Source organism: Dendropsophus ebraccatus, chromosome 14 (assembly GCF_027789765.1).
Source record: "Dendropsophus ebraccatus isolate aDenEbr1 chromosome 14, aDenEbr1.pat, whole genome shotgun sequence".
NCBI lineage: Eukaryota > Metazoa > Chordata > Amphibia > Anura > Hylidae > Dendropsophus > Dendropsophus ebraccatus.
The window spans coordinates 60,272,068-60,344,156 of record NC_091467.1 but is presented as its reverse complement, the minus strand read 5'-3'; the positions used below and the strand labels follow the sequence as shown (position 1 = coordinate 60,344,156).

At 44.9% G+C, this 72,089-nt stretch overlaps 3 protein-coding genes across 4 annotated transcripts in view; all 3 read right to left on the bottom strand.

Moving 5' to 3' along the window:
- The window catches only part of LOC138772979 (protein-glutamine gamma-glutamyltransferase 5-like), a 35,896-nt gene extending 33,571 nt beyond the window's left edge, over positions 1–2,325 (bottom strand). Inside the window, exon 1 of the mRNA XM_069953825.1 lies at positions 2,246–2,325. Within this exon, the coding sequence (XP_069809926.1) occupies positions 2,246–2,255 (10 nt within the window). The 5' untranslated portion in view covers positions 2,256–2,325. The remainder of the gene's footprint in view (positions 1–2,245) is intronic.
- Positions 2,326–26,203: 23,878 nt separating this feature from the next.
- LOC138772253 (protein kinase C delta type-like) lies at positions 26,204–36,435 on the bottom strand. 2 transcript variants are annotated; one of them, XR_011359734.1, is made up of 6 exons: positions 35,781–36,435; positions 29,005–29,267; positions 28,250–28,312; positions 27,692–27,974; positions 26,669–27,466; positions 26,204–26,311 (listed from the first exon to the last, which is right to left on the bottom strand). XR_011359734.1 is itself a non-coding variant. In XM_069952516.1 (5 exons), exons 1-5 carry the CDS (start codon positions 36,423–36,425, stop codon positions 27,179–27,181), a joined length of 1,542 nt encoding a protein of 513 aa, XP_069808617.1. In that variant the 5' UTR covers positions 36,426–36,435; the 3' UTR covers positions 26,366–27,178. The 2 variants fall into 2 exon arrangements, 1 of the variants encoding a protein (XP_069808617.1); XM_069952516.1 differs by lacking the exon at positions 26,204–26,311 and having other exon boundaries at positions 26,366–27,466.
- A 9,478-nt stretch (positions 36,436–45,913) lies between these two features.
- Positions 45,914–65,911, bottom strand: LOC138771892 (bactericidal permeability-increasing protein-like). Its single transcript, XM_069951894.1, has 15 exons — positions 65,812–65,911; positions 65,629–65,737; positions 65,420–65,548; positions 62,981–63,136; positions 62,647–62,710; positions 59,983–60,043; positions 56,599–56,690; positions 55,957–56,133; positions 55,491–55,544; positions 54,535–54,705; positions 53,309–53,379; positions 49,955–49,997; positions 48,105–48,168; positions 47,941–48,017; positions 45,914–46,071 (listed from the first exon to the last, which is right to left on the bottom strand). Exons 1-15 carry the CDS (start codon positions 65,909–65,911, stop codon positions 45,988–45,990), a joined length of 1,452 nt encoding a protein of 483 aa, XP_069807995.1. The 3' UTR covers positions 45,914–45,987.
- Positions 65,912–72,089: the final 6,178 nt, after the last annotated feature.

Here is a 72,089-nt window from a genome sequence, read left to right as displayed (position 1 = left end):
TAAGGATTACTATGTACAGAGCGTCATTATTCATTGTTTGTATGATATCCCAATGGCCTCGAATGCAGAGTGTGAGTCTTATCCACTTACTCAGAGCTGATTTATTCCCAAACGTGCTCCAGATTCATCTATACAAGGCAGATATAGGGATTATATGCATGGAGACCCTCACTGTAATGAAAAGATAAGAACTAGTCCTGGCATCCTGGTATTAAAGGGGGACTTCAGCGATTTTTTTTTTTTTTTTCATATCAACTGGTGTTAGTGAAAGTTATATAGATTTGTAATTTACTTCTATTTAAAAATCTCCAGTCGTCCAGTACTTATCAGCTGCTGTATGTCCTGCAGGAAGAGGTATATTCTTTCCAGTCTGACACAGTGCTCTCTGCTGCCACCTCTGTCCGTGATGGGAACTGTTTAAGGCAGCAGCAAATCCCCATAGAAAACCTCTCCTGCTCTTTAGACTGTAAAGAATACACCACTTCCTGCAGGACATACAGCTGCTGATAAGTACTGGAAGACTAGACACTTTTTAATAGTAAATCTCTGGCACTTTCTAGCACCAGTTGATTTGAAAGAAATGTTGTTTTTTTTCTTTTCCTTTAATTTCTCGAATGACCCCTATAACTAGTGAAACGCTAGACACCATTATGGAAGCTAGGGGCCCATTGAGCGCCATTGGTGCACTGTGTGCTATAGATCCAATGGAACCATTTTTCCAATAGTCTGTTTTAGTGATGGAGCAGAACAACAGAAGGATCAATGCTGGTGTGAACCCAGCCAAATATGAGAGATGATCAGCCGTGTAGACCCACAAGCATCTTAAAGAAGAACTCCTTCATTTTTTTCTGGTGTCAGAAAGTTATGCGGATTTGTAATTTATCTCTATTTAAAAATCTCAAGTCTTCCAGTACTTATCAGCTGCTGTATGTCCTGCAGGAAGTTGTGTGTTCTTTCTAGTCTGACACAGTGCTCTCTGCTGCTACCTCTGTCCATGTCAGGAACTGTCCAGAGCAGGAGAGGTTTTCTATGGGGATTTGGACAGTTCCTGACATGGACAGAGGTGGCAGCAGAGAGCTCTGTGTCAGAAAGGAAAGAATACACCACTTCCTGCAGGACATACAGCACCTGATGAGTACTGGAAGTTTACAAATCTATATAATTTTCTGAAACCAGTTGATTAAAAAGAAAAACAAATTCAACTAACTGACTAACATTACCTTAACATTACCCTGACTATAATTTGGATAGGCAACTCGGAACTGGATACAAAATATACTGCTAACCAGGAGGAGCACACCTCATATGTTCTACTGATCACCAGGGGCTTAATGCTGACTGGTCCACAGACCACCAGGACGCTGGACATCACCAACCAGACACTGGCCAAGACAGACTGATAACTGAGCGTCCTACTGACTACCACTGAGCAATTCACATTGTACATTTAATATTCTTAATAGCTTATAAATTCTTACCCTCAACAAAGCTACATTAAAGGGGTAATTCATAAAGGAAAAACTTTTTATTTGAAATGAACTGTGCCAGAGATTTGTAATTTATGTCTATTAAAAAATCCCAAGTCTTCCAGTATTCATCAGCTGCTGTATGTCCTGCAGGAAGTGGTATTATTTCCAGGCTGACGAGCAGGAGAGGTTTTCTATGAGGATTGGGCAGTTCCTGACACGGACAGAGGTGGCACCAGAGAGCACTGTGTCAGACTGAGAAGAATACACCACTTCCTGCAGGACATACAGCAGCTGATAAGTACTTGAAGATTTTTTAATAGAAGTAAATTACAAATCTCTGGCATTTGCTGGGACCAGTTAATTTGAATGAAAACATTTTTTAGTGAATTACCCCTTTAAGGCATCCGTTAAACAATATGTAAGTGAACACCAACACTGCCTCACATCCAGCATTTAGCGACCAATAATAGCATTGTTAGCCACTATCTTTCAAAAAGGGAAATTCCGAAATTCCCCTTTAAATGTGATAACTGCATGTGTAAAAACACTATAAGCGACAAACCCAGCTGCACAAAAACATTTTCAGCTTTTCCATAGGACTGCACATTGTACACAAGCAACTGTTCACACATTCAGCTCTGCTACATCTGTACGAATAAAAAAGGAATCAATAGAAAGTAATAGATATTGTAGAATAAATCCCCACACAACTTCAGGATGAAGATTCTCCAACTGATTGACAGGAGGGAATCTGTCTGTAATACTAGGATACTTACGGTAAGCCATAGTGCGGAGCTACGGCTGCCAGGTCTCCTCATCCACTCTACTGACTAAGATGTGTAACCCTGAGATGATGAAGCAACTCTGCAACATTGCTGAACTTTTATCCCAACCTACCTCCTCCTAGTTCTAGAGGAGTCTCTGCCCAGATCCTCCTTAGTATCTAAGCCTGTCTGTAAACCTGTGTGGTGTAGCACATTGTATCCGAGTGACAACTACTGGCACTGATGCAGGATGTAGAAGGGAGAGTGACAACTCTGCCAACCCCAAAAAATGCCATGCTGAATACAGTGGTACCTTGGTTTAAGAGTAACTTCGATTGAGAGCGTTTTGTAAGAAGAGCTCACAGATTTTTTTTAAATTGTAACTTGGTTTAAGAGCTCCCTGTACTGGGTGGGAGGGGGAGCGGGGGAGGGGCATGGTCTGCATTGCGGGGTCTACAGCACTGTACTCTGACCCAGGAAGTCTCCTTCACCTTCAATATCATAGCAGATCCTTCCTACTTCATGCTCCCTGCAGTCTCTGTCAACAATTGTGTTTCCCATCCTCTCCATTCCTGCTATAATGTGCCTGCACTCACACTTGGCTACACACTGCTGCTATAATGTGCCTGCACTCACACTTGGCTACACACTGCTGCTATAATGTGCCTGCACTCACACTCAGCTACACACTGCTGCTATAATGTGCCTGTACTCACGCTCAGCTATACACACTGCTGCTATAATGTGCCTGTACTCACGCTCAGCTTTACACACTGCTGCTATAATGTGCCTGCACTTACACTCAGCTATACACACTGCTGCTATAATGTGCCTGCACTTACACTCAGCTATACACACTGCTGCTATAATGTGCCTGCACTTACACTCTGCCATTCACACTGCTGTATTGAAAAGTTTCTGTCATTGTCCTCCTGCACAGCTCCGGGATTCTTACTTCCTGATTGGTCCATGCTGAGCACACCCCCTTCCCCATTACTGTCATGTGACCACACAGACCACTGACAGCAGCCCTGCTTCTCTATTTTAGCCTGATGTACTACGCTACTGCATTATGGGGATCTGCAGTTCCATCCTGTATCTACAATCTGCTGCTGTGTTATCATGGTTATGCACTTACTATACATTATACTTCACATGCTGATTGCTATACTGTACAGTAACTTATAATATCACATATTCCACTGTTTCTCATTGTTGGTTTCATTTGTTTTACATGTTATTCAGAATAAAAAATCATTATTTTTGGGGTGTGGAACCAATTGTCTGCATATCAGTGATTTCTTATGGGAAAATTTGCTTTGGTATAAGAGTGGATTTGAATTACAAGTGCGGTCCTGGAACAAATTATGCTCCTAATCCAAGGCACCACTGTATTGGCATGTGAAGGAGCGGCAGTGGTACCAAGTCAGTACACCCTGCAGTTATCGCCCCCTATACTGGGACATGGTTGGCATCAAAGTATTTTTGATTTACTACAATTTAGCTTATCGTTCCTTCGATGTTTTCTTGTCTGTGTCTTATCCATATAAGTTTCCGATTCACCAACATATACCCCAGGATTGTACAGACACAGGCATGACACTGAGCCACCGTGCTGCCAACTGAAGAGCCCTCCGGGTAAGTACTGCGGCACTAATGGCTGTAATCTATGGGATCTCCCGAAATAGCTTTTAATCAAGTTGTCTAGTTTAATAAAGACATTAACAAGTACTCTATTAAAAAAATTAGGGAGGAGTCACCTGTTAAAGAGTAGCTACGAAGAGTAATATAGTCGCATACATTGTAAGGGTAAAAAAAAAAAGGACATTCATGTAATTAAGCTGGTATCCTGCAGTGTTGATCCAGAAGAATGCAAAACAACCATTAGGAAGGAACCCATTACCTCACCTTAAAGGGGTTATCCAGCTAACAGCTAGAGAATGAAATGCTAGCTGCTCTTACTCACCAAGTCTCCCTGTGTATTTTGAGCAGTCTCCTGTCTTTCTAGCTGCTGCCATTCCTGAGTTACAAGTTTTTCTAAAAGCCGGTCTATATCCAAGATGGCGCCGGCCAGTAAACTACATTTCCCATCATGCATCTCCCTGATTGGTCCGTTTGCGTACTCACCCCTTTATCAGGACAGTTTTTTTTACTGATTATGCATCACATCACCCCAATATGTATTCCATACTAGCTGCTGATGTAGCAGAGCTGAAGGCGCGCATGGTGTAGTTATATGCTGCATAACAGGCATGTGTTTACCGGGGGTGGGGGGTGTAGTGTAGGTTTAGTTCTCTGCTTGCTGACTGTAAATGAAAACATGAAGAGCTGAGGCACTGACAGCAAGCAGAGATAGAACTATAACTTTTGATAGAACTGCAAAGGGAGAGGGGAAGAGGGAGAAGCATGTTGTCAGAGAGGACATAGAGAGCATGAATTTAGACATCCAGAGCGGATAAGAATGAGAAGAAAACAGGAAAAGTGTGCAAGATAGGTTATACATGTATATTAGACATAGGGTGGTATTTGGTAGGGAGATTGTTTAGAATATTGTTTTTTTTACCTGGAGAACCCCTTTAAGGCACATCTGTAGGAACAATTGAACCCTCAGATATCTGATATTGTTGCATTGCCATCATCAATCTCCAGTCCTGAGGTCTAGATATCTCCTGCCAATGCAGCAGTACCAACAGCTTAGGGTGCCTACAGATAAAAGTGTATTACATGGCGCGATATTCTGTGTAAGCGAACACCGATCTGCTAGATGGGTGCTCGCTTACTGAGCCTATTACATACCTCTCCATGTTCCCTGAGGCTGCTGCCCGTTCTTCTAAATTTGGCTCCTATCTGCCCATTGTAGGCTTATTGTCAGCCCAGGAGAGGCCATTGCTACTGTGAGAATGCTGGAGTAGGGACCATGTCTCTGAGGACACCTTAAGGTGGTGCCATGGTGCACTCTGTTTGATCAAATAGTTTGTTAAGATCTTTATTCACATGTCAGTATATTTTTGCAGACATTACGAAAAGTCCTCAAAAAACGCAGATCCCGCAGACTTCTATCGGTATTCTGTGCCCCAGATACGGTCTGAACTAGGAGAGGTCCTTTTCTTGCAGATCCACAAAAAAATTGCATGTGAATGGGCACATAGAAAGCAATGGGTTCTAAATTTGTCCACAATTGCGGATCGGCAATTACAGACAAATTTTGCGGATGTGTGAATGGGCCTGAAGAGACAGTTAAAAAAATCCTTCCTGACTCTAAATAAGAATAAGTCTCTGGATCAATGACCCTTCGCTAAAATCTAGTGACTATAACCTGTAATATATATTTTTTTTCCCCTCCAAAATGTCATCCAGGCCTATTTCCAGCTCACATAGGGAGATCACTGAGACAACATCCTTAGGTAGAGAGTTTAATAGTCTCTCATTGCTTTTACAGTAAAGAATACCTTTCTATTGTATGTCAATAAACACGTTTTCTAGAGTAGAGATTTCTGTTACGACCTTTAATATTTACACACAGTTATTAGCTCACATCTTTTTTTTCCCTAAATAACCCCAATTTTGATCATCTTTATGGAGACTATAGTCCACCTATTCCATTTAATTCTTTTAAGCTATTCCTTGTGCCTGTTTGTACCTCGGCGAGGTCCTCAGCCTGCGCTATACGACAGAAACTGGGCTCTTAGCCATGATTTAGTATTTGAATTCTATGCTTCATTTGCACCAGTCTGAACAATGTCTGAACACAGCTCTATTCCCTCTGCTCTAGTAATTGATCCTCCACCACACCCATCTCTTCCCTGATGGGTTCCCTCTGTTTATTTTAATTGACATTCTGCCTTTCCACTTATCCTTTGCTTTGTCAGTCAGTGATCTTTGTGCCTGGTTCAATCACGTGCTGGACTGGGTCCCAGACCGATAACGTGTTTGTCCAGTAGTCTTTGCTAGCTATTAGTCCCTTTGGGCGTGCTAAGGGTACCCTGTATCTGTAGGGAGTATTGCCCAATTGCGTAGTTGCCTATGTCTGTCTTAAGGCAAGCAAGCAGGGACAGCTGGGTAGGACTAGTCCAGGGCTCGCTCTGTGTCCGTCCCGTGGCAGCCTAGCTGATGGCCTGTTTAAGCTCTACTATGTCTTTCTCATGCACAGAACTCTGCATAGTATTCCATCTGATATGTAAGGTTGCAGGGTTAGGTCTTCATCATGATCCGCTTTTATTTGCAGTAGTGTCAATTAAAATTCCTTTAAGTCATGTTCACATGTTCAGGTTTTTAAATGCAATAATTAAATATAAAGCCTGGAACAGATCATAAATGTGGGACTCGTATAAAGAGAAGAGCGACACTTCTCCTGGCTTTCTGTTTAACAATTGCAATTAAAAACTGGACCGTGTGAACAAATCACAAGGATCCCTTTAAACGGGCACATGATAGCCTATAGGAGCTCCAACAGACTATATAGAAATCCACTGGCACTTGTCGAAAGTACAATGCACGTGTTTGGAGTGAATGGTTGCCAGATCCTGTGAGGGGCCATTCACTTTCATTATTGCAGGCAGCACATCCCCTTTTTACTTAGGGAGATAAGCTCCTGACAAACGATGATATCTTTGCCCACCTAAGAGATGTGATCAGCTCACACATGGGCATAGGCCTGTTCATCAGCTTATAGCCAATCCCTGTACATGGGGCAACAATCGGGAGCGAATGATTCGATGAAGATTCATCTGGCTGATAATTGTCCCATGCAAAGGTCTCCTAAATCCTTTTCCAAGTCGCTTTTACCTTGTGTTTTCCCATTATACTATAATACTTACATGTGTAAGGGAGGCTTTAAATTGTCACACTTTTCATGAATACAATGGAATGTAATAAGCTATAATATATCTTATTAGATAAAAAAAAGTTTCTCTCATGCCTCCCATGTTAAGCTTTCACTTACTTTAAAAAAAAATCAATTCTGGTTTGCGTTTACAAGACAGACTACCAGCTCACTGAGAGATCAGTTTACATGCTGCCCTTCCAAGTCTTAGGAGAGAGGAGGGAGACAAGAGGGAGGTGAGTTCAGAGAGCAGAGACACAGAGGGACTGCGATGAGACTATACAGACTATACTTGAGGAGTATTGACATCTGAACTAACATGATTTACACTTGTAGGCCATTGAGTTAAACATTTTTGCAAATACATTCATTTAGCAAACTTGTTTTGGTCTTCTGATATTCCTGCTCTTCCCATTGTTGACAGCTCGTTGTATAGGTTACAACCCCCACAATATTTTTGAATATGCTTTTCGAGCAGAGCAGTGGTTCTACCCTATCCAATATTTATCAAGACGAGCCCTGCAAGTATAACTACCTTATTTTCCACTTTGTAAGAGGCACTGTTTTTCTTCCTAAGTGTGAGGAAAAAGTTAGTACATATTATAAAGGGAAGTTAAGGCCGGCATGAGGTGGAGGTGGTGGTGGTGGGGTATTGGTCAGAGGACGATGTGGGCTGTTATTGGCATCTTACCACATCAGAAGCGGTGGCATTCGGCACACCCTCTCCGAGCCGCCCCCCAGCACTGACATCCGATCTTCTCTCCTCTCTTGTGACACTGCTGGGGGCAACTACAGGCAACGCAAGCCCCTGTCCCTGTGTCAGTGCTGCAGGTGTGGTCAAGTCAGGTAGAGACGGCCACTTCACGGCCTCACTAAGCCTGCACTATGGGGATGTCACTTGCCAACTGTGAGATAATGAAGGCGCTTGCGGTGCATCGTTATCATACCCCCCCACCCCCCACCCCCAGTAATGTCGCAATGTCACAGGGGCATTGGATAAGAAGGCTGAACTGCCAAAATATGTGACATTGGATACTGTATTTCAAACATCCATGTTGATGAGAACAGCCGGTTGGGCGAAACCACAATTTCACGTACATGCGTGTCAGGGGGGTTTTGCACTTTAGAACAACTATACATACATATACGTGGAGGAGTTAGAATGTTGATTTTGCACAGTGACAGTAACTTTTTTTTCCCCTCCTCTACAACCCAGGTGCGTAATATCATATCATAATAAAAAGGGAAAAATATGATATATTAATTGAGAAAGGAATAACCCTTTAAGATAGAGCTCTCACCAGGCCTTGATTTACATGGAGACTGCTCACTACTGCTTTATAATGCCCTCCATGCTGCTGCTGTTTCTTAGAGTACTGAACAGAAACATAAGGGAGCAGGATCTCCTCTTCTTAGTGAGTAGTATATGGAAGCCAACATAGAGGTTAGGCTGAAAATTAGAAATAGAGCGGGAGATTTATCCCCTAGCAACCAATGAGATGCCACCTTTCATTTTCCAAAGAGTCGGTGAGGAATGAAAAGTGGAATCTGATTGGTTGCTAGGGGCAACAGAGCCAGTTTCACTTTATACCATGTTTGATAAATCTCCCCCAGAGTCTGTAAAGGGGAAAACTGGTGGAAAATGTCACATACAAGTAATATAATGGCAGCGAATAGTGATGTTTTTCATGTACACAAATGACAGCTGTTCATTGAACATATGCAAAACCTAATACTTGTTTCCTATAGCCTTTAAATTACCGTCTAGGTCATATGAATAATTGGAAACTGTGAGATTAACCTGGAGATGACAAGGAGAGATTAACACTGGTTGTTGGGGATTTGGCACGGATCTGATGGTAATTGCCTGGCATGTAATTCTATCTGCATCTACTTATATAATAACATGGCATCATTTTATACGGGTTCATCTTAATCATGTGAGCAAAGAAAACCTGACCTCCCATGTCATTGTAGTTTTACAACCAGAGAGCGCTCACTTCTCTAACCACCACCCTCACACACCATCGTATGTAAGTACAAAGTATACATTGTAGTGTTCAATAAAAGATAAATCGCTTTCAAAGACATTAAACTACTGTATTTCTTGTTTCTTAATCATGGGTCATTGGAATTGTACAGGCTTCAGCGCTGAAATATCCCAGCATTCCCTGCCGGATCGAGGTCTCCACAGAACGTTGCCTCCTAAAGGGGTAGTACAGCAAAAAAAAAGAAACAATCAAATCGACTGGTGCCAGAAAGTGCCAGAGATTTGTAAATTACTTCTATTACTTCCAGTTCTTATTAGCTGCTGTATGTTCTACAGGAAGTGGTGTATTCTTCCCAGTCTGGAGAGCAGGAAAGGTTTTCTATGGGGATTTGCTGCTGCTCTGGACAGTTCCTAACATGGACAGAGGTGGTAGCAGAGAGCATTGTGACAGACCTAAGAGAATACACTACTTCCTGCAGGACATACAGCAGCTGATAAGGACTTGATATTTTTTAATAGAAGTAAATTACAAATCTTTGGCACTTTCTGTCACCAGCTGATTTTTTGCTCAACAGCAGGTATTGTTGTAGGAAAAATAACACTTGTTTCTAATAACACTATTGTCAGGGCTGCAGCGGCGTCCCGTGCTCCGGGCCGCCACCGCACACCCTCACTGTCCTATGCAGCCGCCAGTGTCCCGCTGCAGTGACCCAGCGCTGCTGCTAGTTCGGCCCCCGGGGGTCTCACCTCGCCCCGCTCCTGTCTCCGTCTGTCTCGGCCGCAGCGCGCGTCCCCGCCTCCTAAGGCGCATGCGCGCCGGCTGTCACAGATTTAAAGGGCCAGTACGCTCCTAATTGGTGTATGCACACAATCACTCCCTATAAATTCCAGCATGCCCTGTCCCTAGTGTTGGAGCCTCTACATGCTTCCCTTAGTGTTTTTGGCCCAGCTCCCTGTTGTTCCTGTCCGATGCCCGTGTCCGTTGTTCCTGTCCGCTGCCCCTGTCCGTTGTTCCTGTCCGCTGCCCGTGTCCGTTGTTCCAGTGGGGACGGACTAATGCGCAGCATAAAGGGCGTCCCTCATGACAGGGATTGACAGGCCAGTAGCAGGTCAGATAGAGGGCAACAGGCTCAGGGTGAGCAGGTGGGGAGCACGTGTACAAGGGGGGGAGGAGAACAAGTGAGCGTGGAGTAGTAAACAGAAGAGGTGGTTGGTCAGAAGGTAGAGGGGGGAGTAGCTGAAGGGGCCGGGGTATAAAAGTTAGCTTTAAGGGGGGGGGGGTCACCCATTGTGGTTTAGCAGGGGGGAACGATTTAGGGGCCCGACCGATCAGGGAGCTGGTGGCCGACATGAAGTTTGACCTTCTTCGGTTGTGGTCACAGTTTCCGAGGCTAGTGACGGTCTGGTCGGACATAGTACCGCGCAAGGTGTGGCGGGGGGCGCGCTCGGTAGCGCGGATTAACAAGGCGCAGGTTAAAGTGAACAGAGCCATGGGGAGATTTATGGCACGTAATGGGGCGGTGGCGATACGGCATATGGACTTGGAGGCGGGTGTTGGAGCATACTGGAGGCGGGATGGGGTACACCTGAACGCTGTTGGCACCGACATGTGGTCACTGGGTGTCCGGGACGGGATTGATGTGGGGCCCCCGAGTGTGGCGGGACACCAACACCTAAGAGGTCAGGAGTTGGTGTCTGTGGCGGTGGGGGTCCTCGGGGTTGGTGTGGACTTGGTCGTGGTGGGAGGGGACCTCGGAGTGGTTCCGGACTCCCGGGAAAAAGGAAATACAATTATTGGGCTGGGCGGCTGTAGTTAGCCACCATTAAAAGGGGTACAGTTATACGCACACAGGTGCTTAGTTGGTGCCTCTGGGTTATGTGGCCCGTCGGCCAGAGGCAAATCCTGCGTGCTGTTGGGGTCAAGTTTAAATAAGCCGCCTGAGGGGATTTTTGGGGCTCCGAGGACCACCCCGTCAAAATAAATATGTTACAGTTTTGAGATGTTTATACTTGGTGTAATAAACGGCTGCTGTGGCCATTTAATTCCAGAACGGTGTCTGTGGTTATTGGGAAGGGAGGGGGTCAGAGTGGTAAAAAAAGGGGGGCCTTGGGAAGGCGGAAGGGCCTTGGCAACTACCCTAGTCATGTCCGCTGCCCTTGTCCGTTGTTCCTGTCCATTGCCTCTGCCACTTGCGGTTACGCCTAAGACCACCATTTGCACAGTCACCTGCCTACTGCTCCTGCTACACCTTGCCCGCCGTCACTAGCAAACCAAGCCAGGGGTAGCGACCTGGGGGTCGCCTGCCGCAGCAAGCCCGTCCCGCCTTGCGGTGGGCTCTGGTGAAAACCAGTGGTCCCTTAGACTCCACGACTCCCATCGTTACAACTATAGAGCCTCATTTTGGCTCTCATTTTCTTTCTCCTCAACATCTAAAACCCATTTTATTTTTTATTTTTTTTTCCACTAACAGAGCTGTATAAGGGTCTATTTTTTGCATCATCATGTTCTGACCCCTAAAACTTTTCTATTTTTCCTCCTACTGAGCTTTGTCAGGGCTCATTTTTTAGTATCATGAGACAATTTACTCTTATTTAGCACTATTTTAGCCCCTCCTGGTCTGGCTCCTGGATCCACGTCATACTCCTTTGTGGTCGACCAACCAGCACTCATCTTCATTGGTCCAGTCTGTAGAGAGCAGAGGGACAACTGACATCACTTCCTACATTGTCTCTTTTTATGTTGTCTAAAGACCAAAGGCCTTAGTGAAGGAGCCTCAACTGCAGTTTTCCAGAAAGTGAGACACCTAGTGGCTTATTTTATAGCAATGTAGTTTATATGGAAAATTGGCAAAAAACAAACAAACAAAAATAAAAATAAGTAAATTGCTGTAAAAGCAAGCCGTAGTATTCCACCTTCCCAGTATGTTTTTGATAAGGAATCACTTTTTCTTTGGATAACCCCTTTAAGAGAATCATTTATGGTGCTTAGCCTTAAATCCTACCGACAATTTTGTTACCTAAACATGTCAGTACATAGACGCTATCCAGTCCAAATTGGCTAATATTCATACAGCACAATACCTAGAGCAAATATATATATATATATATATAGAGAGAGAGAGAGAGAGAGATCAAACATGGTGTAAAGTGAAACTGGCTCAGTTGCCCCAGCAACCAATCAGATTCCACCTTTCATTCCTCACAGACTCTTTGGAAAATGAAAGGTGGAATCTGATTGGTTGCTAGGGGCAACTGAGCCAGTTTCACTTTACACCATGTTTGATAAATCTCCCTCATAGTCTCCAGTTTATCGCAATTCAAATATACTAATATATGTAATATACAGTGGGGCCTTGGATTACGAGCATAATTCATTCCGGGACTGCGCTTGTAATCCAAATCCACTCTATGTTCACACTACTTAAAACTACGGCCGTTGTTGCCGATGGCAACAGCAGCCGTAGTTTTTTCGGGGTGGAACAATGCCTTAGTTTCAATGGAATCCCGGCCGGAGCGTATACACTCCGGCCAGGATCCCGTGCGGCCCCGCAAATAACTGACATATTAATTCAATGAATTGCGGCGGTAGGAAACCCTGTCAGTTCAAACTATGAAGCGAGCGGCTGCGGCCGCTCGCTCCATAGTGTGCAGGGAGAAGCTCTGATGCAGGCGCTGCAGCTGGACAGATCATCCGGCCACAGACCGGCCGCTCCGTGCCCCGAGCGGGGTCACGGAACGGCCGGTCTGATACGTTGTGTGAACATAGCCTTGAACTAAAGAAGTCACTGAAATGCTGAAAATTGGTTCCACACCCCAATAATAATGATTATTTATTCTGAATAACATGTAAAACCAATGAAACAAACAATGAGAAACAGCAGAATATGTGATATTATAAGTTACAGTACAGTATAACAACCAGCATGTGGTGTATAATGTATAGTAACTGCATAACCCTGATAACACAGCAGCAGTTTGTAGATACAGGATGGAGCCGCAGATCCCCATAATGCAGTAGTGTAGTACAACAGGCTAGAATAGAGAAGCAGGGCTGCTGTCAGAGGTCTGTGTGGTCACATAACAGCAATGTGGAAGGGGGTGTGCTCAGCATGGACCAATCAGGACTGACAGAGACTGCAGGGAGCATGAAAGAATGAGCAGGGTATAGGGTGAGCACAGTATATAGCAGCTCTGTCTGGGGAGAGAGGGGTTGCAGCTATGGGGAGATTACCTCCACAGTCCTGTCCCCTGATGCAAGCCCCAGCCTAAAGTGTATCTGCTATGATTTGGAAGGTGAGGGAGACTTTCTGGGTCAGAGTACAGGGCTGTAGACCCCGCTATGCAGACCATGCCCCTCCCCCACTCGCGCTCCCACCCAGTACAGGGAGCTCTTAAACCAAAACAATGCTCTTAAACCAAGTCACAATTTTGAAAAACTCTGAGCTCTTCTTGCAAAACGCTCTCAATCCAAGTTACTCTTAAATCAAGGTACCACTGTATATGTGTTTAAGAATAATGAAGGTTTTATAACATGAACTGCCCGGACAATATCTAGAATTACACAAACGCTATTAAGGTTTTTTGTGGGATGGGATGTGGCCCTTCTCCTGGTGTCCCGCTCGGGCCCTTGGGGTGGTGTGGATGGTGCTACGTGGCTGCCTGGATGTATGAGAGATGGTTAATCAGGACGTCTGTAGAGGGGGTGGAGGAGAATTGGTTAAAGAACTAAAGAATATAAGATCGGATTATAGGGTGGGCACCCTGCGGGATTAACCACACAGGATGGTAATGTTATTATATGTGACTGTAACTTCGGGGGTTGTGGGTTATCAGAGCAAAAAAAGACAACTTTCTTCGTTGGGGAGGGGGGGGGATCTTGATATTTGTAATTGATGTAAAGAAGAATTATTATATGGAATTATATATGGAAATAATAAAATCTTTAAAGTAAAAAAGGTATGTTCACACTGAGGAATAGGCGAGGAATTGAAGAGGAAAGTTTTCTGCTTTTACAGTCGTAATTGGCCGATAATCGTTTGGTGTAATAGGTCAAAAGACCACGATTAGCTGACATGCACAATGTCATGCAAAACAGTCCGCCCCAGGCAGCTGTCCACCTTTCTCCTCAATGGGCAGCCCAGACAATCTAGGGATCATTCGGGCTGCCCCTAGTGCAGCCTCCCCGGCCCCTCCCCTTGCATTTGCGTAATAGCACATGCAAATAAGCGGGAATAAGGAGGAAGCGAGCGCTGAAATGAAAGGTCAGCGATTGCTTCCTCCTCAATAGCGTGCCCTGTATTACGGCCTTTTAATCAATTTTAGCTGAGAAAAAGGGTAAAAAAATTCCATCAGTCATAACTTTATTTTTCTTATTATTACTTTTTATATGTATCTATGGTTGTGGTTTTTCCAGAAACCATTTTTGGGTACCTACATTGTATCAATTTATTTTTGTTATTTTTTCGGGAGGAAATTAAAAAAATGCATTAATGCTAATTTTTATTTTTTATTTTTGCATTTCTTCCCACACAGATACCAAATATGTGTTGTTCTTTTTCTATATTTTAGTGATTTTTTTTTCAGCTTTTTAATTAAAATTAACATTAACATGTATGACGGCTTCTTCTTTTTGCGGGATGATCTATAGTTCTTGTTGGAGCTTTTTTTCGAGGAGGTTGAATTTTTTTTAAAGTGCATCTGTCATTTAAAACATCTTTGCAGAAACAGTGCAAGCAATTTAAAGAAACTTTTTAATAGGTTTTATTTAGCAAAAGAGATTCCCTCCCCCCCCCCCATACTTTTATCTGTGCATTATCAGTTCTGGTTAGGCAAAACTGTATTGACCTTAGCCATTTAGCCTGACCAGGAATCAGGTAAAATTGTAGGGGGGGTGAAAGGAGTACTTTAGAGTGTTGTTATTATTATTATTATTATTATTATTTTTTTTTTTTTTTATCTTTTTCCTCAGTGACTTATCCTTTCTCAGCTAAAGATCCAGAGCTTGCAAAGTAAGGGTATGTTCACACAGAGTAAAATCAGGGGGTACTCAAAGTACTGACATGTCAATTCTGCTGCTTTTACTCTATGTGAACATACCCTAACGGTCTATTCAGGGCCGGATTAAGGTTGATGGAGGCCCCGGGCGACAATTTTGTTGGAGGCCCCCACTCCCCCCTCCCCCCCAAAAAAATTAAACTATACCGCTATCTATATATATGGCAGCTTACTGTAGGCGACTTAGCACAGACCCCTCCTCGCTCCTGGCTGTATGGCTCAGCATCCTCCTCTGTTATGCACGTGATGGTCACTAGAGGGTGCAGTGCAGAGGAAGATGCCAGGCCTAGAGACAGGAGCAGGGAGGGCTGACTATTAGGGTGTGCCCCCATAGTAATGTCCCCTGCTCTGCCCCATAGTAATGTCCCCTGCTCTGCCCCCATAGTAATGTCCCCTGCTCTGCCCCCATAGTAATGTCCCCTGCTCTGCCCCCATAGTAATGTCCCCTGCTCTGCCCCATAGTAATGTCCCCTGCTCTGCCCCCATAGTAATGTCCCCTGCTCTGCCCCCATAGTAATGTCCCCTGCTCTGCCCCCATAGTAATGCCCCCTGCTCTGCCCCCATAGTAATGTCCCCTTAGTAATGTCCCCTGCTCTGCCCCCATAGTAATGTCCCCTGCTCTGTCCCATAGCAATGTCCCCTGCTCTGCCCCATAGTAATGTTCCCTGCTCTGCCCCACAGTAATGTCCCCTGCCCTGCCCCCATAGTAATGTCCCCTGCTCTGCCCCCATAGAAATGTCCCCTGCTCTGCCCCATAGTAATGTCCCCTGCTCTGCCCCCATAGTAATGTCCCCTGCTCTGCCCCCATAGTAATGTCCCCTGCTCTGCCCCCATAGGAATGTCCCCTGCTCTGCCCCCATAGTAATGCTCCCCCTAGTAATGTCCCCTTCTCTGTCCCATAGTAATGTCCCCTGCTCTGTCCCATAGTAATGCCCCTGCTCTGCCCCCATAGTAATGTCCCCTGCCCTCCCCCCATAGTAATGTCCCCTGCTCTGTCCCATAGTAATGTCCCCTGCCCTCCCCCCATAGTAATGTCCCATGCTCTGTCCCATAGAAATGCCCCCTGCTCTGCCCCCATAGTAACGTCCCCTGCTCTGCCCCCATAGAAATGCCCCCCTGCTCTGCCCCCATAAAAATGCTCCATGCTCTGCCCCATAGTAATGTCCCCTGCCCTGCCCCCATAGTAATGTCCCCTGCTCTGCCCCCATAGTAATGTCCCCTGCCCTGCCCCCATAGTAATGTCCCATGCTCTGCCCCCATAGTAATGTCCTATGCTCTGCCCCCATAGTAATGTCCCATGCTCTGCCCCCATAGTAATGTCCCCTGCCCCATAGTAGATGCCCCCTGCTCAGCCCCTATAGTAATGTTCCCTGCCCCATAGTAATGCCCCATAGTAGATGCCCCCTTCTCTGCCCCCATAGAAATGTCCCCTGCTCAGCCCCTATAGTAATGCCCCCTACCCCCATAGAAATGCCCCCTGCTCTTTCTCAACACAAAAAAATAAAAAAATAAAACCATACTCACTAATTCAGGCGGGGGACGGGTCCTCTTCTCCCTTGTGGGCGCCTTGTGGATGCACCAGCAGGCGTGATGACGTCATCGCTCTGCGTCTGCTGGTGAGATCGGATCCACGCAGGGATGAGACTAGAATGAAGTTGCTAGAGAAGGTCCTCCCCCTGGAGTCTGTATTCTAGCTTCTTCACCTTAGAGCAATGGAGTTGCTAGAAGGAGTTGCCAGACATTATTACAATCAGGAGGCATTACATGAGGTATACCGGAGGAACTACAACTCCCAGCGTGTCCAGCCTGTTATTATGAGAGATAAGAGGACATTACAGGAGGAGATATAATAGGACTACAACTCCCAGCATGTCCAGTCTGTTATTATGGGAGATCAGAGGACATTACAGGAGGAGGTATAAGAGGACTACAACTTCCAGCATGTCCAGCCTGTTATTATGGGAGATCAGAGGACATTACAGGAGGAGGTATAAGAGGAGTACAACTCCCAGCATGGCCAGCCTGTTATTATGAGAGATCAGAGGACATTACAGGAGGAGGTATAAGAGGACTACAACTCCCAGCATGGCCAGCCTGTTATTATGAGAGATCAGAGGACATTACAGGAGGAGGTATAAGAGGACTACAACTCCCAGCATGGCCAGCCTGTTATTATGGGAGACCAGAGGACATTACAGGATGAGGTATAAGAGGACTACAACTCCCAGCATGGCCAGCCTGTTATATTGGTGATCGGAGGACATTACAGGAGGAGGTATAAGAAGACTACAACTCCCAGCATGGCCAGCCTGTTATTATGGGAGATCAGAGGACATTACAGGAGGAGATTTAAAAAGAGGACTACAACTTCAAGCATGGCCAGCCTGTTATTATGGAAGATCAGAGGACATCACAGGAGGAGGTATGAGGACTACAACTCCCAGCATGTCCAGCCTGTTATTATGGGAGATCAGAGGACATTACAGGAGTAGATATAAGAGGACTACAACTCCTAGCATACAGAGGGAAGGTATAAGTGAGCCCCGCCCCCTCAAGTCACATAACAATGATTACAGGTCCTTCATCCTCCCATTCTCAGCCCCGCCCCTTATGACGTCACCACAGGTCCTTCCCCATCGCTCTGCTGCAGACACGCCAGGTCCTTTAAACCTCCTTCTAACAACTCCATTCTAGGGAGGGAGGGCCCCCCGGGAGCACCCGCCCCTGGGGGCCCGAGTTAGCCGGGTGCTGACGCCGGCCCTGATATACACCAGCCTGAACCCGGAACTCTGCTTTCGAGTTCGGGCTGGTGGGGGGCCCCTGTGTGGTGGGGGCCCCGGGGCACATGCCCCTTGTGCCCTCCCTTTAATCCGGCCCTGGGTCTATGCAATCTTTAGATTGGGAAATTATTTGCTACATTATGTATAGATAAAATGGTGGCACTTGGATCAGCCCCTGTCTGATTGTTCTTCAGATTTACCATGTTGTAAAGTGAAAAGCGCCTAGTAAGACCTGGGAAAGAGCAATTCATTTACCATAAAGAAAAAATAAAGTTGGAACAATAAAGGAAATCGAAACGCATTTATTTTAGAAACCATTTTTTTATTACTGAGCATAGTAGGAGAAACAAAAAACAACACAAAATCATCAGTTTGCACCAGTCAAAATTTTACACCCTTTGATAAATCACCCCATCTAAATATATCAGACAGCAGGACACACACACACTACACATATCAGACAGCAGGACACACACACACTACACATATCAGAAAGCAGGGCACACACACTATACATATCAGACAGCAGGGCACACACACTACACGTCAGACAGCAGGACACACACTACACCTATCAGACAGCAGGACACACACACTACACATATCAGACAGCAGGGCACATACACACTACACATATCAGACAGCAGGACACACACACTACACATATCAGACAGCAGGGCACATACACACTACACATATCAGACAGCAGGACACACACACTACACATATCAGACAGCAGCGCACACACACACACTACACATATCAGACAGCAGGGCACATACACACTACACATAGACAGCAGGGCACACACACTACACATATCAGACAGCAAAACACACATACACACTACACATATCAGACAGCAGGGCACATACACACTACACATATCAGACAGCAGGACACATACACACTACACATGTCAGACAGAAGGACACACACACTACACAAATCAGACAGCAGGACACACACACACTACACATAGATAGCAGGACACATACACACTACACATATCAGACAGCAGGAAACATTCACACTACACATGTCAGACAGAAGGACACACACTACACAAATCAGGCAGCAGGACACACACACACACACTACACATAGACAGCAGGACACATACACACTACACATATCAGACAGCAGGACACATTCACACTACACATGTCAGACAGAAGGACACACACTACACAAATCAGGCAGCAGGACACACACACTACACATATCAGACAGCAGGGCACATACACACTACACATATCAGACAGCAGGACACATACACACACACTACACATATCAAACAGCAGGATACACACACTACACATATCAGACAGCAGAACACGCATACACACTACACATATCAGACAGCAGGACACACATACACATTACACATATCAGACAGCAGGACACACAAACACACTACACATATCAGACAGCAGGACACACACTACACATATCAGACAGCAAGACACACATACACACTACACATATCAGACAGCAGAACACATACACACACTACACATATCAGACAGCAGGACACACACACTACACATATCAGACAGCAGGACACACATACACACAGTGTCGGTCTTTGGCACCAAACACCCCAAGCGATCGCTTGGGGCTCCCAACATCCAAGGGGGCCCCCACGCCCCGCTCTTCTCTTGTGCTCAAGACCGCTGGACAGGGCCGCTGCCCCGCTCGCTGCTGCCATCTGAACTGTAACTATGAGCACTCGTAATGAGCGCTCACAGTTACATGCAGCAGCAGCAGCACTTACAGGGCGGGAGACATTGGCTCCCTTCCTGTCAGTCACTCTTGTGGCTGCAGAAAGTGTTTTCCCTGCGGTCACAAGTGGCCGCTCTGTCCTTGCGGTGCCGGTGCTCCAGTGACATCACTGGAGCATCGGCGCCAGGACAAGGGGAGAGTGGCCTCTTGTGATCGCAGGGAAAACCCTTCCTGCGGCCACAAGAGTCAAGAGGAGACGCCCGGACCCAGGTGAGTATAAGTGTTTGTTTTATTGTGTTATATACTATATGGGAGGGGGACCACACAGGGGTCTGTTTAACTGGGGGAGTGCACATCGGGGGTCTATATAAATGGGGGGAGTACACAGGGGGCCTATATAACAGGTGGAGCACACAGGGGGGGGCTATATATAACTGGGGGAGCACACAGGGGGGCTATAGACTACTGGGGCTTCACAGAGGGGTCTATATACTACTGGGGGCAGCACACAGGGGGTCTATATACTACTTGGGGCAGCAGAATGGGGTCTATATACAACTTGGAGAGCACACAGGAGGTCTATATTCAAGTGGGGGAGCACACGGGGGGCTATATACTACTGGGGGAGCACACAGGGGGTCTATATACTACTTGGGGCAGCAAAATGGGGTCTATATACAACTTGGAGAGCACACAGGAGGTCTATATTCAAGTGGGGGAGCACACGGGGGGCTATATACTACTAGGGTAGCACACAGGGGGTCTATATACTACTGGTGGAGCACACAGGGGTCTATATACTACTGGTGGGGCACACGGGGTCTATATACTACTGGGGGAACATACAGGGGGTCTATATATTACTGGTGAGGCACACAGGTGGTCTATATACTGCTGGGGGCAGCACACAGGGGGTCTATATATAACTGGGGGAGCACACAGGGGTCTGTATACTACTGGGGCAGCACACAAGGGGTCTATATAATACTGGTGGGGCACACAGGGGGTCTATATACTACTGGGGGAACCACACAGAGGGTTTATATAGAACTGGAGGAGCACACAGGGGTCTATATTCAAGTGGGGGAACACACAGGAGGTCTATATCCAAGTGGGGGAGCACACAGGGGGGCTAAATACCCCTGAGGGAGCACACAGGGGGGGCTATATACTAGTGGGGGAGCACACAGGGGGTATATACAACTGGGGGCAGCACACAGGGGGTCTATATACAACTGAGGCAGCACACAGGAGGTCTATATACTTCTGGGGGAGCACACGGGGGCTATATATAACTGGGTGAACACACAGGGGTCTATATACTACTGGGGGAAGCAGACAAGGGGTATATACTACTGGGGGGCAGGACACAAGGGGTATATACTATTGGGGGCAGCACACGAGGAGTATATATTACTCGCGGTAGTGCACAAGGGGTATATACTACTGGGGGCAGCACACAGTGGTCTATTGTTGTGGAGCGTGTGTTGAGGGGGGGCAGACATAACTTCGCTTGGGGCCCCAGAAATGCCAAGACCGCCCCTGCATACACACTACACATATCAGACAGCAGGGCACATACACACTACACATATCAGTCAGCAGGGCACACACACTACACATCAGACATCAGGACGCTGCAGCGAGTTAAGGGGGATGGCGTTTACTCACTCGCAGCGAGATGGAAATTTCTATTCCTAAACCTATTCACACTGACAGTGCCGGGAATTGCAGCTGATTTCTCACAGCATGTGGGAACCCACCCTGTAAGCCCATGTGCAGTATGTGTCTCCAAGGGGGTTCAGAGTAACCCGGCATCTTATTTCCCTGTCTCATGTAGTTAGTATGATAATGTTCTCACCTGGATATTTAGTGTGTCTGGTATGGTCAGGCACATCCTAATGTCAGAAAGTTGTAGATTTCAGTAAATCTTAATTTAAAAAAAAAAAAAAAAATCCGGCCTCCTCCACCCCTTAATAGCCGGCCATCACTCACCTTATTTCCCTGTCACCAATGACGCTACCATTAGATGTCATAGGAGAGGGGGAACAGTACACTGACCGGTAATCACCAGTAATTGTAGTTGTAGTAGTTTTCGTTTTTAAGAATTATATTGATAACATATATATATATATAGGTAAGATTTTCCTTGTATAGGCATGTGGGGTGCATGGTATGGTCAGGCACATCCTAATGCCAAAACTTTTAATATTTCAGAAAATACATATTTAAAATATACTTCCCCAACCCATAAGATAGGGGGTCCGACTTCTCAGACATACACCGATGCCATGAACGGTTATACTAATGCCCCAAAGTGAATGGAGCACTCAACGCACCTGCACACCCACCGTATGGGTAGGGGCAATGTTGTAAAGTAAACCTCGGCTGGCAACAAGGTTTACTATTAGATGTTGCAGGTTGCCGCTAGTTGCCCCATACATTTGCAAGGGGCCCCTCGAGGTTGAGGACCCTGGGCAGTTGCCCTGTTTGACCCCCTCCCCCCGTGCAAACTCTGCATGTAAAGCAAGGGGAAAAAATAGCGATCATCCTTATTCCCTGTCAAAAATTGACAGTAAGATCAGATGTCATGGAAGAGGGTGAAATGTTGTGGGTGAAATTGCACTCACCGGTATTCACCAGTAATATAGTTGCAGTCGTTTTAGTTTTTATGACATATTTTTTTGAAAGTTTTCCTTAAGAAAAAAAAGAATCCGGCCTCCTCCACCTCTTAATAGCCGGCCTTCTCTCACCATATTTCCCCGTTACCAATGACACTACCATTAGATGTCATAGGAGAGGGGGAAATATGAAGTCCCACTCACCAGTCACTGGTCACTGGTAAATGTAACTGCAGTAGTAGTTTTATGCTTTTATGAAGTATATACATAGTGTAAGACTATATATATACTTGTACGATTCTTCTCTTGTGGGCATATGGTGCCCTGATATAATCAGCCTCATCCAAATACCAAATATATAAGAGATTTTGGTAATCTGGAAGCCGTCCTCCAGCGATGAATATTCTGGGCCTTCTTCTGATGAGGTCCTGATCCTGTTCTGTCCTATGGAATTCATTTCCATTTCATTGCCTGTTCATTCTGATTTTCTTTTCTTGATGTCTACTTCCTCCTGGAGTTCGGTCTTCATCCTTATGGTGTTCTTGTCCACGGTGTTCTTCCTCTGGATGGTTTTCTTGTCCATGGTATTCTTCCTCCATATGGTTTTCTTGTCCATGGTATTCTTCCTCCATATGGTTTTCTTGTCCATGGTATTCTTCCTCCATATGGTTTTCTTGTCCATGGTATTCTTCCTCCATATGGTTTTCTTGTCCATGGTATTCTTCCTCCATATGGTTTTCTTGTCCATGGTGTTCTTCCTCTGGATGGTTTTCTTGTCCATGGTGTTCTTCCTCTGGATGGTTTTCTTGTCCATGGTGTTCTTCCTCTGGATGGTTTTCTTGTCCATGGTGTTCTTCCTCCAGATGGTTTTCTTGTCCATGGTGTTCTTCCTCTGTATGGTTTTCTTGTCCATGGTGTTCTTCCTCCTGATGGTTTTCTTGCCCATGGTGTTCTTCCTCTTGATGGTGTTCTTGCCCACGGTGTTTTTCCTCCAGATGGTTTTCTTGCCCATGGTGTTCTTCCTCTTGATGGTGTTCTTGCCCACAGTGTTTTTCCTCCAGATGGTTTTCTTGTCCATGGTGTTCTTCCTCTGTATGGTTTTCTTGTCCATGGTGTTCTTCCTCCTGATGGTTTTCTTGTCCATGGTGTTCTTCCCCCTGATGTTTCTTCTGGATTAACACTGGATGAACTGGATGCATAGATGTCTTTTTTTCAGCCCTAAAAATGATGTAACTTAATATATATATAACACTATATATAGTATCATAAAATTCTTCACTTGTGGGCATGTGCCAAAAATTTATGTTTTGTGAACGTATTGTTAAAAAAAAAATCTGGCCTCCTCCACCCCTTAATAGCCGGCCATCTCTCACAGTATTTTCCCGTTGCCAATGACACTACCATTAGATGTCATAGGGGACCACTTATACGCCCTGTCCCTAGCCGACCCCCTCTAATAATAATAATAATAATAATAATAATAATAATATAAATAAATTATAATAAAATTAATAATCATTAGGGGGGCAGATGGCCGGCCCACCCATTCTAGTGATCAACGGATCGGTGCTCGGAGGGCGATAACCTCAACCCCAGTGCTCCTAATGGCTTACTGGGTAGAGGTTTTAAAAATAAACAGCACGGGAACGGCGCTGAGTTCAAGGTAACTGACATACCTTCATCCTCAGTGCCCTGTGCCCACTAGGGAGCTCTAAGGTTAGATTTGTCTACCTCCTCACCTCCTTACAACAGATTTTGGTAATCTGGAAGCCGTCCTCCAGCGATGAAAATTCTGGGCTTACTCCTGATGAGGTCCTGATCTTGTCCTGTCCTATGGAATTATTGTCCATTCCTCTGCCTGTTCAAATTTTCTTTTCTTGAAGGTCTACTTCCTGTTGGTGTTCTTTTTTTCCTCAACGTTCTTCCTCTTCTTGATAGGTTTTCTAGTCCATGGTGTTCTTCCTCTTGATGTTTTCTTGTCCATGGTGTTCTTCCACCTGATGGTTTTCTTGTCCATGGTGTTCTTCCTCCTGATGGTTCTTCCTCTGGAATAACACTGTATAGTAATAGGCTCAACTAGATACATAGATGTTTGTTTTTTTTTAGCCGTAAAAAATACGTAACTTTAAAATAAAAAGAAAGTCATCCTCCTCCACCCCCCCTTAACCTCTTAAGGACATAGGACGTACCGGTACGTCCTATGTCCTCACTTGCACTTCAAAGCGGGGCCGCGCGGCGGCCCCGCTTTGAAGTGCCGCGATTCCGGGTGCCGCGTGTAGCCCGGGACCGCCGCTATTAGCGGGCATGGTCTGATCGCCGTGCCCGCTAATTAGCTAATCGGAGGCAGCTGTCAAAGTTGACAGCTGCCTCCGATTACCGGAGGCAACGTTTCCCTGGTGTCTAGTGGGGGAGATCGCTCCTCCGGGACCTTGTCCCGGAGGAGCGATCTCCGTTACTGATGCCGGCCGGGGACGCGTCCAAGATGGCGCCGTCCTCGGCTCTGCACTCGTTCGTTTTCGGCTGCAGCAGCCGAAAGCAAACGAGTGCCGATCTCATGGATCTCTGCAGCATATCTATGCTGCAGAGATCTCAATGAGAGATCCAAGTGTATATACTAGAAGTCCCCCAGGGGGGCTTCTAGTATATGTGTAAAAAAAAAAAAAAAAGTGTTGTTAATAGTAAAAAGCCCCCTCCCCTAATAAAAGTCTGAATCACCCCCCTTTTCCCAGGTTTTAAATAAAAGTAAACAAATAAATAAATAAACATGTTTGCTATCGCCGCGTGCGTAATCGCCCGAACTATTAATTAATCACATTCCTGATCTCGTACGGTAAACGGCGTCAGCGCAAAAAAATCCCAAAGTGCAAAATTGCGCATTTTTGGTCGCATCAAATCCAGAAAAAATGTAATAAAAAGCGATCAAAAAGACGTATATGGGCAATCAAGGTACCGATAGAAAGATCACATCATGGCGCAAAAAATGACACCTCGCACAGCCCCATAGACCAAAGGATAATAGCGCTATAAGCCTGGGAATGGAGCGATTTTAAGGAACGTATATTGGTTAACAACGGTTTGAATTTTTTACAGGCCATCAGATACAATATAAGTTATACATGTTATATATCGTTTTAATCGTAACAACTTGAGGAACATGCATAACAAGTCAGTTTTACCCCAGGGCGAATGGCGTAAAAACACATTTCCCCCAAATAAAAGAAATGCGTTTTTTTTTTCAATTTCACCACACTTTGAATTTTTTTCTGGTTTCGCAGTGTACTTTATGCAAAAATTCAGCCTGTAATTGCAAAGTACAATTAGTGACGCAAAAAATAAGGGGTCATGTGGGTTTCTAGGTGGAAAAATGCAAGTGCTATGACCTTTTAAACACAAGGAGGAAAAACCGAAAACGTAAAAACGAAAATGGGCCATGTCCTTAAAGGGTTAATAGCCGTCTATGAAGTATTTACAAAGTGAACCACTATATATATGTAGTATCATCAAATTTTTCTCTTGTGGGCATGTGGTGCGCCAGATATAATTAGACAGCCAAATGCCAAATATACAACTTAAAAAAAAACAAAAACACCTCACCTACTTACACCAGATGTTAGTAATCCTGAAGCCGTCATCCAGCCTGATCCAGCAATGGAAGTTCCAGGCCTTCTTTTTACATTTTCTTTCCTCTTGATGGTATTCCATATCTTGATGGTCTTCATCTTCTCAGTATGTTTACTTCATGGTCCCCTTTCCCCTGATGGGTTTTCTTACCCATGGTGTTCTTCCCCTTGATTGTTTTCTTGTTCATGGTGTTCTTCCTCCTGATAGATTTTCTTGTCCATGGTGTTCTTCCTCCTGATGGTTTTCTTGCCCATCGTTTTCTTCCACCTGATGGTTTTCTTGTCCATGGTGTTCTTCCTCTTGATGGTTTTCTTGTCCATGGTGTTCTTCCTCCTGATGGTTTTCTTGCCCATCGTTTTCTTCCACCTGATGGTTTTCTTGTCCATGGTGTTCTTCCTCTTGATGGTTTTCTTGCCCATGGTGTTCTTCCTCCTGATAGGTTTTATTTTCCATAATGTTCTTCCCCTTGATGGAAATGTCTTTTTTTAGCCTTAAAACTTATGTAACTTTTGTACAAAAATAAAAAAAATTCCGGCCTCCTCCACCCCTTAATAGCCGGCCATCACTCACCTACTTTCCCCATCGCCAATGACACTACCATTAGATGTCATAGAAGAGGGGGAAATGTGAAATTACACTCACCGGTCATCCGATCACCGATAAATGTAATTGTAGTAGTTTTAGAAATTTATGAGGTATATACATAGTGAACCACTATATATATAGTATCATAAGAATCTTATCTTGTGTGCATGTGGTTTGTCTGATATTATCAGGCACAGCCACATGCCAAATAAAGAAATTAAAAAAAACAAATCTCACCTCCTTACATCAGATTTCAATAATCTGTAAGCCGTCCTCCAGCCTGGTCCAGCAAGGAAAATTCTGGGCCTTATCCTGATGAGCTGCTGAGGCCCTGTCCTCTATGATTGATGTCCATTCCACTGCTTGCCTGTTATGATCTTCTGTTCCTGATGTTCTTCCTCCTTTGGTGGTCCCCTTTCTCTTGATGTTCTTCCTCCTCTTGGTGGTCCCCTTCCTCTTGATATTCTTCCTCCTCTTGGTGGTCCCCTTCCTCTTGATAATCTTCCTCCTTTGGTGGTCCCCTTTCTCTTGATGTTCTTCCTCCTCTTGGTGGTCCCCTTTCTCTTGATGTTCTTCCTCCTCTTGGTGGTCCCCTTCCTCTTGATAATCTTCCTCCTCTTGGTGGTCCCCTTCCTCTTTATGTTCTTTGTCCTCTTGGTGGTCCCCTTCCTCTTGATGGTCTTCTCGATGGTCCTCCTCCTCCAGATGGTCTTCTTGTTGGTATTAGTACAGGTTGCTCTCAGGATGTTATGGAGCTGGTGCGCTGTCCAGGGTTTTCCAGTTCGAGGTGATGAATGAAAATCCTGCGAATAAGGCCTGTTCTTCTGCTGACAGGGGCTTGCTCTCCTTTTCTTCTGCCTTCATCTTGTTGATGTCAAATGGTCTAAAGCCCCGCCGGATGTTCTCTTCTGATGGAGTGTGTGGTGGTTCCATTCCAAGGGCTTGTACCGAGTCCCAGTTGATGTCCTCAAAAAATGGATGGGCTCTGATGTCACCGTTGACCCCTAAGCGCTTGTCAGGATCTTCCTCAAGGAGCTGAAAATTAAACAGATATATATTTAGTGATGAGAACATAGGAATGAGGCGGTAGGGCGCACATAACTGGAACGTAACATTTCATAGCAGATGGTAATTCCAGGACATAAATGTTTAGTGGGGCATTTTAACTGGGTTTTCTGTTTATACATCTAAAGAGAATAATACTAGTGAGACAACTGTTTTAGTATAGTATAACCTGTGTTACGTAGAGAGAATAGTCACCTCTTTGATGATGGTCTTCGCCTCCATATTGGAGGCCTTGAATCGTCTTCGTTGGTATCTGGCCTTGCCGGTGACCATGATGTTGAGAATGACGCCGAAGGCAAACCAGTCGATTCCAGCGTCGTACTCCTCCCCAGCCAGCATCTCAGGGGCCACGAATCCTGGTGTTCCTACGCAGTCAGGGGGCAGCCGCTCTCCACAGGGGATCCTGATTGCCAATCCGAAGTCGCAGATCTTCACATGTCTTGTTGCAGTCACGAGGATGTTTCCAGGCTTGAGATCTCTGCAAAATAGAGAAAAACATTAGTTGTAAGATCAGTGCTCATCCTACAGTTAGTTAGCGGTGTATACTTGTATCATTATATACTTAGATCTTAGGAGTCAGTACAGTCAGCAGGATGGTGTCTATACTGGACTCCAGGGATATGTACATTGTACACACACCTTCAGGTATGATATAGAATACATAGCAGTCACAGCAGACTATATAAATATTATCTGGGATTATACAGCAGATGTCAGACTATTACACCTAAAAGACAGGATGAATGTTCTTACCGGTGGATGATGTCCTTGGAATGAAGATGTTGGAGTCCACACAGAAGTTCTGCGGCGTAGAATCTAACAAAAAGAAAAGAGAAAACAATAGTAAACAATAGAATAATAGAAAACAATGTGATCTTTGTACTGCCGTATACTGATGGGTAAATGACACATATCTTATTCTTTATGCTACATGTTCTGCTACACCTGCTTTATTCCATCTACTAGTTATATAAAGTGTTTAACACTAACACTCTATGCTATACAGCAGTGTTCCCCAACTCCAGAAAGCAGGTAAGTGTATCTGCCCCTGGATATCCCCCTTAATATGTGACATGTAGAGGATATTATTACCCTACCACTACATTACCTAGACAGATCTTACCTGCCTATACCCCCCTAATGCACACGGGGCACCAAGGAGGAAGGCATGTCTCTTACCTTCCTCCTCGGCATTGTTCCTGTGCAGTTCCGTTAGGAGCACTGCCCCGCCCCCACAGCGCCGAGCCGCTCCTTTTAATGATAAACAGTGGACGGGCTGGATTGTTGCCATGGGGGAGGGGCAGTGCTCCTAACGGTGCTCCAGGACGTGGATTCAACTACTATCTGCATGGGAACGACGTCAAGGAGAGAGGTAAGAGACATACCCTCCTCCTTTGAACCCGGTGCGCATTAGGGGGCTATCAGTAGGTTCGATTTGTCTAACCTGCTAATAGTTCCCCTTTAATGTGTGATATGTAGAGGATATTATTAGCCTACAACCACATTACCGTGCATTGGCGATGGTCAGACGCCCCTTCTGCTGCAGGAGGTGATGGAAGTCTCCGCACGTGATGTACTCCATTCCAAGCAGCACGTGTCCGTTGGTCTGGAGAGCAAAGTGGCCTTGGATGAGGAAGGGGCTGCCAGATGCAAGCTGTAGTACACGCCGCTCCACCGTCACGCGCTCCTTTCCTTCGTTCAGCAGGCTCCTCTTGGCGATGACTTTGACAGCGAATTCCTGGCGGGTGTAGATGTCTTCTGCCAGCACCACCTACAGAGACAGCCATCAGTCAGGTCAGCACAGTCCTCTCTTATACCTATGGCGGATATCTTCAACTCATGCAATATTTTCTCACTGTAATGTTATCAGGCATTTTATATTTTACATATACTTATAATGGAAACACTTTATTTTTTATTTCAATTTGGCCTGGGGAATGAGGAGCTGAGGGCAGGAATACTCTGTATCCAGGTACAGGGACTGGTAGTTACGTTTTCACTGTTTTTGTGCTCCGACCCCTTGTGATAATCTGGTTATTATTTATCCTGTGAATAAGAGATATGTTACCAAAATGGGAATTCCCTCTTTATGGCTAGGTTCATACATAAGGGATCCGCTGCGGATTTCACACTGCGAGTTCACAGCGAAATCCACTGCGGATCCCGTAACTGTCACTTTCCATAGGATTACATACTGGCAGCGGAATTGCATACTCGCAGAAAGTGCTTTGTAAAGCTTTAGGATGTTTGTACACACAAAGAATAGAATGGTTGTGCCAGGCGCATACAGGTGCAGCAGGCCAATACAGAGATATAAAACACACTACTAACAAAATACAGTACAATGCATCCTTACTGTTTTAGCCTTTTTCTGTTCATGATGTAGCTAGCTCACAGACACACACGTTAAGAGAGATAATAAAAAATATATATTTACAAAAAGACTGTGACAAAAGGGGCCGGTGTAGTCGGACATAATCCGGGCCTATCTGCAGTAATGCGCCATGGCAGCGCAGGGAGGGCCAAATCCTACAGCTCCCATTGATATCAGTGGGAGCTCCAGCACGTAATCGCCCATTTCTCATTGACCTCAGTGGGGAAACAGGTTTTCAGAAGTTACACAGAGATGTTTTTTTTTATTCAGAAATCAGAGTATTTTCTGCACCACAAAACACAAGATTGTTTTCCAAGTGAGAAGATGGAAGAATAGAGGACCTTCCTTTAAATTTCCCATCACTTTTGAATCCACTTCTGGCTTTGGCCTAAAAAACTGATGAAACAATTGTCTCACCGATCTGTGTGTGACATAAAGGAGATTTATCCGCACCGAACCTGCTATTGGACCCATATAGCACACCTTACCCAGAGGCACATAGGGGGGAAGTTATCAATGGTTTTTCTATAGATTTCAGGGTAAAATTGATGAAAATATTTGAGCAGTTTCTTATTTGCTCAAGAATTTGCAACTTTTCCTGGGAAAAGCATTGATAAACTCCCCCATAGAGCCTTTATTATGTCAGTATGGTAGGGACGCCATTCAGTTCTTTGCCCCTTGGTGCACTGATACAGCCGCCTTCTGGATTCTCTTACCGCACCCTGTAAGGAGTATGGAGGCCACTGTGCTGCTATGTCCGCCACTACAGAGGTGCAGCCTCCATGCTTATTTGGGGATGTGCTAAGTGGAGAGGACACGGTCCATATCATTACACCAATAGGCAGACCCCGGTGCACCCAAAGGCCTCTGTTGATTAAAAGCCTAGTTAGCCCCTTCACATCAACAATACGTATATATTCGCTCCTGCTGAAGATGCCCCATTAAACAGGAACATATATATATATGTTGCTGACAGTGAGTGGCTTTAGATGTAAGTGTATCTGGAGCTGAGGATTATGACAGGCAGCTGCGATCCCACAGCTGCCTGTCATTAACCTCTTAAACACTCCAATCTATAGTGATTGCTGCATTTGAGGAAGTCAGTGACAGGTTAAGCACCTGTCACTGTCTGATCAGGTCCCGATCACTCGTACTCATGGGCCAGAGTAAGACACTTACTTCCATCCTGTCGGATTGGCATTTTGTAGAGTCTGCTGTCAGGCAGGCTCTATGTACAGATCGCCGATACTAATTATCTATGCTATGCTACGGCAGAGCATTGATAAGTATATGCAATCTAATGAAAGAATAAAAGTGTAATAATTTTTTTTTAAAAAAAGATATTAAAAAAAACCTTATACCCCCCCCCCCCACCATAAAAGTATAAAATACCTCCTTGCCCATTATAAAAATAGGACAAAAACAAATAAATAAATAAATAACTAATTAGGGCATTTACTCTGCCTTTATTCACGAAATACAGCTATAGTGGCCCCCTGAACCCCCCGCCCTGTAGTGTAACCCCTCACCCCCCAAGGACCCCCAAACGCATCACAAGTGCCAGCAGCCCTGTCCACGGCACACAGGACGGGCTGCTGGCACTTGTGGTGTGGCTGACTCCCCTTCAACTACCCCCCCCCCCCCCCGGCCAGGCAGCCCCCATCCTGGCCACCCCAACCGCACAACAAGTGCCAGCAGCCCCGTCCACAGCACATAGGTTGGGGCTGGTGGCACTTGTGGTGTGGCTGCCCCCCCAGCGCCAGCAGCCCCAGTGAAAATAGCCCCCAAGGACCGCCCAAACTCACCCCCAGCCGTCTGTCCGAAGCGAATGAACAGAAGCATCTCCGCCTGTGTGTGGTGTCTTCCTCCCCGCTGTCTCTCTCCTCCTGCAGTGAATGATTGTGCGGCTGGAGAGAGACAGTGGGGACTACGGTATAGCAGCGCTCACCCCGCTGCCCGGTCCTGTGTGCACAGGGGTGAACGTCTGCCTGATCTACTAACGTGAGGGAAGTAGCACTATATGGGCACTTCCTATAATAAATGTACATTAGGAATTTGTCTAACTTTCCTTATGTCATAACATATTAAAAAAAATTCATTTTTCCTTGTTGTCCTTTAAAGGGAAAACAACATGTGATTAGAAGCATCTAACCTCCTGTTATGTCCCTATAGTGCACAGGGCAATAAGGAGGAAGGTTTGAAGGATGAATTTTATACCGTTGACCCTCAGGAAATTTGTGGAGTATTTTATAAGTAAATGAGTTAGTTTGGTGCACTTGGGACGGGACGACCACCCTCATTGCAGCAATCTCTCCCTATCGCCCCGTCCCTTCTTATGGATATTGGTGCGATGCTCTGCAGGGACGTCACTCTGTCACTTATCACAGAGCAATGGATGAATATTCATTAGGTGGGGCGGAGCGGCTAGGACAGATTGGTGCGCTGAGTGGTAGCTCCGCCTCCCTTTCCCCAAACTGCCCTATTTACATCGAAAATTAACCACAAATTATCCAAAAATAGTCATGAGAGTCAATGAGGCGCTGAGGATGAAGGTAAGGAAATAACGTAATCCTCGGTGTCCCCTGCACTATAGAGGAGTGACAGTAGGTCATATGCTTCTAACCATCGGATACAGCACAGCCAAGCTCAGTATCCCTGGCACTGTGTGTAAGGTGCGCTGGATGGATAAAGTTGTCATTTAAAGAGATTTGTTGGGGCAGTTTTTCATTTAGTTTTAGTAAAAATACCACTGCAGTTTTTGAAACCAAATCCAGAAGTGGATCCAACAGGAAGGAGTAATATAAATTTTGGCTTCATAGATCTCGGAAAACCTCCCTAATCCTTCCTCTATATTTCCTCTCCCTTGTAAATGTCCTTCTGGCTTTGGCTCAAAAAACTGCAATGATGTTTTTACAAGGAGAAACGTAAAGCAAGACCCAGCGGACGGCCCAGCCAGTGTAATATTCCATCCAATAACTGTGCGGCAAGATACAGAGACAGCAGAGATATACAAGCTTCAGGCCGGGACCAATTCCAAGAGCAAATTCCATCCATAAAGAAAGAAGAAGCGGGATAGCACTCACCAATCTTACAGGCCAACAATAGTTTTATTTTTTCATTGTCTGAGAAGTTCTGAGGCCGCGCGCTTTGTCCTCACTAAACAGCTACAACCAAATGTACAGGACAACAGGGGCCCATATGTGTTATATATGATATTACTATGGATAGAAGGATGAAATACTGTGATTTTTTGTACGTAAGATTGGTGAGTGTTAGCCCACTTTTCCATATATAGATATACAGTATATATTTCATTATAATATGTGAAAATATTCGAAAAACAATTGTAAACGAGTAAATAAAATGTAATTTTTTTTTTTTTTTTTAAGCCTGAAGATCTGAGATGAGAGATAAATCTAATCCCTACCATTTCTCTATTGTGATGATGTAGAAACAACTGTAGCATCTAAGTACGGAGCACAACCTGGGCCTCCAGCTCCTGCACAACTACAACTCCTATCCTGCCCTGACAACTAATGCGCTGGCTGTCCAGGCATGATGGGAATTGTAGTTCTGCAGCAGCTGGAGGGCTGCAGGTTCCCTTTCCCTGGTATAAGTGATGGGACACTCCTGTGGAGATGTAATAACTTAATCTATAAAGATGTTTTTCAAGAAAAAATAAGTTTCCCCCCTATCTACAGGATAGTAAGAGATACAGCTGTGGGTGCGGCCCCTGACCCGTGGCTCTATTCATTCCTATGGAGCCGCCGGAGAGAGCTGGAAGAGCTGGCGGATCAATAGGAATGAATAGAGCCGCTGATCACGTGCGGTGCCCGCCGATCTATTGATAGGAAAGAAGCCGGGGGCCAGATACGGAGATCGGGGTACAGAGGTCGGACCCCTGTGATCTCTTACTTGTTCCCTATACTGTGGGTAGGGGGGAAGTAAATATTTCTTGGGAAATCTCTAACACTGTAAATTGGTTCTTGTAAGAATGTTGTGGCCTGTTCCTCTATGTGTTCTGTCATCGGCAAGCACATCATACTACACTGCATGCAGCGGATGAAGTAACACAGGCCTGGAGAGAGAAGATGGGGCTGTCCGGGGAGCAGAAGATGGCTAACGCTCATTGCTCACCGCTGATCACTTATTGAGATGCCTCGGAGGAAAACCTTCTGAGATGTGGGGGGGGGTTCCAAGTTACCATCATCACATGGGGGGGGATTACACTTCCATGTAATGCTCAGATGCTGAACAGTATGTCCGCAGTATCAGAGATGGCGACTTAGCACCATCACCTCACGCCCTGGATGGGGAGAAAACCTCTTGTGTTCAAATCAACTGGTGCCAGAAAGTTATACAGATTAGTAAATGTGAATATTTCAGTACTTATCAGCTGCTGTATGTCCTGCAAAAAGTGATGTATTCTTTCCAGTCTGACACAGTGCTCTCTGCTGCCATCTCTGTCCATGTCAGGAACTGTCCAGAGCAGGAGAGGTGTTCTATGGGGATTTGCTGCTGCTCTTGACAGTTCCTGACATGGACAGAGGTGGCAGCAGAGAGAACTGTGTCAGACTGGAAAGAATACACCAATTCCTGCAGGACATACAGCAGCTGATAAGTACTGTATAAGTATTTAAATTAGAAGTAATGTACAAATACTTGTAACATTCTGACACCAGTTTAAATCTGTATTTTTCTCCAGAGTACCCCCTTTTTCATTCTACTGTTTATATTGTATTTTAGAGACATTAAAGGGGTATTCCATCCAAAATCTTTTTTGCATTGCTAATAAGCCCACCCATAGCTGCATATATTGCTCAAAGCCACTAATTAAGTGTTCTCAGCCGCTTTGAAGCTATTTCTCCTTACTCACCCCCTCTCAACACAAAAACGGAGCTAAACAGAGTCCACTCCGACACGTTCCTTCCTCCTGGCCCCCACCTTCGGAATGGGGATCACCTGTCCTCCTTCTCTTCAATGGGCGGGGCTAGCAATTATAACCCCGCCCACTGAAGAGCTGCAGGACACCTGACCCACTGTCAGCTCTGTCACATCACCCTTAGTGGGCCGTACCTAAGCCCCCCCTCCTTACACCCCTCGGTACCCACTGTGAACAGGTGGTAAAGCAGACTGTAGTGAACAGTGACGCTCTGTCCCTCTTTCCTGATCACAGAATCCTGTCGCAGCTCCTGCATCATCATCCTCTCCCCTCCTCAGTGCATTGGCCAGCTCCATTCTCCACCAGTCCGCTCTGGTACCAGTGTGTGGTTGGCCAGTTCCCGCGGCCATCTGTGTGTAGTGATGGGGAGCTCTGCACTCTGCACAGACACTGGAAGCAGCCCACCTTCCCCTGGTCCTGCAGGTGGTCTGTGGGCCCCCGCAGCAGCAGCCAGGTGTACGTTGATGCTATAGTACCCTGCATCCCCACTACCCGTGACACACGTGGCCCCCGCAGTAGTTCCCTGTGGCTACTTTCCTGGCATCCTGGCGCATGAATGTTGTCACTGCCGGGAGAAGAAAGCAACGGCGAACTACGGCCGGGGCTACGTGTATCACGAGTAGCGGGGGTGCAGGGCACTATGGCACCAGCGTACACCTGGCTGTGGTGGCTCGCGGACTCCTTGCAGGACCAGGAGAAGGCGGCCTGTTTCCAGCATCTGGGCAGATGTAATAAGGGATGGAGATGCCCTGTAAATGGCTGATGGGAAGGGGGGGATTGAGGTGTATTTGACTCTGCTACATCAGTGGGGATCATCAGCTCTGCTGCCTCTAGCTCTTGGTCGGAATACCCCTTTAACACAAGTCACCTAAGGCCTGTATATATAAAGAAGTGGCGCCTCAATGTATATAAAACTGTAACATTGTAACATCAGTTTGGGTTGTGCTATGTTGGCAGCAATGTCTTACCTGTCCGTAGCTACCCCGGCCAAGCACATGATGGAAGGTCAGCCTCTTGATGTTGTCGGAGATTGTGCTGCCGGGGTAGGGTAGGTCCTCCTTCCCTTGCTCTTCTTTCTTGATAGCAGAGGTCTTCTCCTCACTTGAGTCCAGGATAGGGATCACCTCGTCTTCTCCATGTCCTTCTTCTTCCTGGTCTTCATGATGTCTCACCCAGATGATCTCCGGTCCTGGGCCGATCCTCCTCTTCTTCATAGACGTCTCTTCATCTTTCGATGCGTCATGGACATCTCTTCTCCTCCTCTGTCCTCCTGATGTCTCTTCATCTTTCGATGGGTCAATGACATCTCTTCTCCTCCTCTGTCCTCCTGATGTCTCTTCATCTTTCGATGGGTCAATGACATCTCTTCTCCTCCTCATTCCTCCTGATGTCTCTTCATCTTTCGATGGGTCAATGACATCTCTTCTCCTCCTCATTCCTCCTGATGTCTCTTCATCTTTCGATGGGTCAATGACATCTCTTATCCTCTTCTCTCCTCCTGATGTCTCTTCATCTTTCGATGCGTCATGGACATCCCTTCTCCTCTTCTGTCCCTTTCGTCCAGTCTCCTCGTCCTCCATGTTTGATCGCTGCTCCTTGAAGCCGCTCAGCATCCACACTAACTGTCGCCTGGCAACCAAACGCCGTTGACAACATCCCAGCTGCCCGCATGCCACTGACCAATCACAGTCACTCCCATGTGCCATAGGGTTACATGGCCCCTGATTTCTCCTCTATAAGGATTATATCTGGCCTCATGTATTACCTCTAATGGTATAACATTTCCCATCCACTCACTCTGGGTTTTATCCTTTCTTTTATAACATTTAATAATAGTCATGAATTGTTAGTGTCAGATCACACTGATTGTTTATCGGCCGATTACAATGTGTCTTTCAGGTTTCCCCCATATCTGTGTGTGTTTGTCTGCTGTTCCCGGATCAGACAGCATGGGCCCCTTGTCCATATAGTATGAGAATGTAGCAGCCAACACTACTAACACCTAATGCCCCATTATAATAATCCCGCCACTCACCCCCTCCATGTCACCAGTCAGATCTGTCAGGGATCATGTCATAAGTTGTATAATACTGCGGCCACATACTGCCATACAGAGAATACAGATTAGTGTTATATAGGGCCCTGTGCTATCACCAACCATTGGCTACACATTGGCAGGCAGTGTATAGAATACAATGTGTAGCGTCCAGCCGTCCACACAAGTCTCATATCTGTAATATTGTTTTGGGAGGATAAAACTTATACCCTCATAACCTGAAACTGGTCGGGTCAGTCACCTCCTGCTGTTATAGATGTTACCTGACACTAATAGGAATAATAGACTAATAACAGCCACATATATTGCCGCATCTAACCTGCTAATATCTCCCCATTGTGCACGGGGCGCTGAGTATGAAGGGATTTATGTCTCTTACCTCCATTCTTGGCGCCGTTCCTGCGCTGTTAGTAGTTGTATCCCTGGCACGGAGCACCGTTAGGAGCACTTCCCACCCCCATCACACCGAGCTGGCCCTGCACGGTATTAATATAATCCTTGGTTCGGTAAGGCCATTTGGAGCACCGCCATGCAGATTATTTGGGTGTACCTGCACTCCATTAAATTCTATACAAAATACGTCAGCCGGAACGGCCATACATTGTGTGAACCCAGGGGCAACAATGGACGGTGTTTCTGCATTACGAAAATAATTGACAACTCAATTTTTCATGCGGCCATAGGGGAACAATGGCCGTTATTCAATACAGTGTGTGAAACAGCTGTTGCTCCCATAGAGTGCAATGCAGTGCATTATTTTAAGGCAAGAACGGCCGTTCGTATCTTAAAAATACACTGTGTGGACAAAGCCTTAAAAGGGAATCTCACTTGTTATTAGCGGCCTCACCTCCAACCTTCTACTTTTGGCTCCTTGCTGATACAACCCTATAGCTTTGTTCCCAATAGAAGGGGGCAGACCATGGCATCATGGCATGTACTAGGTTGGGGGCACATAGGCCGGAAGCGGTTGTATGATGGGGCAGCAATAGTGGCAATATCATGCGACTACTTGTCACCTTGGAGTGGGGTGGAAGCTATTGGGTTGTATCAACCTGAAGCCGGAAGTAACCGCTGTGAAGCAACACGTATGATCACCTTTTAGATCCTAGGACAACTCCTTTAATTACTTAAAGGGGTTATCTAGCGCTACAAAAACATGGCCACTTTCTTACAGACACAGCTCCACTCTTGTCTCCAATTTGGGTGTGGTTTTTGCCCCTTAGTACCATTGAAGTTAATGGAGCTTGTTTGCATGCCACACCTGAACTGGAGACAAGAGTGGTGCTGTCTCTGGAAGAAAGCGGCCATGTTTTTGTAGCGCTGCACGACCCCATTTGAATAATTTTATGGTGAATTGGTCGTCATTGCATATAGAGCGGCTCATGTGGCGGGAGCTGGCTGTATCTTGTATCTGACGCCCGTCTACAACTACCAGGAGTGGACGTGACCACAACTATCCTCAGTGGTCAAAGTGGCATCTACCTAGTTGTGTGTAAAGTGCTAGAACTGTGTTGTGTAAGCGGCATCTCTGCCCCTTCTCATGGACGCCGCATTCTGGTCACATCTCTCAGTGCTGAATCTCATCTGCTACGAGTCAGCCACATCCTCAGATTATCCACATCCAGCTGTAACTATATTCTCTCCTTCTTTCTGTCCATTACCTTTTTCTAGATTTACATCATTATTTATGGGATAATAAAGATGGCGGAGTTGTTGTCCTTTGATGGGATATTCCGCAGCCCTCATGCCGGATGCTTCCAAGAACATTTCCAAGTTGTTCTATTACTAGTAATAGTAACATAGTGTAGTCTGTAACGTCCCGTCTCTTTGGGGCGTCCGTCACAGAGTCCAGTCACTCCACAATAATACAGCCAGACAGGTCATTCAGCAATACACAGCAGTGGATCCCTTTTACTTTAATGGGATCCGCTGGGTTTCCTCCTGTTGTCTTTTTATTTAGCAAGTTTTAAGCAGAAATAAACAGTGTACACCATTTGAGGTCCTGCTAAATAACCGGATTGTGTGATGGCGCTCGCTGATCAGAGCTCCAACACTGATGGGAACTTACCCGAAGTCAGGATCCAAACACTCTAGATCCCGCTCTCTCTTCTTCACTTAGCTGTTACATCACCTTTCCCAACCAACCCACCCACCCACTAGGCTATTTTACACAGCGGGGTATACTCTGGCCTAGGCCAAACTATAACCGGGTATAATCTGGCTGCTACACCTCATGAGTCCTCATGTAGCAGGAATCCAGGAGAAAATTAGTTTCAGAGACGGTCAGACAGCTGGTGATGCAGCACTGCGGGGGTATAGGGACTAATAAGTATACAGTGGTGCCTTGGATTACGAAAATAATTGGTTCCGGGACCGCGCTTGTAATCCAAATTCACTCTTATACCAAAGCAAATTTTCCCATAAAAAATCACTGAGATGCAGACAATTGGTTCCACACCCCAAAAATAATGATTTTTTTTTTTTTTATTCTGAATAACAAGTAAAACAAATGAAACCAACAATGAGAAACAGCAGAATATGTGATATGATAAGTTACTGTACAGTATAACAACCAGCATGTGAAGTATAATGTATAGTAAGGCTTGGTTCACACTGCGTTTTTGCAATCTGTTTTTTTCATCCGTTTTTTTTTGTGTGCATCCGTTTTGATCCGTTTTTCCATTGACTTCCATTATAAAAAAAAAAAAATGTATCCATTTTTTTTTTTAACGAACACAAAAGTAGTGTCAGCTACGTTTTTGTGTCTGCCAAAAAAAAAACGGATCTGTTTAGATCCGTTTTTTTTTTTTTATAATGGAAGTCAATGGAAAATGGATCAAAACGGATGCACACAAATGCATCTGTTTTTTTGCAAAAGGTCCTTGTAGTTGGGCTGATGGCTGATTTACTGACCCTATTACACAGCTTGATTATTGTACAGCAAGGGCTGCACGGACATCTTTAGCGATGTCTGTGCAGCCCTTGCCATAAACCGTTATACATCATCTCTCCATGCCCCCGGTCTTCTCCTGTTCTCTGCTTCCTCCCTTGACTGTCTGGGTTGACAAGCTGAGAGCCTGGCAGTGACCTGTTTTTACTCTGTTTAGTTTGTGCCCAGCTGGGCAGGTGTTTATTTTGTATACTGTTTTTGCACATTGTTGCTAAGAATATATATATATATATATACCGGCCAGACCATTGACTTTTCCTCTAAGTAAATGCTTTAACCTTACAAGTCGTTGCACAGGGATAGGCAGCATTCCATACATCTTAAATAAAGTCGGAGGCAAAATACTGCTTGATGGGTTGTCATGGCAATGACTGGGGTGTGTATCCGCGCCAAATTCCACTGCCAAGTCTGACTGGTGAATTTGCCCGTAGCTTGGGGAGACTCCCTGCACCCTCTATGACAATAGGCAGAAAAGATGCAGACGTTATGTCCTGCCAATAAGGAAGCAATTACCGTATATCTTTAGTATCCTCAGCGCCATAACCGTAAGCTGTTACACTAATGGGGTGAGATGTCAGACATTTGCATAGTAATATGATAGCCAGCTCGTGCCAAGGCTGGACTGGCGGATCTAATGGCTGATGAGAATATATACTGGCAACCAGTATCCTGGCTTGGTTTACGGAACGGCCGGTGTCAGAGAAGATCATCCTGGCCTGTGCTGCTACTGAAATTGGATGCGGGCGCCCACATTCGAATTCCCTGCTGCACACAATGGAGCATGCGTCCGAAACCGCTCGCTTCATTGTATGAACTGACAGATTTTCTGTGGCCGCTATTCAATGAATAGCGGCTGCAGAAAACTGACATGTCAGTTTATTGTGGTGCCGCTAGCGATCCCAGCCGGAATGTATAGTATGGGGACATTTATCAAGGGTCCACCCAAGGCGTACGCCAGGGACTGCTCTGGACAGTTACTGACATGGACAGAGGTGGCAGCAGAGAGCACTGTGTCAGACTGGAAAGAATACACCACTTCCTGCAGGACATACAGCAGCTGATAAGTACTAGAAGACTTGAGATTTTTTTTATATAAATTCCCTCCAAGGTGTGCGAAGGTAGAAAAGTTGTCGATCCTATGCTGTTATACTTTGAGGCTACCTACAACCTGTATCCATTACGAGACCCGTGGCGTGTGAAGCCTAGGATATACGTATTTAGCTGCTAATATCCAAGTAATTACAATCAATTAGTCGTTTCAGTAGTAAAATGAAAGTTATAGGAACTCTCGGACAGAGAGAAGAGCAGAACAGCCCTGTGATTCAGCCTGACTATCTGTGTCTCGAAGCTGATGATGCCATGGCTGAGGCGTCTGATCTGGGTGGGACGTATTGGTACATTCCCGCTGTGATCGGACGGCTTGTGAAATAATATGCATTGTCAGGATTCCTAGCGTGTAAAAGCTGCGGGCTGGTGAAGCTGGAAGCAGGAGGGGTGAGTTTATTACTACAGGTCTGAGTGAGTAAAAGCTTCCCTACCACGCTTGATGCTCCTTTAACAAGCCCATAGACATGAGGGGAGCCGGCCTCGTAAAACGTGGAGCGGGGTGGGGGTGGGGGGTGAATCAGATGTCACTCACAAGCTTTGACGTATGGACAGAATCCAGTATGATGGAGAAGAACGACTGGGATAATATTGCAATCGGGTACAAATCTGCCACAGTATAGAGAAGGATAAGGGCTTATTCACATCCTGTTAGGCTGTCCTGTAGAAAAAGTACGCTATTAAAGGGGTTGTTCACCAATTTTTTTCTTTCTAATCAACTGGTGCCAGAAAGTGGCAGAAATTTGCAATTTACTTCTATTAAAAAATCTGCTGTCTTCCTGTACTTATCAGCTGCTGTATGTCCTGCAGGATGTGTTGTGTTTTTTTTTTTTTTCAGTCTGACACAGTGCTCTCTGCCGCCACCTCTGTCTAGGTCAGCTACTGGCCAGAGCAGGAGAGGTTTTCTATGGGGATTTGCTACTGCTCTGGACAGTTCCTGACATGGACAGAGATGGCATCAGAGAGCACTGTGTCAGAATGCAAAGAAAACGCCACTTCCTGCAGGGCATACAGCGGCTGATAAGTACAGGAAGACTGGAGATTTTTAAACAGAAGTAAATTACAAATCTATAAAACTCTCCGACACCAATTAATGTGAAAGAAAAAGATTTTTGCCATTACCCCTTTAAGGGCCCTAGAGATCTTCATTTTCACCTTTTTTAGCTCTTAGGGGTGCCCTCACACACATTTATTGTTTGGCGTTTTACAGGCCAATGCGGCACATGGCGTTTTCTTTATGCATTTGTGTTTTTTCTTGCAATTTTTACCGTTTTTAAATGTGTGAATGATCTTTTTTTTACCAAACTTTTTTTCCCCTCTGCCATCACATGACCTAGCTGCTGCACCACAAAAAGTGACAAAAACACCTTGAGGAGAGCATCATAGACATGTATGGAGAGTTAAAGGCCCAGTAGGAATCCTGGAAAGAAGCATATGCAAAGCTCTGACGCCGTCATTTGGAGGTAGCTTTACCTTTGTTTGTGTTTGACTCTTATTAGAAGCCTTAAAACATGACTGGGGATTTCAGCCAAGCCAGAGAGGAGAGGTGACCCCTCTGTAGAGAGCTGTATCTGGGTTATTGCCCCTCGTCAGTACAGAGCAGGGTGCTGGCTGTGGGGGGATGCTGCTGTGACTACTGGGATTAGAGATGAGCAAACCGGCTGAGGTTCGGGATCGTATGAACCTGAACTCTCAGCTTCTGATTCCCGCTGTCTGCCCCCTCTGTACCCTTAGGGTACAAACCCACTTGCCGGATCCGCAGTGAGTCCCCTTGCTGCGTATTTGCAGCGAGACTCGCTGCGGATCCGGCCCCTATTCTTTCAATGGAAGACAAAATCGCAGTAGGGATGTACATTAACCCCCTGGCCGCCAGACATTATACATTACCGGGTCCCTGTTCCTGCTTGCTTCGGGGCTCCCGGTGTCTTCACAACCCGCCCGGTCAATCAGTGCACTGCGGCGGGGCAGCGCACTGATTGGCCGGGCGGGACGTGCTGGGAGCCGCCGAAGCAAGCAGGAGCCGGGATCAGGTAATGTATACTGTATCCTGCCTGCCCCCCTGCAGCCCCGATCGCCACCGGCCGCACGATCGCCCCCAGCCCCGCAGCCACTGGCCGCACGATTGCCTCCAGCCCCGAAGCCCCCAGCCGCACGATCGCCCGCAGCCCCCGGCCGAACCCCCCCGCCAGGCGATCGTGCGGCTGGGGGCTGCGGGCGATCGTGCGGCCGGGGGCTGGGGGCAATGGTGCGGCTGGGGGCGATAGTGCGGCCGGGGGCTGGGGGCAATGGTGCGGCTGGGGGCGATAGTGCGGCCGGGGGCTGAGGGCAATGGTGCGGCCAGGGGGTTGGGGGCAATGGTGCAGCCTAGGGCTGAGGGCAATGGTGCGGCCGGGGGCTGGGGGCGATCGGGGCTGCAGGGGGGCGGGCAGGATATACATTACCTGATCCCGGCTCCTGCTTGCTTTGGCGGCTCCCGGCACGTTCCGCCCGGCCAATCAGTGCGCTGCCCCGCTGCAGCGCACTGATTGCCCGGGCGGGCCGTGAAGACACCGGGAGCCCCGAAGCAAGCAGGAACGGGGACCCAGTAATGTATAATGTCTGGCGGCCAGGGGGTTAATGGGGTGGGCTGCAGACAAAATCGCAGCAGGGATGTACATCCCTGCTGCGATTTTGTCTTCCATTTAAAGAATAGGGGCCGGATCCGCAGCGAGTCTCACTGCAAATACGCAGCAAGGAGACTCACTGCGGATCCGACAAGTGGGTTTGTAGCCTTACAGAGTTTCTTATAATTGCTTGTACTATTGATGTTTGTTTTTAATAATCAAATCTTTAATATCTAGCAACATATATATCAATAACAAGTCCAGACATCTTCCAAGAAACTAATATCCATTCCACTAATTGGATTTTTATTTAAATGTCATTAACCCCTTAGCTTCCAAGCATAGGGCAAGTATACATTGTTAAGATACTTCTCTTACCAATAAATCAGAAGTGGCCGACCTCTAATCATCAGCGATGCTGGGATTCCTCACATAGTGTGTATGAGCTGTACCTGCAGACAGGCGTCATATCATATGGCAATAAGTGGCTGCACCTACACCTCGGTATTGTTTATTAAGGAGGTATGCATATAATGTATGGCACACACGTCTGTAATGTACATGGATTGTGTAAGTGATATCTATTTTATGGGGGGTGGGATATTACATCATTGTGCTATAAAGTATGATAAGCATTCCAATTGGTGATGGCAACGGCTAGACTGACCAGCTGGCATTGCTAGAAAATGCCAGAATGCCTGGAACATATTGGATCAACCTAAAGGAGGGAGCTAGGATTTATGGGGCTCCATAGCAAAAAACTTTATGGGTCCCCGTCCGCCCAGACACATACTCACCTGGCTTGGTGTTTGTTTTCCCAGATCCCTGGTGCATGAGTGACGTAAATTGAGCGATGGTGTCTGGCAAAATGAACGTCGGGGGACTGTGCTGGGTCAGGTGAGAATGTGCTTGGTGGGAAGATCTTCTTGTGGCTGTAGGTGTAGTGCTGACAGCCGCTGTGAGCATTAGCTAGAACCATGGAGGCAGACCACACTTTGCTGGGGAGCCTGACGTATGGGCCCTGTATCAGTTGCGCAGTCTGCCTCCATTGTAGCTATGCCACTGGGTCAACTAGAAGAAGCTGCATTCTGATCATCAATATGGGAATGTGGTCTTAGGGCTCTTTTAGAGCAATACTGTACGGAAACATAGCCTAATAATGCAAGTCAACACAGTGAGAGACAGGGGACACCCTTCCTTTACACCCAGATGAAGTCTAAAGTCTTTTCTCAAAATCATTTACTTACACATTACTAACAATGCTGGAACAAAATCTCCTTGCCCACTCACTCACAGTCTGGCACTCCCATCTTATGTAACACAACAAACCTGAAGTCACAAGTGACATCATACGCGTCCTCGAGATCTACAGTCACCACCACTATAGATTGTCTTCTGTCCTTATAGTCATACGGCATCACACCTGACAGTATCGGACTCTCATAAATGTCGTCCATCACCGCACTTGTTCCTCACACATCATTCTCTCAACTACATTCTCCAACTTATCTGCAATAATGTTAGTAATCATTTTATAACCATAATTCAAGAGTCATTGGAAAGTCATTGACTCTCACAGGTGCTGAAAGCGTCCATAGACACAAAGGAGATGTCATGCAATGCTAAGGTAGGGATTTTTTTTTGAATGTGTTCACATGGGTAACAACAAATTTTAAAACCCACTCAAGAGACTTGATCAGGCGTTTTCCTGCTCCGTAGCTGATCCCTGTCACTTTTACACGGGCCGATTATCGACCGCAGGTGGCGTTTCTAGCACTTCTCATGGCCAATGATCGCACCGTGTAAAAGGCCCTTGAAACAGACTTGTAAGAAGAAGTCATGGATCAAGGGTGAGCAGGTTCCACTTAGCTTCTTCAAAATCAACTAATGGCCAAGTGGGTCAAGTATTTGGAGGGTGAGTTTGTCTTCTTTCTTCTGCCAAACCATCTGAGAAGGCTCGATTAAAAAGAAGAAGGTCTTCAACTGGCCATGCATTTTGGATAGTAGTTAGCCGAACACTTGATCAGTCCACAGTTCTCCCATGTGCAATTAATCGTTTGTTTGAAAATGCATTGTTGATGGGAGTGGGAAGTAAAACAGTGCCAGACCCCTCTGGTGGTGGTTTATTTCCCCAAATACAAAAGAATCAGACATTTTGACATCTACTTCACTCGTCCCTTATCAGCTTCTCTCATTATGATAACACCAGCCATGAAGAGAGCTCCAAGTCATTGGGCTGTCCCCAGCAGCTACTCCCCACCCCAGCGGCTTTGACTGGTAGACCTTGTGTAAGGTAAGAGCTATCGATTAAAATCAGTCTGGTTCACATTAAGCTTCTGTCTTTTACCCCCAGGTTACCCCATTAAAGAAAACTATATTCACTGAAAAGTGTTTATTAATAGAACACACAGTCTAATACATAGAAAGCGTTCTCATGTTTTCTTGAGTAAGTATAGACGATGTCACGGCGAGCCATGCTCAGGCAGAATTTTCACAAGCTCTCTCCATGGTGTATAGTACATATCCATCGACATCAATAGGCAGCCCTGAAATGACAGTGACAGGTGCATTTGTACCCTTGTATCCCCTATATTCAGAAAGTCAGAAAGTTATACAGATTTGTTAAAATGTCTCCAGTCTTTCAGTACTTATCAGCTGCTGTATGTCCTGCAGGAAGTGGTGTATTCTTTCCAGTCTGACACAGTGCTCTCTGTTGCCACCTCTATCCCTGACAGAAACTGTCCATAGCAGGAGAAGTTTTCTATGGGGATTTGCTACTGACATGGACGGAGGTGGAAGCAGAGAGCACTGTGTCAGACTGGAAAGAATATACCACTTCCTGCAGGACATACAGCAGCTGATAAGTTTGGGAAACAAAAATACAAAAAGTGCAACAGCTAAGTAAGCGCTCGCACCTGTGGGTTCCTGTTGCACTTTTTGAATTTTTGTCTGTACTTTAGCCACATGCAGCGTGCAACCTGCAGTGTGAACAGAGGCATAGAGGTGCTGACATTTTTTCCTTTTTTTTCTGGTAAGTATGGGAAGACTTGACATTTTTAAATTGAAGTCATTTACAAATCTTTATAACTTTCTGACACCAGTAGATCTGAAAAAAAAAAATTTCCTCTGGAGTACCCCTTTAATATATAATGTAAATAGTGTATCTATCTTTGGGATTATCAAAAATTGGCTTTACAAAAAAAATTTTTTTTTAAAGTGGCCCTATCACTTTAAAAACATTTGACATGTCACGACCCCTCTGCTAATTCAGAGAAGGTGTCTCCCATAATCCCCATGTCATTAAATGAGACAGCGACAACATCCAGAGAAAGTTAGTGTTTGATACCACAATTCCACAGCTCTGTCTATTCAATACATGCATTTGGGCCATAGAAATAATAAGTACAGTTATGTGCTAAATAATAAAACACTGGGTAAAACTACTTCCGAAAAGGACCTGGGGGTATTGGTGGACAGTAAACTCAACTTTAGTGATCAGTGCCAGGCAGCAGCTGCCAAGGCTAATAAAATAATGGGGTGCATCAAAAGAGGTATAGATGCTAAAGATGAGAACATAGTTTTGCCTCTTTATAAATCACTGGTCAGACCACATATGGAATACTGTGTACAGTTTTGGACACCGGTATATAAGAAGGACACAGCTGACCTAGAGCGGGTGCAGAGGAGGGCAACAAAGGTCATTAAGGGAATGGGTGGGTTACAGTACCAGGACAGGTTATCACGCTTGGGGTTATTTACGCTAGAAAAAAGACGTCTTAGGGGCGATCTGATCACAATGTACAAATATATGAATGGACAGTACAGAGATTTTTGTAGTGGTCTTTTTACTCCTAGGTCTGTAACAATGACAAGGGGGCATCCTCTACGTCTAGAGGAAAGAAGATTTCATCATCAGCATCGACGCGGGTTCTTTACTGTACGAGCGGTAAGACTGTGGAACTCTCTGCCACATGATGTTGTCATGGCTGATTCAGTAAATAAGTTCAAGGGAGGCCTGGATGCTTTTCTTGAAAAATATAATATTACAAGTTATGGGCATTAGATTTCTGGTGATACGTTGATCCGGGGATTGTTCTGGTTGCCATTGCAGTCGGGGGAGGGGGGAGGGGGGGGGGGGAGTTTCTCCCTGTGGTGGGGCGTTTGTCTTCTGCCTCATAGGGGTTTTTCGCCTTCCTGGATCAACACAGTAGGATTTTCCTAGGTTGAACCTGATGGACTCTTGTCTTCTTTCAACCTTATTTACTATGTTACTATGTTACTAATACTATTAGAAAACTGAAGATGAGACCCCCGCCTCCCATCAGACAGTCGTAACCTATTGTGGATATTTCATGTATATTGACTCCTTTAAATAACTGTTTTTATCCTCATACACAGATGGAATGAGATCCTACCGGAATGATTGACACCGCTGATTCCTGTAGAATGATATCATTAAGTGAAGGCATGGGGATACCCTGACTCAATCCACCTGGAAGGAAGAAACATTACATAAAGCCAATCTATATATACAGTATATATGTGAATATAGAATCTGGGACAGGTAAGTATGACTTACTGTTGATTGCCCGGACTACATAATCCAGTAGCATGTGTCCTAGTGAACTCTCTAATCCTGTTATCTGACAAGTACAGTAGTAACATAATAAAATATTAATACATACAAATGCATCTAATCTGTATGAATGAATAATCATTTAGGGTGCGTTCACACCTACAGGATCTGCAGCAGATTTGATGCTGTGTTCAGTTATTTAAATGAAATCTGCTGCAGAAAATCAGCTGCAGATCCTGTAGGTGTGAACGCACTATTAAAGAAGAATTGCAAGATCAGGAAATTCCTTTTAAATAAAACTTTTACCCCAATATTGTGTTATCAGTAATATACTGGCGTCAGCATGTCTTTGCTTGATTAACCCCTCACAGGAAGTTGAAAATGAAAGAACTGCACAATGTGGTATTGTCTCAGCAGCTTCCAGACAATACATCATCCTCTGCTATCTCAAAAGGCTTGGCTGGATCTTGTGTCTGATCTTGGCTCCACCCCTCTCACCAGCCCCTACAGCTATATCACCTTCTACCTCTCACTTACACATATATATTTTTGGGGAGTATTAGGGTATGTTCACACTGAGCAAATACGGCAGAATTCTGGGCAGAGCTCTCCGCCGTGGAATCCCGCCGTGCTCAGAGCTGAGAGGGCGCGCACTCCACACTCGCACTCCGCTGCCGCCAGACATGTCACTTCTTTGAGCGGAGAGCGGCGGCTGCAGGGGAGTGCACGCTCCCCCATTGAGATGATAAGACACACTGAGGCAGGCGTAATTACGTCTATTTTACTTAAAGAGAACAAGAGAAGAATGAAGTACGTTCAGAGTATGCTGCCTTGTGCTGAAGAATGCAACAAGCAGAGGAGCAGCCAGTAAATAGGCATTGTCCAAGAATCCAGATTTATGCTGCTGTAGTGTATAGTTATGTAGGGTGGACACCTTAATGCTTTATTTAAAGTCTAAGGGGTTCTATGTGTGTCTATGATATTTAAACTGTATTTCTATTCGCTGACAGATAGCATGTACTGAGGGGTCTGCAAGAGTTAACTGAGTTTGTGTAACTGTTCCACCTGCTCCCAGGGACATTATGCCTTGTCATTTCCTACTTTTAAGCCTATCATGGCCTCACAAGTGTCTCCTTATTCCCCTGAGCCAATCAATGCTCGAGTTACCTCATTCCCCTGAGCCAATCAATGCTCCAGTTACCTCATTCCCTTGAGCCAATCAATGCTCAAGTTACCTCATTCCCCTGAGCCAACCAATGCTCGAGTTACCTCATTCCCCTGAGCCAATCAATGCTTCAGTTACCTCATTCCCCTGAGCCAACCAATGCTCCAGTTACCTCATTCCCCTGAGCCAATCAATGCTCAAGTTACCTCATTCCCCTGAGCCAACCAATGCTCAAGTTACCTCATTCCCCTGAGCCAATCAATGCTTCAGTTACCTCATTCCCCTGAGCCAACCAATGCTCCAGTTACCTCATTCCCCTGAGCCAATCAATGCTCCAGTTACCTCATTCCCCTGAGCCAATCAATGCTCCAGTTACCTCATTCCCTTGAGCCAATCAATGCTCGAGTTACCTCATTCCCCTGAGCCAATCACTGCTCGAGTTACCTCATTCCCCTGAGCCAATCAATGCTCAAGTTACCTCATTCCCCTGAGCCAACCAATGCTTCAGTTACCTCATTCCCTTGAGCCAATCAATGCTCGAGTTACCTCATTCCCCTGAGCCAATCAATGCTTGAGTTACCTCATTCCCCTGAATCGGCAGGAAGTTCTCTGTGAGAATTCCTTAGTGTGGACATGCCCTTACCCTGAATACCGTTCCTCTTATCCCATAGTGGTCCTGTATACTTACATCTACAAGGCCAACATAACTCCTGAAATCTTGGAAGTCAAAACTAGATGAGAAATAAAAAAAACATAAGTTAACTTACACAATACAAATGAATGACAAAAGAGCAGTGCAACATATATATATATATATATATATATATATATATATATATATATATATATATATAAATCCCCCCTCTTCCCTTACATATCTGCCAAGAATCCTGGTTCTGAGACGAGGCAGTCAACATAGGACCAGAAAAGAGACCGAATTTAGTCAGATATGAATTAGATGGCTGCCTTTGGGAGTCTGTGGGGAACAGAAATGGGTCCTACCTTGTGTGATGGTTCCCTAACTATTTGGCTATAGGGAAAGACTGATTGATAAGCCAGTGAGGACTGCCCTGATGACATCTCATGCAGGGGCGGTCTTGGCATTTCTGGGGCCCCAAGCGAAGTTATGTCTGGGCCCCCCCCCTCGACATGCGTTCCAAAACAATAGACCGCTGTGTGTGCGCTACCGCCAGTAATATATACTCCTTGTGTGCTGCCCCAATAGTATATACCCCTTGTGTCCTGTCCCCAGTAGTATATACCCCTTGTTTGCTTCCCCCACTAGTATATAGACCCCTGTGTGTTCCCCCAGTTATATATAGCCCCCCGTGTGCTCCCCCAAAAGTATATAGACCTCCTGTGTGCTGCCCCAGTTGTATATAGACCCCTGTGTGCTCCCCCACTTGGATATAGACCTCCTGTGTGCTCCCCCACTTGGATATAGACCCCTGTGTGCTCCTCCAGTAGTATATAAACCCCCTGTGTGGTTCCCCCAGTAGTATATAGACCCCCTGTGTGCTCCACCAGTATTATATAGACCCCTTGTGTGCTGCCCCAGTAGTATACAGACCCCTGTGTGCTCCCCCAGTTATATATAGACCACCTGTGTGCCTCACAAGTAGTATACAGATCCCCTGTATGTTCCCCCAGTAGTAAATAGACCCCCCCTGTGTGCCCCACCAGTAGTATATAGACCCCTGTGTGCTCCCCAAGTAGTATATAGCCCCCCTGTGTGCTCCCCCACTTGGATATAGACCTCCTGTGTGCTCTCCAAGTTGTATATAGACCCCATTCTGCTGCCCCAAGTAGTATATAGACCCCCTGTGTGCTGCCCCAATAGTATATAGACCCCTCTGTGAAGCCCCAGTAGTCTATAGCCCCCCTGTGTGCTCCCCCCATTTATATAGACCCCCGATGTGCGCTCCCCCAGTTAAACAGACCCCTGTGTGCTCCCCCTCCGATATAGTATATAACACAATAAAACAAACACTTATACTCACCTGGGTCCGGGCGTCTCCTCTTCTCTTCACTCTTGTGGCCGCAGGAAGGGTTTTCCCTGCGATCACAAGAGGCCGCACTCCCCTTGTCCTGGCGCCGATCCAGTGATGTCACTGGAGCACCGTCACCACAAGGACAAAGCTGCCACTTGTGACTGCAGGGAAAACCCTTCCTGCAGCCACAAGAGTGACTCACAGGAAGGGAGCCAATGTCTCCCGCCCTGTCAGTGCTGCTGCATGTAACTATGAGCGCTCATTACGAGTGCTCATAGTTACAGTTCAGATGGCAGCAGCGAGCGGGGCAGCGGCCCTGTCCAGCGGTCTTGAGCACAAGAGCGGGGCGTGGGGGCCCCCCTGGATGTTGGGGGCCCCAAGCGATCGCTTGGGATGCTTGGTGCCAAAGACCGCCACTGATCTCATGTCCTGGTTAGCCTCGCCAACCTCTCAGTATAATGTAGGTTACCATTCCATATTCTGTTAAAGGGGTACTCCGTTGAAATTTTTTTCTTTTCATAGTAACTGCTGTCAGAAAGTTATATAGATTTGTAACTGACTTCTATTTAAAAATCTCCAGTATTCCAGTACTTATCAGCTGCTGTATGTCCTGCAGGGAAGTGGTGTATTATTTCCAGTCAGACACAGTGCTCTCTGCTGCCACCTCTGTCCATGTCAGGAACTGTCCAGAGCAGTAACAACAGTTCCCCATAGAAAACCTCTCTTGTTCTGGAAAGTTCCTAACATGAACAGGTGGCAGCAGAGAGTACTGAGTCAGATTAGAATACACCACTTCCGCAGGACATACAGCAAATAATAAGTACTGGAAGACATAGAAGTAACCTACAAATCTATATAACTTTCTGACACCAGTTGATCTGAAAAGAAACAGTTTTCGCCAGAGTACCCCTTTATGCACTTTATATACTATGGCTGGGTTCACACTATGTATATTTGAGGCTGTATTTGTGAGGCTGTATAGCAACCAAAACCAGGAGTGGATTGAAAACACAGAAAGGCTCTGTTCACATAATGTTGTAATTGAGTGGATGGCCGCCATTTAATGGCAAATATTTGCTGTTATTTTAAAACAACGGCTGTTATATTGAAATAATGGCCGTTATTTACTGTTATATGGCGGCCATCCACTCAATTTCAACATTGTGTGAACAGATCCTTTCTGTGTTTTCAATCCACTCCTGGTTTTGGTTGCTATGAGGACCTGACATGAGGACCAAATACTGCCTGAAATATACATAGTGTGAACCCAGTAAAATGTCATTATATTGAGTCACTCATCTTTTGCTGTTTTCTAAGATATCAGCCATGTCATCAAGACACGTTGGGGTCTAGTTGACCAGTTATTAGAAGGAGCCGGGAGAAGCTTTGGTTGAGCGCTTCTCTGTCTTCTTTCTAACATTGGGAATCTATCTTGGTCACGTGCACAGAGCTGAGAAGAGGAATAGCGCTTAGCGCACACTTCTCCCCGCTTGTTCTAGCAGTCACTTGGGATCTGAACAATTGGGATTTTGACCCTGTAAAAAGTTTTTTTTTTTTTTTTTTAAGTGACAGTGGTCAATTAAAGGGGAACTATCAGCTATCAGGTTAGACGAATCTAATCTGCTGATATGTCCCTACTGTACAGGAGACGCTAAGGAGGAAGGTATCTCTCTTAGTATCATTCTCGGCACCGTTCCCATGCTGTTAGTCTTTTCCTCCACAGTCTAGTAAGACCCTAAGGAGCACTGGGGCACCTGTTAGGAGCACTGCCTGCCCCCAGCCCGCCAGCTCCATTGATTATAATGGGGGGGGAGTTCAGCACTATGGGGGCGGGCAGTGCTCCTAACGGTCTTACCGGACTGTGGAGGAAAAGACTAACAGCAAGGGAACGGCGCAGAGAAGGAAGAGACATACCTTCCTCCTCAGCGTCTCCTGTGCAGTAGGGACATATCAGCAGGTTAGATTCGGCTAGTCCCCCTTTAACTCTTTAAGTCTCATTGTGAGATTCAGAGTTTTACATTCACTCATAATGACAACTATAGAGAAATTACCTTTGAATAGAAAAGGAGATATTCAAGCTGAGGTTTGACAGATGAACCATGTTGGCGACCAGAGTGGCACGCTGTAAGGGAAACGTCTCTGCTTATAATACAGATGTCAACGAGCAACGGACAAGAAACGGACTGCAGTCTGAGTACTAGATGATAATATTACTAGATAATCCCTCACTCTTTTTAGGCTTTTATCTTTACAGGTTATTTTTCAGTGATCTCCAGGACAAGTAGCCCTCTCATTACCGATCACTGAACGGTCCAGCAGTGACACCTGCAGGGTGTACAGGGTAATACTTACCTGTCACGGTACAGTAATCTAAAGCAATGACTAGGACAGGAGGCGGCACCTGCTCAGCTGTATTATTAATTCCATTAAAAATAAATAAATAAATCATTGGAATAATTCGGCAGACTCATGGAAAGTGAATAGAAAGTGAATGGAATTCAGGCTCTGGTTAGTGCCCCATTTATTGCTGGCAATTGTGTCCCCATACTTGGGATCAGCGATCAGGCCTCCTCTGATCAGCTTGTTATCTCTAATCCAATGCATAGGGAATAACAAGCTCGGATGGGAATACCCCTTTAGGGTGCGTTCACACCTACAGGATCCGCAGCAGATCCGCAGCAGATTTGATGGTGCAGATTTGATGCTGTGTTCAGTTATTCAGAAAATCAGCTGCAGGTCTGGTAAGTGTGAACGTACCCTTAAAGAGACTCTGTCTGTAGGATTATGCCGTCCTATCTCAGGGTAATATAAACTAGTGACAAAGAAGCTGAACAGAATGATGTATCACTTATATTGCTCTGTGCAGCTGATCCAGAGATATCCTCCTGAATAACATAGACAATAAGTAGTCCTCTCCATTATGTGCATGTGCCCAGTAGTCCTGGATATTCATGAGAAGCAGAAAACTCCACCCACCAGCTGCTGATTGGCAGTTACTGTATCTATACTGTATATAGGCAGTCAGCTGTCAATCAGCAGCTGGAGTTTAGAGGCAAGGGTTTGGCAAGAATTCTATTCTCCTGCATATTAGGAGAACGGCTGAACAAAATGATGTAAGTAATACACCGATCTGTCCAGCAGTTCTATCACTAGTTTATGCTGCCCTCATTTAAGGCTGAATAAACCTAGTGACAGATTCCCTTTAAGGAGAAACAAAATAAGCAGTAGGTATTTCCTCACATGTAAGTCGCCTTGTTCTGGTACTACTATTACTTACAACAGTGGCAGAAAACATTTGCTCTGCGGGTACGTGCGGCCCAACGATGACATGCGCTTCCAGAGTCCCTTGTAACTGCATGGTGAGCTGAGATGTCAGGACTATGGCGGGCGGCCTGGAGGCTTTTACAGTGACTGTTACAGCCCTGGACTCTGGGTAATACTGCTTGATCTGTAACAGAGAAATTACAGGTACTTGGTTCATCAATCAAATATTTAGAAAAAGTCATAAAAATAATAGAAAAAAACTATAGAAAAAATAGAAAAAAAACATTGTACTGATTAGATGGGGATATTTTATTTTTTTTTACATAGTTTTATATCTAGACCAGTATTCTATGCTATGTATATGCTGGTATACATTTGTATGGGACCCATTTGTCTTGGACTAGTTGCTAAATTCGATCACCTTACTTTTTATTATATAATTTTTATATTATATTACTTTTTATAATAAAAAACATTTTTGGGATAATAGATGGACCTGTCTGTACGACAGTACAAAAACTTTCCTCCTTCTCTCCCCTTTCTTTCCCCTTCCCCCCCCCTTCTTTGTTTCTATTTTCCACTTTTTACCCCATGGATCTCATGTTGTCACAGCAAAAAGTAATCCAGCTCCGCTCATCATAGAGGTTTTAATTTTTTTAATTTTTTATGATAATAGTCTGATTTTTGTTACAGCACCATCTAGTGGCCACAATGAGAAAAGCGAGATATTCAAAAGTGCAGTAGTGTATTTCTTTTAGTAACAAATAAATTGGATCAATGAACTGCTGAAGTCGCGGATCATGGACAATAAAATACAGGGGAACCTCAACGTGTTTCACAGTATGAACAACTTCTTCATCAGGAAAAGGGAGGAGCATCACTGGCCCAAAAATAGTAAAAATAGGAAAACATCAGTGGGAGTGGGGGGAGGAGGGGCAGGTGAATACTTACACAAGGTACAAGACTAACCTTAGGTATGATGAAGGCGTAGTCATCTGTTTTCAGCCACAATACATGTGGATACTGTGAAATGAAAATAGTTTAGAAGATGCATTACACAAATAATATAAATTTCTCCCACTGGGTGGTTTTCATTTTAACGGGTTAAGACATAGCTTTTGTCTTTAAACAGCGCCACTCTTTTCTTCATTTTGTGTGCGGTATTGCAGCTCAGTTCCATTGACGCAAATGGAGTTGAGATGTAATACCACAGACAGCCTGAGTACAGGGGTGGTGCTGTTTTCCTTATCCTTCATAACCCTTTAATTGCTGAATTGAATATTGCAGTCTTCGTATAGCGGAGCCACCATTGCTGTGTAGTATATAAATATATATGATGGCGGTATTCCATTTCTTTCCATGCAAGTTATATATTATGATACAAATACATACATCAATACTTGTTCTGTATATATGCCGGATATCCTCAGCTTACCTGTCTCTGTGTGAACGTCATCTGTAGAATATCCGACATGAAATACGTTTTTCCCAAAGCATTGAAAAAATATTCAGACCATCCGACCAGAATCATTGAGTGAGGGGCGTCAGGTAGGATGATGGGGGGCACCGACGCCTCCTGCTGCTCCTCAGCTCCAATATGTCGTATAGTGCCCTGTGTAGGATGAATACAACCATTAGGCGATGTTCACACACAGTATTTTTGCTCAGTATTTTACAACCAAAACCAGGAGTGGATTGAAAACACAGAAAGGCTATGTTCACACAACGTCATTTTTAGGTGAAAAAAACTGTCAATTTTTTTTTTACTAATTATGGCCATTATGAATGAGCATGATGATGAATAACAACCGTCATTAATAAAAAAAAAAAAAAAATTTAAAAAACTACATTTTTCACCTAAAAAGACATTGTGGGAACATAGCCCATATCTGTGCAAATCTTTCTATTGTAGTTTTTCTCTGTTGGTTCCACTTCTCATTGTGGCTACAAATAGTGACCCAAAATACTGACAGAGATACCAACCAACTTTTTCTATTTTTATTTACAATGTATTGCTATCACTGTTGGTTGTTAAGTTGGAGAGACCACTATCTGCATGTGACGTTACCGTCTTTACCTTCAGATCCAGCTCTATACTGGTTTTCTGCACTCGGGGAGGATTCACCAGAGAATAGTCAATTGTATTACGGCCATCAATATCTGCAGCAACTAAAAAACAAAGAACCCGGGTAACAACTTCTGTGAAAATCGGTTATCTTTTCCAGAAGCTTTTCATCATATTGAAAGGTTTTGACTTTTGACCAAATTCATCTTATAATAATTCTACCTAAGCACGGATATAAACACCAGACACCATTAGTCTGGCTATAAGAGACAGTTGGGCATGGAGGAGACAGGTCCCATATGGCAGATATACCCATAGATGTAGATTCTGCACACCTGCAGGTTGTGGTGCTGGGTCACCATAAATTCTTGATGGACTTGAATATAGATTCTTGAATAAAACTGGTGACCGGGCAGCCAAGGGGGCAGTGGTGTCCTCCCCATATCATCACACCAGGAGTGAGCAGTGTGCCACTTCACATCATTACACCAGCAGGGGACAGCATGTCCCTCTATATCATCACACCAGCAGGGGGTAGTGTGTCCTCCATAGAAAACCCAGAATCTGTGGTAGCATTTTGGGGTATTGGGGTCTAATGTATATTTTTTTTATTTGGGGAATATAAAAAAAAAAATCTGTCTGGGAATTTTGCTGTCTGGGTTTCTGGGATCAGCCTATAATGTTAATGTATATGTATATACTAATATAGAATGATGCCAATAGATGTCAGCCGATCATGTTCCCACTATATTATGACACCATCAAAGTCTGTAAACTCCCTCAGCAATATGACATCACCATGACATCATTAGAGGCCCCATATATGTAACATCATTACAGTAATATGGATATATATATATATATATATACACACATCCTATGGTGACATCAGCACTATAGAGCTTAGTGTGACACAATATAGTTGTATATAAATAGGTTATCATTACAATGGAGCTTAGCATGTAAATATACACTGACTGACGCCTTATTATGACATCATCAGACATTAACACCTGCCTTATAGTAAAGCTAGTAATGTCAGGGTTACTCATTTTACCAGCTCCTGCCTGTAGAGGGCAGCATAGCTCTTCAACATAGCCCAGGGAACTAGAGATGAGCGAACCTGGAGCATGCTGGAGTCCATCGGAACCCGAACTTTCGGCATTTTATTAGCGGTGGCTGCTGAAGTTGAATAAAGCCCTAAGGCTATGTGGAAAACATGGAGATAGTCATTAGCTGTATCCATGTTTTCCAGACAACCTTAGAGCTTTATCCAACTTCAGCAGCCCCAGCTAATCAAATGCCGAAAGTTCGGGTTCGGATGGACTCGATGGATTCGAGTTCGCTCATCTCTACAGGGAACCAATCTGCAAAATTGCACTGATATGGTTCCCTGCAGCACAGTATAGATCTCCTGTGCAGCTCACAGAGCGTGCCGGCTGCGGCTGGAGCTTTATAAAAAGGAAAAAGAAGTTTTATTATGCCGCACAAGGCCGGGAGAGGGGCAGCAAATAGTCATCTGGGCAGGACTAGTCACGGCTCTCTGCCGGTCAGCAGTTCGAGAATGATAGACAGGAGAAGTGGCCGCTCAATAATCCCCGCAAAGTGCAAAACTGCAGATTTTTAGCCACATGAAATAAAATAAAAAAATTTAATAAAAAGTGATCAAGTGGCAAATACGCAAGCAAGGTACCAGTAGAAAGCACAGATCATGACGCAAAAAATGACACCTCACACAGCCCCAAAGACCAACACAATAAATTAAGTGGATGGCCGCCATTTAATGGCAAATAACGGCCATCAAAACAAAGCTCAGCCAATTTCCCATTGACTGGATTAATCGAGCACATTATTAGGCCGGGTTCACACGTTGTATGACACCAGCCGTGTCACAGAACGGTCATTGTCAGTGAAGATCACTTCATTTGTGCTAAATTGGGATGAGGGCACATCTATGTGCACCCGCATCCCAAATCACCATAGCACACAATGGGAGGTGTGGCTAGAGCTGCACTTTCCATTGTGTGAACTGACAGGTTTGTTGGCCGCTACTAAATGAATAGTGGCCGCACAAAACTGACATGTCACGCCGGAGTGTATACTATGTGTTCCATTGTATACAATGATTCCATTAACTGCAGTGCAACATAAATTTTCTATTAACCATGCAAATGGGCAACAACGGCGTGATTAATAAAAGATTTACATTGTGTGAACAAGAAAATACAGCCGTATTTTAAACCTTAAAATGACATCTGTATTTTACCTTTATTTTACGGTGTGTGAACCAAGCCATAGACTTTATGTGCAGCCTTGTTACCCAGGTATATGGGACTAGCACCATCTATATACAATGGGAAAGTATTTTTAGCTCAGAAATAGGTTTTGAGGTGGGTCGCGGCCGTTGTGGAGGGTTGGGTGGCATGTCACAATCTATATAGATTCTGTAGCCTTCTCATTACTGCAACAAGCAGGAACATGTAACATGGCGTGACTGAGATCCCTATGTACAGGACTCCTTCCATTGTTACTGTATATCATGACTCACTATGAGGAATGGCTGCATGGGGAAATGACTTCCCACCCACTGTACAGGTGACTTGTGTTTGGATGTCAGTGTAGCAGAGCTGACTGCGTTGTATTAAGGCCATATTAAACAAATCACCCGGGCCGCCCCCGCACCTCCCCGGCTCTCACCCGCTCGCTGCCGATGCAGGAAATGTTCACCTACAGAAGACCACAGTAACCCAGCTTAGTAATGCCCTGTGATTACGTCACACCTAAGTGTTTCTATTTATAGACAGCGCTCTATAATGAGAAAGTTTTCTAGGCATGCTCTGTGACCTGTGCTGTGGTCACTGTGTGTCTATGGGCAGAGGGGTGTGACTGTCACCTACTGTGAATGGCCTGATCCTGTCTTTGTGCTGATGTCACTTTTCTCTATAATCTGGTCTGTGATGATATGGAGGACACTGCTGAGTTTCACAGCCTATTATGAGGCTTAGTGGCCGGCGTAAAAACTGCAATGTTTCAGGATTACTGAGGAAAGCATTTTAATGGTGCTGTTGGCTAATAGTCGCGCCCCCGGCTGCTGATGGCAGCACCCAGGAGCAGCCCTCTCTGTACCCCCTTAGGAATGCCATGATGTACCGGTATGTCATGGGTCCTTAAGGAGTTAGGAAACCCAGAAGATCCTAGAGGGGGGATATCAGATCTCATAGGGTCATGAAATTCTTTCCAGTCTGACACAGTGCTCTCTGCTGCCACCTCTGGCTTCCTGCAGGACATACATCAGCTGATAAGTACTTGAAAACTTGAGACTGTTAAATAGAAGTAATTTACAAATCTGTATAACACATCTAGATATCATTTATAGGAGAAGTTCTTTACACCCACCTTGAAATGTGGCCAGCTCTTTCTGAAGAATTTTGATTACGTCGCCCACTCTTGGACAGAGCTGAGAAATATACCAACAAGGTTAGTAGTGAGGATAAAGCACAGAATATACATCAAAAGCAGAATGCCAGTCGGGTAATAGCACTGCTCTGTAGCTACCAGATCCAGAGTGCTGGACTAGGCTGTGTTCACACTTGTCAGTAATGTTGCAGTACTGCGATTAAACTGCAATATGCAACATGTGTACACAGCTATAGAGTGCTGTATCTAAAAGGGACTCTTCTCCTGGCAATTTTAGCCCCACTTCTGTAGATACAAAGGGGATAAGGCCTTAAATAAAGGAGGAGAGTGGTGGCATGGGTCATCAGAAAATGGATTATTGTTTACATAATGTTTTTATGTTAAACATATTTTTTAAGAATTTTTTTTTCAAATTTTTCATCATACTATTTATATTCGAAAATAATCCTGATATCCTGCAGTTTTCATTCTCACCACTGGCTCTAAAACTAAGCTAAGACTTCCTGTTGTGTCTGTGGTGATCTTTACAGCATTGCAGCGTCAAGTGACACCAGTATATAGAGGAGACAATAGCAGCTCCCTGTGGAATGACCTCTTCACAGGTCACAGAGCACGCTCAGTAATGTTTCACATTGATTTCAAGGGAACAGACTCTGTCTATTGTTGTCTATGTTCATGAGTCTTGCTGTAAAGCATGTTCCTAAATGTTGTTAAAAAGAGCTCAGATCAAGATGGCTGCCACCATAACAATGTACAAGTGAAATTTAAAAAAATACTGTCAGAAAAAAGAATAAAATGACCATGTTTTAGTATCTGACTGAGTAAAAGAAAATTTAGGTGATGCATGTCCATTCTGTCAGCTGCAAATTCCAAACTGTGTACACTGTTAGGTCAAGGAGACATATTGGGGGAGATTTATCAAACATGGTGTAAAGTGAAACTGGCTCAGTTGCCCCTAGCAACCAATCAGATTCCACCTTTCATTCCTCACAGACTCTTTAGAAAATGAAAGGTGGAATCTGATTGGTTGCTAGGGGCAACTGAGCCAGTTTCACTTTACACCATGTTTGATAAATCTCCCCCTTGTACCTAATATATCTGTCTGTGATTCCAGAACCTAGAAAAATGCTTTTATTAGATAGTAAGAAGAGTCAAAGAGGCGTTCCCGAGCCCCTAAAGTGCAGCAAGCATTACAGCTGGGAGAAGACCAGGACCTGGAAAAAGTCTCCTTGTCTCTTTGTTCCAGAGAAGAGAAGCATATTTCTACATTCTGGAAGCACAGCTGGATATATGAAATGTACCATGTGTCTCCTTGCCCTAACAGCTATTTAATAGTGTCAGCAGTTTGGAACGTGAAAAACAGCTGACAGATTCCCTTTAAGATGCAGCATTGTGCACCAGAAAATCCACCAAAATTCTGTTGCGAAACTCTGGTTCAGTGTGAGACGAGACTGAGACAAGACGGTCTAAAGGCCCTAAGCAATTATCGTCCGTATTCAGCCATCGCTTGGTGTAATTGCTCCTGGTGGGGGACGAGTAGCAACCGAGCGCTGATCTGACTTGTCCGCAAAAAAAAGGGAAAGCACAGGAGCACAAATAAAGGATAATACTGTTGCAGGTGGGTGCACGTCTCACCAAACCGGGCCCCAGAAGGTCATAAATCCAAAACAAAGGTGCTGTCTTCTCCTTTGTTTTGATCTGACAGGTTGGCGCTCACATGCTCCTCACCATCGGCCCATATAATAGGAGCCTAAAAATGCGATTTAAAGTGTTGCTGTTGTTTAAATTGTTTTGCAGAAATCAATAGTCCAGGCGATTTTAAGAAACTTTGTAATTGGGTTTATTAGCCGAAAAATGCATTTTTATCATGAGAAAGCAGTTTGCAGCTCTCCCCCCTGTCTTCATGGTTTTCTATGAAGAGGGGAGGGGTGGAGGGAGATGAGGCAGAACAAAAAGTTAATTTCCAGCTACATCTCTGGGCTATCTCCTCTGAAGTCAGCACTGACCTCTCTGACCTCTGCTATCGCTGTGTAATCCTTTGTGCTCTGCTCTCTGCTGGTGAATAATCTCCCTCCTCGCTCCTCCCCCTCCCCTCTCCATAGGTTACACAGGGCTCCACTGATGTAAAAGAGTCGAGATTTCCTGATAATGAGCAGTGGATGAGAGAGAGGTTGGGGGGGGGGGGGGGGGCAGGGAAAAGTATTTTTGAATGCAGATAATGGCATATTTGCCTAATAAACCCAATTACAACGTTTCTTAAAAAATTGCCTGTACTATTGATTTCTGCAAAAAAAAAAATATATATATACAACAGTGACACTTCAAAGGGTTTAAAGGGAATGTTACCATTGAGGGGTTCATGGGGGAGAGGGAATATCCTAGGTCAAATCCAGCTTCTTATCCCATTTATTAGGCCAGAGAAGGTGCTTTAAGGCAACTTGTACCACAAACAAAAAGGTGTGAATTATTGCCACATTGCTACACTGAGATGTCACATTTATTAGTGGACGAGCGCCAAAATAGTAAATGAGATAAATGGGGTAAATGGGGTGGAGGACAGGAAGACTCACATATCTGCCCAATTGTTCTCGTTCTGAGAAGCCTCTATAAACCTTCCCCTATAATCCACTGTCCTCACGTTACCTTCTCATTCAGGTTATCTCTGATGGGTTTCTCCAGAAAACCGGTGAAGAGATTGTAGAACCAGCTGTAAGACGTAAGAGCAGATTAAGTAACATTGGGATTAGGTCACAGATGAATATAAATCTGAGGAGGTTTGACAAGCGGACAGCTCATCCCGGTCAGACAGGTTTCCTGGTGAACAAATCGTCTTCATCCGGTGACAGATTGTGTTTTCAGGAACACTTGTAGCTGCGGTATGCCGTAATGCCCTATCTGCGGCTGGTTGGTGATAGGAGACTCATATTTCATTATAACAGGTGAGATTAGCATAATAACATCTAATCCGGTTATCTACCTGGCTCCTCCGGACAGGTGCACTTTGGCTTTTGTCACCTCTGAATTGCACAAAGAAAGGGACACGGAAGGACGGGCAGCTGAGTCTTTGGAGGTTGTGAACCAAGCGTTTAATATTACACCAGAGATCCGGAGAGTAAAATTGCCATTGTCGTTTCTGTTATGACAGAATAGAAACATTCAGGTGTGCAAACAAAGAAAAAACATAACATAAAAAGTACCTAAGGGATATTCCACTATATAAACGCTATACTCTCCTGCCCAAGTACCCCACCGCTCCCGGGTCCCTGCTGCTCTCAGCTGCTTCCTGGTTCCCGTTACATGTTGTCCATTCAGCCAATCACCAGCTGAGGCGGGTCACCACAGCAGCCAGTGATTGGTTAAGCAGGGAGTTGCAGGGATCAGGAGCTGTGGGGGATTGGGGCAGGTGACTATAGCTTCTTTTTTATTTTTACACCAACTAGAGTCATATATAGGTAATAGAGATGAGCGAACCTGGAGCATGCTCGAGTCGATCCGAACCCGAACTTTCGGCATTTGATTAGCGGTGGCGGCTGAAGTTGGATAAAGCCCTAAGGCTATGTGGAAATCCTGGATATAGTCATTGGCTGTATCCATGTTTTCCAGACAACCTTAGAGCTTTATCCAAGTTCAGCAGCCACCGCTAGTAGTTCCATTACTAGCTGTTACTGCCCCTTTTGTTGATGGGGCACGTCCCTGTACATGGTGACAGTGTCCGGCCAATCACACATCCTGTGGAGAAATGTGGTCTACAATGGTTATTTCACTGATTTGGGTATTAAGTATAAGTATTCACTAAAAAAAAAAAAAGAGTTGGTCCCCTTTAGGCTACAACCACAAACAGTTTTTTGGCCGTATTATATAACTGTAAAAATACGGCCGTTATTTATAATAGTAAAATACAGCTGTTATTTCACCTTTTTTTTTCCACTTTTCATCTAGTGATTTATATTTTGGGAGGCGCAATTACTCTTTTAATCATGTAAAAATACAGTCATTTTTTAAAATTTATGGCCATCCTTTTTTGTTTTATAAAAACAGATCACAAGTAACGAGTAAGTTAGCGAGTTTATTATTTTTATACCTGTACTCAATTATGGCCGCTTTTCTCTACTGTGTGCACACTGACGGACAATCCCTTATTGACTTTGATGGAGTGCACTTTTACATAGAAGAACTGCCGGGTTTTTTTTTCCACTCAATTTTGCAACTGTATTTTGGTTTGGTTGGTCTTATTTTACTGTGTGTACTATTACACCTCAAGATATTTTGCAGATATGAGCACCGACCTGTCCAGTCAGCATTCGCTTCCCCCTTGTTCCCCGCTCGCTGCTTGTGCTATTACACGCACAGACACAAAGTGGGAGGCAGCAGGAGGGGCCATCCCAACGATCCTTAGATTATTTGGGTGGCCCATTAAAGTCATTGGTGGTTTGCTGCTGCCGCTCCTATTACATAGAGTGACGTGCTACAGACCATCGCTGCTGAAAGACCACGGTCAGCCAACTTTGTGCATGTCAGCTGATCGTTGCTTTTCAACATGTGCTATTACACTGAATTATAGTGCGTTTACACAGAGAAATTTATCTGACAGATTTTTAAAGCCAAAGCCAGGAACAAACTATAAACCGGGAACAGGTCATAAAGGAAAGACTGAGATTTCTCCTATTCTCAAATCCATTCCTGGCTTGGGTTTAAAAAATCTGTCAGATAAATCTCTCTGTGTAAACGCACCATTACTGTCGGCCAGGACAAGTAAGGCTGATAACTGTTTAGTGTTATAGGGGCCATAGCCTTAAAGTGTTCCTGTTGCTTAAAAAAAAACTTTTGCCATAGACATGTCAAAAGTTTTGATGATCACTGAACAAGCAAGGAGCAGATGAATGGGTAAGTATCCTTGAACTTTATTGCTGGTAGCAGCACAGAATTAAAGGAATTGTTCACCAAATTTTTTTTTTATTCAAATCAACTAGTTCCAGAAAGTGCCTGAGATTTGTAATTTCCTTCTATTAAAAAATCTCAATCTCTTCCAGTACTTATCAGCTGCTGTATGTCCTGCAGAAAGTCGTGTATACTTTCCAGTCTGACACAGTGCTCTCCGCTGCCACCTCTGTCCATGTTAGGAACGGTTCAGAGCAGTAAAAAATCCCCATAGAAAACCTCTCCTGCTCTCCAGACTGGAAATAATACGCCACTTCCTGTACAACATACAGCAGCTGATAAGTACTGGAAGACTTAAGGTTTTTTTAATAGAAGAAAATTACAAATTTCTGTAACTTTATGGCACCAGTTGATTTAAAACATTTTTTTTTTTGTGAACTACCCCTTTAATATGTTTAGGATCTGGAAGAGACCCTTCCCCAGGTAAGTATGACCACTATACAGCACATTAACCTCAGTCCTGTGGTTGCATACTTACATTAACCAGTGTTTTACCCTCCACTGGCCAGACACAGTGGCCATTGCACCTTCCACATTTAACAGGACGTCTGTTGGTGGCGTTGGGACGGCTACAGTATGGGAAGGGTTAAATTCCTGCACAGATATCCTATGAGACAAAAGAAGAAAACCGATATTATAAAACAATGCAAACGGTGTGTGATTGTCATCTATTCTACCGTCCCTTACCCTGTAATGGCGTAGTCAACCTGGCCGAATACACGCGTGGAGCCAATAACATCGGGAAGATGGTCACGTTGAAGTATATGGCGGAAAACGTCTTTTCCTTCTGACAGAACTAGATATATGAAATATCGATATTAACCCAAGGTCCTCGATCATGATAACGGCTTCATATATCAGGTGACTTACTGTAGTCCAGCCATTTCTGCGTCACTCGCATAACAACACCAGGACTACTGTGTCCGCAGGACAAGAGAGCGCTCCACCATAGCAGCCACACCAACTTCATCCCAGATCCCTGTACAGCGCTGCCGAATATGTGGGTGATAAATAAGGAAAGGAATTATTTAGTGCAAAAAAACAAAAAAAAATTACACTTACTGGAGTTCTTCTTAAAGGGGTACTTCGGAGGGGGGGGGGATTAAATCAGCTTGTGCCAGAAAGTTATACAGATTTGGGAAATATTTCTATTTAACAAACTAGAAAGTGTCTAGTCTTCCAGTACTTATCAGTGGCTGTATGTCCTGCAGGAAGTGGTGTATTCTTTCCAGTCTGATACAGTGCTCTCTGCTGCCACCTCTGTCCTTGTCAGGAAGGAATTGTCCAGAGAAGCAGCAAATCCCCATAGAAAACCTCTACTGCTCTGGACAGTTCCTGACATGGACTGAGATGGCAGCAGAGAGCACTGTGTCAGACTGGAAAGAAGCACTGGGGACTGCCTGACAGCCCTCAGCGTGACAATCTCCCCTCATTGATTCTAATGGAGCCGCATCACCGAGGGGAGGGGTTACATAACACTGGGGGCCAGCGGACCTGCCTCCTGTGCTCCAGGCCAGGCCAGAGCTCGGAAACAGACCAATGCCCAGGTATCCCTGTGCCGGTCTATTCATGTAAAAAACTTAATATAATGTACTTGAAGGACTGGGCAGGTGATTTCCAACATGGTCCATCCCTTTGTTCTCAGGGGAGATAAACCACCACCACAACTGTCTGGCAGCGGCTTACTCTAAGCTCCCCTTTCAGAACACATGCATGCCTGGCAGCGAAGAGGTTCCAGTGAGATGGTGGGCAGCGAAATAAAAGATGTTCTGACGACTGTTATCTAAAGTCTATGACCAGCTGAAAAGTATCAATCCTTTAACAAAAAAGTATTGATATTGATGACCTATCCTTGAAATATGCCATCAATATCAGAGCGGTTACCAACACTCAGCAACCCAGCTGACCAGTTCTTTTTTTCCATAGATGTAGCGTCAGCATAAACAGTAAAACAGTCTGGGAAGCAGACAGCGCCATACATTGCGTAGTGGCCAAGCTAGGTTACTGCAGCTGAGTTACCGTTCAAGTGAAAGAGAGCTGAGTTGCAGTAAAATGGCCACTGCACAGTGTATGGAGCTCTCTGCTTGTATTTTATATGGCAGCTCTACAACTCTAACAGCAAATCGGCGTGGGGCGCAGAGTATCGGCAACCCACTGATACTAACAACTTATAATATGGATGGGTCATTAATACATTTTGCCTTGATACAACCCTCATGTGTCATCTTATGTCACCTCCAATTCTGTGGCCAAGTACATCATAATAATTTCTAAAGCACTGCATTTACTGTCACACCCTCTTAAATATTATACATTATATCATTCATTTGTTCTGCTTAAAGGGACAACGTGTTTCGACATTGAACTAACGACTTCCTCAGGGCCCCCTTGTAATGCTTTATCTTACCTCTGGGGGTGCTGCAATAGGAATAAGCACTTTTTGGCAGATTCCCTTATAGATTAAAGTCTGTTGGTTTGCAGGAACCTGCAGGTCCATGTAGGGCCGGCTCCAGGTTTTTGTGGGCCTTTGGGTGACAGAGACTCAGCGGGCCCCTCATCCATCCACTAAGCACCCATCATCCATGCACTATGCACAATCACTTGAGACACCACAAATGCACATACACAAACACACATTACTGACTGACACTGACTGACACACTAACATGCAGCACTTACAGCTCATTCTTCTTCCTCCTCTTCTCTGTGGGGCTGATTTCCACACTGTGAGGTTGAGGACCTGCAGATCATGTGATCAGGTCCTTCACCCTTTTCTCTCTCTATGCAGGTCCTGCTCCTTCTCTGTCTTCTGATGTTTAGCCACTCACCCTGCACTACAGTGAGTGGGCTGAACATTAGAATACCTGACCCCTCTCCCTCTCTGGGCCTCTAGAGGCGCTGTGGACCCCGCCACTTGCCTGGATAAGCCCTGTGCTGACACCGGCCCTGGCTCGATGTATTACTTATTAGCTTAGCTTCTTCATGTAACTAGACAGTCCATGGTAACAATAGTAATTCCCAACCACTTATGAGTCAACCCTGGCATACGCTCTATAGACAATACATGCCTAAAATATCCGGTAATCTGCTTGTATTCTGCATGCGTCTACATGTAGATTGGGTAGTACTCACCTCTGCTCTGTCGTCTTGATGCTGGACAATAACTAGTATATGACTCAGCCCTCTCTTTTATACAGAAGCCCTATTTGTTTTTTACGGAAATATGGTTCTTCTTGTTCAGAGATTAAATTCACAGGAGATTATGAAAGGTGTTCTCATTGCCAGAGAAGATACAATGAGATATGTGAATAGGATGTGTACAGAGGGAATAACCTGGGACGCTTCACCTAAACCTGATATACAGGGATTAGATCCTATCTGGTATATAAGGTCTTAAAGGGGCCACAAATGTACGAAACATGAAGGTATAAAAACATTCACCATTACGTATTCTTACTGTTTTGTTGCATAGCAAAAAAAAAAAAGTCTCATAACTCAGGAGGCAGCTAGTTTTCTCGGCCTCTTTTACATAGGGGCTAATCTCATGAAACAAGAAGCTGCTCCCATTGCTCCAGAAGGTAACTCACTCTAGAAAATGGTGTTTCCAGTCTGACACAGTGCTCTCTGCTGCCACCTCTGTCCATGTCAGGAACTGCCCAGAGCAGGAGAGGATTTCTATGGGGATTTGCTGCTGCTCTGGACAGTTCCAGACATGGACAGAGGTGGCAGCAGAGAGCACTGTGTCAGACTGGAGCTGGTAAGTACTGGAAGACTGGAGATTTTTAAATAGAAGTAAATTACAAATATCTGGCACTTTCTGACCCCAGTTGATTTGAAAGAAAAAAAAATTGCTGGTAAATCCCTTTAAAAAAAATACACTGGAAGACTTGAGATTTTTAAATTTTTAAAGTGGTTCTCCAGGATTAGAGAAACATACTGTAGATGCTTTCTATACACTTCTATGGGACTGAGCTGCAATGCCACAAACAAATTGAGGAGAAGAGTAGTGCTTTTTCAAGAAAGCAGCTATGTCTTTTTCTTAAGAAAAAACTTAAGAAACACCACCCCAGCAGACACCATTTTGGAAGCTAAACCCCTCGAAGAATTTATACGGCATATGGGGGTTGTGAACTTTTTTTTTAATATATATATTTTTTTATGAATTTTTTTATCAATTCTGAATCAATTATGAATTATTTATGAAAAAATAAACAATAAAAGTGTTAAAATTAAAGTGTCCCTGTCGTTATAGCTTTAAAAATCTAAATCAACAGTAAATGTGATATAAAGCAAGTACTTACCAGAAATCCAGGTCCAGTCTCCTGTAGGCAGATTCTCTGACTTTTGTTGATTGTAAAAAACAGATTAAACATAGGAATTACAGCCAGTACAGAGAGTCACGGCTCAGTGTGTCCATAAATCACAAAACCGCCTTCTCTGTGAGCGCTCAGATAGCCTGGGATACACAGGACTTCCTGTTTTCTGACTCTTTGAGAAAAAAAAGAGCCGAAAAGCAGAAAGTGCCGTGTTTTCCATGATAACTAAAAAAAAAAAATAATGAATGTAAATTGCAAACTTGCTTTATATCACATCTACTGTTGATTTAGATTTTCAAAGTTATAACAACAGGGACATGTTAAGTCAGGGAATAAGAGGTATAGAATGATTTGAAAAACAGGTAAGTATAACAAGGAATGAATACAATCAAAAATTTTGACCAGAATTATGTGGGTAGTGGAGGCTCAAGTGTATGTGGGCCACCATTTCATGTCAGATAGCACTGTCATACTTATTAAGTGCAGACATTTCAGAGAAACAAAACAAAAACAAAGAAGGGGGTGGGGGGGGGGGGGGGCTAGTGGAGAAGGAAAAGAGAAAATAAAAAAGTCCGGGTAGGTATGGAGCTGCAGGAGGGTAAAAGAGGGAGCAGCACAGTGCCAGCCACAGGGTGGGCCAGGACCAGGACATGCTTGAACCTCCAAGTTGGACTCAAGGTCCATCCAGTGGCGAAGGGGGAAAAAGGCTGATCGTAAGTGAAATAGGTGGAATCCAGGTGGAATGATGCAGAGACCAGGGTTGCCAGTCTTCAGAGAAGAGTCATGGGTCTGACTAGTCCAACTTGGCAACTGTTTAAAGTGACAAATTTGATTGACTTTCCCGACCCACTCAGACATCCACAGTGGGGTTGTCTGCTTCCACTTGAAATGAGGGACTTTACATTTAGATGGATGGAATACTAGAGAGGGGCTTTCCAGTGTACTTTGGTAAGATGGATGGAATACTAGAGAGGGGCTTTCCAGTGTACTTTGGTTAGATTGATAGAAATACTAGAGAGGGGCTTCCCAGTTCACTTTGGTTAGATGGATGGGATACTAGAGAGGGGCTTCCCTGTGCACTTTGGTTAGATGGATGGAATAATAGAGAGGGGATTTTCAGTGTACTTTGGTTAGATGGATGGAATAATAGAGAGGGGCTTCCCTGTGCACTTTGGTTAGATAGATAGAATACTAGAGAGGCGCTTCCCAGATGAATGGGATACAAGAGAGAGGCTTCCCAATGCACTTTGGTTAGATGGATGGAATACTAGAGAGGGGCTTCCCAGATGGATGGAATACTAGAGAGGGGCTTCCCAGTGCACTTTGGTTAGATGGATGGAATACTAGAGAGGGGCTTCCCAGATGGATGGGATACTAGAGAGGGGCTTCCCAATATACTTTGGTTAGATGGATGGAATACTAGAGAGGGGCTTCCCAATATACTTTGGTTAGATGGATGGAATACTAGAGAGGGGCTTCCCAATGTACTTTGGTTAGATGGATGGAATACTAGAGAGGGGCTTCCCAGATGGATGGGATACTAGAGAGGGGCTTCCCAATGCACTTTGGTTAGATGGATGGAATACTAGAGAGGGGCTTCCCAGATGGATGGGATACTAGAGAGGGGCTTCCCAATATACTTTGGTTAGATGGATGGAATACTAGAGAGGGGCTTCCCAGATGGATGGGATACTAGAGAGGGGCTTCCCAATGTACTTTGGTTAGATGGATGGAATACTAGAGAGGGGCTTCCCAGATGGATGGGATACTAGAGAGGGGCTTCCCAATGCACTTTGGTTAGATGGATGGAATAATAGAGAGGGGATTTTCAGTGTACTTTGGTTAGATGGATGGAATAATAGAGAGGGGCTTCCCTGTGCACTTTGGTTAGATAGATGGAATACTAGAGAGGCGCTTCCCAGATGAATGGGATACAAGAGAGAGGCTTCCCAATGCACTTTGGTTAGATGGATGGAATACTAGAGAGGGGCTTCCCAGATGGATGGAATACTAGAGAGGGGCTTCCCAGTGCACTTTGGTTAGATGGATGGAATACTAGAGAGGGGCTTCCCAGATGGATGGGATACTAGAGAGGGGCTTCCCAATATACTTTGGTTAGATGGATGGAATAATAGAGAGGGGATTTTCAGTGTACTTTGGTTAGATGGATGGAATAATAGAGAGGGGCTTCCCTGTGCACTTTGGTTAGATAGATGGAATACTAGAGAGGCGCTTCCCAGATGAATGGGATACAAGAGAGAGGCTTCCCAATGCACTTTGGTTAGATGGATGGAATACTAGAGAGGGGCTTCCCAGATGGATGGAATACTAGAGAGGGGCTTCCCAGTGCACTTTGGTTAGATGGATGGAATACTAGAGAGGGGCTTCCCAGATGGATGGGATACTAGAGAGGGGCTTCCCAATATACTTTGGTTAGATGGATGGAATACTAGAGAGGGGCTTCCCAATATACTTTGGTTAGATGGATGGAATACTAGAGAGGGACCTCCCAATGTACTTTGGTTAGATGGATGGAATACTAGAGAGGGGCTTCCCAGATGGATGGGATACTAGAGAGGGGCTTCCCAATGTACTTTGGTTAGATGGATGGAATACTAGAGAGGGGCTTCCCAGATGGATGGGATACTAGAGAGGGGCTTCCCAATGCACTTTGGTTAGATGGATGGAATACTAGAGAGGGGCTTCCCAGATGGATGGGATACTAGAGAGGGGCTTCCCAATATACTTTGGTTAGATGGATGGAATACTAGAGAGGGGCTTCCCAGATGGATGGGATACTAGAGAGGGGCTTCCCAATGTACTTTGGTTAGA

What these genes read in the sequence shown, in the direction of transcription:
- LOC138772253 (XM_069952516.1), bottom strand. Translation starts at nt 36,425, where the DNA reads ATGCTGAGCGGCTTCAAGGAGCAGCGATCAAACATGGAGGACGAGGAG. An exon ending in CTGACCATCGCCAATGCACG is followed by an intron (nt 28,313 to 29,004) that starts GTAATGTGGTTG and finishes TCTTTTTGTTAG; the next exon opens with ATTCTACGCCGCAGAACTTC. An exon ending in CGAAGACCATCATCAAAGAG is followed by an intron (nt 27,467 to 27,691) that starts GTGACTATTCTC and finishes TTTAATTTTCAG; the next exon opens with CTCCTTGAGGAAGATCCTGA.
- LOC138771892 (XM_069951894.1), bottom strand. Translation starts at nt 65,911, where the DNA reads ATGAAGTTGGTGTGGCTGCTATGGTGGAGCGCTCTCTTGTCCTGCGGA. An exon ending in GAGATAACCTGAATGAGAAG is followed by an intron (nt 60,044 to 62,646) that starts GTAACGTGAGGA and finishes TATATTTCTCAG; the next exon opens with CTCTGTCCAAGAGTGGGCGA. An exon ending in ACGCCTTCATCATACCTAAG is followed by an intron (nt 54,706 to 55,490) that starts GTTAGTCTTGTA and finishes TCTCTGTTACAG; the next exon opens with ATCAAGCAGTATTACCCAGA.